The sequence below is a fragment of the Meles meles genome, chromosome 5, assembly GCF_922984935.1.
Source record: "Meles meles chromosome 5, mMelMel3.1 paternal haplotype, whole genome shotgun sequence".
Classification (NCBI taxonomy): domain Eukaryota; kingdom Metazoa; phylum Chordata; class Mammalia; order Carnivora; family Mustelidae; genus Meles; species Meles meles.
Window position 1 is genome coordinate 154,476,792 of NC_060070.1, and position 72,089 is coordinate 154,548,880.

A 72,089-nucleotide genomic window follows, 5' to 3' on the forward strand; every position below is an offset into this window, starting at 1 on the left:
CCCGATCCTTCTGTGACCCTGCGGGGCCTGGGGCCACGCTGACTCCGCGTGGGCTTCACCCTGGTTTAGCCTCTAGAGCAATGTCCCTCAGTGGAACAGACTTAAAAGTCCTGATTTTGTGCTCCGTTGCTCCGCCGCTTGCCGGGAGCCGGCCCCTCTCCCCGCGGTCTATCTTCCCATCGTTTTAGATTCACTTCTCTGCCAGTCCTACCTTTCAGAAAGTGGTTGATTTTCTGTTTCTAGAGTTGCTGTTCTTCTTCTCTTCGCTCTCCCGTTGGTCTTGTAGGTGTTTGCAATGTTTAGATAAGCTATCGAGCTGATCTTCTGCTACCTGATGTAGTCTCAGGCTGCTACTTCTCCGCCATCTTGACTCCTCCCCAGAAATGGAAAATTTTAAACTGAAATATAAATGAATCATGAGAAAAAACTTTGAATTCTAAATACTACTGTGTGGTCGGTAAACTTGCTGTTCACGTGCTCTTCCTGTTGTTCTTCTGGGGAAGGGGTCTGCTGTGCTGATTCTGAGGTGTCTGCCTGGGTGGAGTTGCACCACCCCTCGCAAGTGGGCCCAGTCTCAGTGTAAGAAATTTTTGGTTGCTCTGTGTGGCTCTTGTTCCTTGAAGGCTTTCCACCTTTCCTTAGAGGATCCCAAAATAAATGGCCACACCTCAATCTCCCTCCCCAGAGCCAAAAGATCGCAGTCCCCTCTCTTCAGTAAACCCTCAGGGATAAACAGTCTTCACTTTTGTGTGTGCCAAACTCTTTAGATTCCTGCAGTGAATACCCATACCTATCCTCCTAGGGGAAGGCAGAGGGTCCTGGGCTTCTGCATGTTTTAGGGCCCTGGCATGGAGAGCAGTTGCCTGAAACTGTGCCCTCTCCAACCCTCCTGGGGGAGGGTTGCTGCTTTCCTGGCTTTTGCAGGACACACTGAGAGGTGTCCAAAGGTTGTATATGCACCTGCTTCACCCCTCTCAGGGGAAGGTGGAGGGTCCCCACATTCCTATCCTTTGCAGGGTTCCCACACGGAGAATGGTCACCTGATTGGGCCACAGCTCATGGTTTATGGTGAACCAAGCTGAGAGCCCCCTCCTGAGCTCACTGACCATAACAAGTTTCCCTGCTCCAATGTTTGGGAACTCTACCAGCTCAGGCACCCCCATTATTTCTTTGAGTCTGGGGATCCTAAAATCACACTGTCCCAGCTATAATTCTGCCCCGTTTCACCACTTGAGCACCTTTCAAGCAGGGATATCTTTCACTGGAGCAGATTTCTAAGTGTTCCAATTTTGCCCTCCAGGGCTCTATCATTTTCCAGCAGCGGCGCTTACTGAGACTCCCTTCCACCATGGTTCATCTTCTGATAAATCCCCTCAGAACCATTTCTCCACACCTTCTACTAGGCAAAAAGTGGTCGCTTTTCTTCTTGTAGCACTGCAGGTATTCTTTTCTTACATCTCAGGTTGAATTCATAGCTGTTTAGAATGATTTATAGTTATCTAACTAAATTCAAGGGACCAGATGAAATGAGGTCCCCTATACTTCTGCCATCTTGCTTCCTCCATAGCCTTTTACCTGATAAGTCATTTGCAAATATTTTCTCCTATTCCATAAGCTGCCTTTTAGTTTTGTTGACTATTTCCTTTGCTACTCAAAGCAACCTATACATTCAAAGCAACACCTATCAAAATATCATCATTACCTTTCACGGAGCTGGAACAAACAATTCTAAAATTGATATAGCACCAAAAAAGACCCTCAAATAGCCAAAGGAATGTTGAAAAATATCCTGGGGCTAATAATACATTATATGTTAATAAAAAATACAAAAATTTCTTAAATTTAAATTTTAAATTTTTTTTAAAAAGAGTCCCCAGTCCCATCTTGTTTCATTTTTTCCCTCCCTACCACAAATGACCCCCTTCCCTGCCTATCCAACTCCTCATATCAAATATGATAATTGTCTTTCTCTGATTGACTTACTTCGCTTAACAAAATACCCTCTATTCCCCTCCATGTCATTGCAAATGGCAAGATTTCTTTTTTTTATTTAATTTTATTTTTCTGATGGCTACACAGTATTCCACCATATATCACATCTTCTTTATCCATTCATGTGTTGATGGACATCTAGGCTCTTTCCATAGTTTGGCTATTATAGACATTGCCGCTATGAACTATGAGCTGCATGTATCCCTTCTTTTCACTACAAATGTATCTTTGGGGTAAATATAGTAGTACAATTGCTGAGTTGTAGGGAAGCTCTATTCTTAACATCTTGAGGAACCTCCATATTGTTTTACAGAATGGCTGCACCAGGTTGCATTCCCACCAACAGTGTAGGAGGGTACCCCTTTCTCCACATCCTTGTCAACATCTGTTGTTTCCTGCCTTGTTAAGTTTTGCAATTCTAACTAGTGTAAGGTGGTATCTCAGTGTGCTTTTGATTTATATTTCCCTGATGGCTAGTAATGTACAACAATGTTTCATGGGTCTGTTAGCCATTTCTAGTCTTCTCTGGAGAATTTTCTGCTCATATCTTTTGCCCATTTCTTGACTGGATTCTTTATTTTTGGGTGTTCATTTGAGAAGTACATTACAGATCTTCGATATCAGATCCTTGTCTGTAATGTCATTTATAAATATCTTCTCCCATTCCATGAGTTGCTTCTTACTTTTGTTGATTGTTTCCTTTGCTGTACAGAAGCTTTTTGTCCTTAGAAGCCATGAAAACAGAATAAGGGAAATAAATGATGCCATGAAATGTTCCAACGTCAGAATTATTGGAATCCCTGAAGGGGAGGAGAAAGTAGTGTAGAAGATATAGTGGAACAAGTTCTACATGAAAATTTTCTCAATCTCATGAATGGAACCAGCATTCATGTACTAGGGGCAGAAAGCTCTCCTCCCAAGATTATAGATTCTAAAAAATATCTAGGCACCTGATAGTAAAATTAAAAAAATCAAAATTGTAGATACAATCTCTTGAAAGCCATTAGGACAAAGAAGCTCCTTACCTACAGAGGAGAGCCCATCAGAATAACGTCATACCTGTCTACAGAGACCTGGCAAGATATATTCAGGGTACTAAATGAGAAGAACATGCCGCCAAGAATACTCTATCCAGAAAGACTGACATTCAAATGGATGGAGAGATAAAGAATTTCCAAGACTGGCAAGGCTTAAAAGACTATGCAACCACCAAGCCAAAATTAGAAGAAATTTTAAGGAGGGTTCTATAAAACAGAAAGAATCCTAAGAATATCATTGAACAGAAATATAGAGACAATCTACAGACAGAAAGACTTGAAAGGTAACACGGTGTCGAAAAATCATATCTATTGGGGCAGGGGTGGTCAAGATGGCGGGGAAGTAGGAGGAGGTGCCGTTTCAACCTGTACCCTAAAGTGAGATGATTACCTACCAAAGAACTCTGATCACCCATGAAATCAGCTTGAGATCAGAATTATACACATCTGGATCTCTACAGGAGCAAAAGACGCCAGTGGCAGGTAAGGCAGAGTGGGAACGTCAGACTGATATTGGAAGATAAACAAAAGGGGGAGGGACCCACCAGAGATCACTGATTAGAAAGTAATACCCCAATACGAGAGTGCCCCGTGTCTGGGGACCAGCATTAGCTTGGAGTCTGGTTGAAAGCACTCAAAAAAAAAACAAAAAAGAGCAAAAGATCACGGGGGGATATTGTGGGAATCGGGGTGGTTAGGGACAGGGGCTTAAGTCCCCGGGCCCAGGACAGCCTCCCCTGGTGCTGAGCCAGAGAGAATGCGACGGAGAAAGCATGTCTTGGTCCCTGAGCTGCCAGTGTGCCTGAGCCGCCAGCGCACCTGAGAACATGTGGGGTCTGGCTCCTGAAAGGGGCTGGGAGCCTGGCCAGATGGCATTCCCGAAACGCGCGCATCCCACACCCTCCCCTGGGAGAGGTGCGCACAGGTACTAGCCTGGAGCTCTGACATCCTGAAAAACCAGGCATTCCCAGCCTGGGACAGCGGGAAAATCTCAGTGTGTGATCACTACTTGGAACCTCTAGGGCGGTCTGGAGCTGCGCAGACAGCCACTGCTGCCATGGTATTGGGTACAAGGAGGAGATCCTGTATCCCCAGGGACCATGACTCTGAACCTACTCTGCCAGCAGCTCTGCAGAGCATTCTGAGGCTTCTCTCTGAGAGGGAGGTCTGGGTGCAGTTTGCTCTCCTCTAAACCTCCAAAAACCATCAAAAGCTGTCAAGACGAGAGAAAACAGATGAAAGAACATAAAAACCTCCAGAGAATAAAAGGGTGAAAAAAAAAAAAAAACGGTTTCCTCAGAGCCGATCCCCTTGGGGGGGGAGGGACCTAACTCAGGGAACATCATTGTCTGAAAACCCACAAGGCAGGCACCGCCCCCAGAAAACCAACCAGGAGGGAAGAAAAAAAAAAAGAAGATGACAAGAAAACAACCACCAATACTTCATAAATACCAATTTATTTTTAGCTCTTTACCAATATTCTGGTTCTTTTTTTATATACATATAATTTTTTAACCTATTTACCATCACAGTGAGATGTCCAGTACATCAAATGCCTTAATAACGTTCTAACCTGAACTTTTTGTTACCTACACACGTGTTTTACTTGTGCTTTTCTATTTTTTTAAATTTTTTTTAAATCTTAATTTAGTTTAGTGTAGTTTATTATTTTTTAATTTTTATTTTCTACTATACATATAGAGTTAAACTTCAAGGTAATCCCCTTTCCCCAATCAATGCTACCCCTATAGGTAAACCAATTTTTTAATCCCACTTTATCTTTGGAAAGTTGAGTCCCTTAACAAAAACATCAAGATACATCCAGGAAGAATCAAAATAACCTTCCTCACCCACACTGAGGTTCTTCCTTTTTTTTTTGCATATATATATATATATATTCTCTTGTCATATACTTTTATCAGTTTTTTTGTTTGTCCTTTTTTGTTTGTATACTTCATAAATCTTAACTTGGGGCCCATTTGGGCTGAGCTTTCTCTTTTATCTTCCCTTTTTATCCTGTCTCTCTCGCTCGCTCGCTCCCTCTCTCTCTCTTTCTTTTCCTTTTCTTTCTTTTTCTCTCTTTCTTCTCTATTTCTTTTTCTTTTCATTTTTCTCTCATTTGGGTGGGGAATTCTGATTGCACAGAAGCGTTCCAGGGTGCACCTTGACTGCACCACAATCGATAAGTCCAGCTACATCTGTTCAGTCATCTCTTACCAAAATGACTAGGAGGAGAAATGCCCAACAGAAGAAAAATACAGAAGATGGACCTTCTGCAACAGAGCTAATGGCTATCGACATAGACAATATGTTGGAAAAGGAATTCAGGCTAACAATTATCCAGGCAATATCTAGGTTGGACAAAGCCATGGATGACCAAACAGAATTGATTAGGGCAGAACTGAAAGCCACCAGGGATAATGTTCAAAATGTTAGGGCAGAACCGAAAGCCACCAGGTATGATGTTCAAATTCCTCTCAATGAATTCCAATCTAATCTAAATTCTCTAAAAGCTAGGCTAACTGAGACAGAAGATAGAATTAGTGATCTGGAGGACAAACAGATAGAGAGAAAGGATCAGGAAGAAGCCTGGAACAAACAGCTCAGAAGCCACAAAAACAGAATCAGGGAAATAAATGATGCCATGAAACATTCCAACATCAGAATTATTGGAATCCCTGAAGGGGAGGAAAAAGAAAGAAGTCTAGAAAATATAGTGGAGCAAGTTGTCTATGAAAAATTTCCCAATCTCACGAATGGAAAAAACGTTCATATATCAGAGGCAGAGTAGTGTCCCCCCGAGTTCTTAGATTCTCAAAAGTCCTCACAACACCTAATAGTTAGAATGAAGAATAACGCTTCTAGACAGACCCTCCTAAAAGCAGCTATGACAAAGAGGCTCCTTACATACAGAGGAAAGCCCATTAGAATAACATCAGACCTGTCCATAGAGACCTGGCAAGCCAGGAAGGGCTGGCAAAATATATTCAGAGTACTAAATGAGAATAACATGCAGCCAAGAATACTTTATCCTGCAAGACTGACATTCAAAATGGATGGAGAGATAAAGAGTTTCCAAGACCGGCAAGGCTTAAAAGACTATGCAACCACCAAGTCGACACTGCAGGAAATATTAAGGGGGGGGGGTCTTATAAATAAGAAAAAATCCTAAGAATATCATAGAACAGAAATATAGAGACAATCTACAGACAGAAAGACTTCAAAGGTAACACGATGTCAATCACAACCTATCTATCAATAATCACTCTCAATGTGAACGGCATAAATGTGCCCATAAAATGACACAGGGTTGCAGATTGGATAAAAATACAGGACCCATCCATATGTTGTCTACAAGAGACCCATTTTGAACCTAAGGATACACCCAGACTGAAAGTGAAGGGATGGAGAAGCATCTTTCATGCCAATGGGCCTCAGAAGAAGGGTGGGGGAGCGATTCTCATATCAGATAAATTAGATTTTAAACTAAAGACTGTAGTCAAAGATACAGAAGGACACTACATAATTCTTAAAGGGACTATCCGCCAAGATGATCTAACAATTGTAAATATCTATGCCCCCAATATGGGAGCAGACAATTACATAAGAAAACTATTAATCAAGGTAAAGAGTCATATTGATAAGAATACAATAATAGTAGGAGATCTTAATATGCCTCTCTCAGTAATAGACAGATCATCGAAGCAGAAAATTAATAAAGAAATAAGAGCATTGAATGAAACATTGGACCAGATGGACCTCATAGACATATGCAAAAAATTCCACACTAAAACAACAGAATACTCATTCTTCTCAAATGCACATGGAACCTTCTCCAGAATAGACCACATACTGGGTCACAAAGCAGGACTCAACCGATACCAAAAGACTGACATTATTCCCTGCATATTTTCAGATCACAATGCTTTGAAACTGGAGCTCAATCACAAGGAAAATTTCGGAAAGAACTCAAACACCTGGAAGCTAAAGACCACCTTGCTTAAGAAGGCTTGGATCAACCAGGAGATCAAAGAAGAACTTAAACAATTCATGGAAACCAATGAGAATGAAGACAATTCGGTCCAAAACCTATGGATACAACAAAGGCGGTTCTAAGGGGGAAATGCATAGCCATCCAAGCCTCCCTCAAAAAAAATTGAAAAATCCAGAATACACCAGCTGTCTCTACACCTTAAAGAACTGGAGAATCAACAACAAATCAAACCAACTCCACATGCAAGGATAGAAATAATCAAGATTAGAGCAGAGATCAATGAGGTAGAAACCAGAGATACAGTAGAACGTATCAATGAAACTAGAAACTGGTTTTTTGAAAGAATCAATAAGATCGATAAACCATTCCCACACTAATCCAAAAGAAAAGAGAGAAAGCCCACTTAATAAAATTATGAATGAAAAGGGAGAGATCACAACAAACCCCAAGGAAATAGAAACAATCATCAGAAATTATTACCAACAGTTATATGCCAATAAGCTAAGCAACCTAGATGAAATGGATGCATTCCTGGAATACTACAAACTCCCAAAATTGAACCAGGAAGAAATCAACAACCTGAATAGACTGATATCTAGTAATGAGATTGAAGCAGTGATCAAAAACCTCCCCAAAACCAAGAGCCCAGGACCTGACAGATTCCCTGGGGAATTCAACCAAACTTTCAAAGAAGAAATAACACCAATTCTCCTGAAGCTGTTCCAAAAAATTGAAGCAGAAGGAAAACTTTGACTCCTTTTATGAAGCCAGCATTACCCTGATCCCCAAACCAGGCAAAGACCCTACCAAAAAGGAGAATTTGCGACCAATATCACTGATGAATATGGATGCTAAGATTCTCAACATGATCCTAGCAAACAGGATCCAGCAGCACATTGCAAAGATTATCCACCATGACCAGGTGGGATTCATCCCTGGGTTGCAAGGATGGTTCAACATTTGCAAATCAGTCAGTGTAATAGTACAAATCAATAAGAGAAGAGACAAGAAAAACATGGTCCTCTCAATTGATGCAGAGAAAGCATTTGACAAAATCCAGCATCCGTTCCTGATGAAAACTCTTCAAAGTATAGGGATAGAGGGAACATTCCTGAACTTCATAAAATCTATCTATGAAAGATCCACAGCAAATATCATCCTCAATGGGAAAAAGCTTGCAGCCTTCCCGTTGAGATCAGGAACACGACAAGGATGTCTTATTTCACCACTCTTGTTCAACATAGTATTAGAAGTCTTAGCAACGGCAATCAGACAACAAAGAGGAATAAAAGGTATCCAAATTGGCAAGGAAGAAGTGAAACTCTCTCTCTTCGCAGAGGGCATGATTCTTTTTATGGAAAACCCCAAAGACTCAACCCCCAAACTACTAGAACTCATACAGCAATTCAATAATGTGGCAGGATACAAAGTCAATGTACAGAAATCAGTGGCTTTCTTATGCACTAACAATGAAAATACAGAAAGGGAAATTAGAGAATCGATTCCATTTACTATAGCACCAAGAACCATAAGTAACCTGGGAATAAACCTAACCAAAGAGGGAAAGGACCTGTTCTCAAGGAAATACAGAACACTCATGAAAGAAATTGAAGAAGACCCAAAAAGATGGAAGACCATTCCATGCTCTTGGATCAGAAGAATAGCATTGTTAAAATGTCTATACTGCCTAGAGCAATTTATACTTTTCATGCCATTCCGATCAAAATTCCACCGGTATTTTTCAAAGAGCTGGAGCAAATAATCCTAAAATTTGTATGGAATCAGAAGAGACCCCGAATTGCTAAGGAAATGTTGAAAAACAAAAACAAAACTGGTGGCATCATGTTACCTGATTTCAAGATTTAGTACAAAGCAGTGATCACCAAGACAGCGTGGTACTGGCATAAAAACAGACACATAGACCCATGGAACAGAGTGGAGAGCCCAAATATGGACCCTCAACTCTATGGTCAAATAATCTTCGACAAAACAGGAAAAAATATTCAATGGAAAAAAGACAGTCTCTTCAATAAATGGTGCTGGGAAAACTGGACAGCTATATGTAGAAGAATGAAACTCAACCATTCTCTTACATCATACACAAAGATAAACTCGAAATGGATAAAAGACCTCAATGTGAGACAGGAATCTATCAGAATCCTAGAGGAGAACATAGGCAGTAAATTCTTCGGTATCAGCCACAGCAACTTCTTTCAAGATATGTCTCTAAAGGCCAAGGAAACAAAAGCGAAAATGAACTTTTGGGACTTCCTCAAGATCAAAAGGTTCTGCACAGCAAAGTAAACAGTCAAGAAAACAAAAAGGCAACCCACGGAATGGGAGAAGATATTTGCAAATGACAGTACAGAAAAGGTTGTTATCCAGGGTCTATAAAGAACTCCTCAAACTCAACACACACAAAACAGATAATCATATCCGAAAATGGGGAGAAGATATGAACAGACACTTATCCAATGAGGACATAAAAATGGCTATCAGGCACATGAAAAAATGCTCATCATCACTAGCCATCACGTAGATTCAAATTAATACCTCATTGAGATATCACCTTACACCAGTTAGAATGGCCAAAATTAGCAAGGCAGCAGACAATGTGTGTTGGAGAGGATGTGGAGAAAGGGGAACCCTCTTCCACTGTTTGTGGGAATGCAAGTTGGTGCAGCCACTGTGGAGAACAGTGTGGACATTTCTCATGAAATTAAAAATAGATTTTCCCTATGACTATGCAATTGCACTGCTGGGTATTTACCCCAAAGTTACAAATGTAGTAAAAAGAAGAGCCATCTGTACCCCAATGTTTATAGCAGCAATGGCCATGTTTGGCAAACTGTTGAAAGAACCAAGATGTCCTCCAACAGACGAATGGATAAGGAATATGTGGTCCATAGACAGGATGGAGTATTGTGCCTCCATCAGAAAGGATGAATACCCAACTTTTGTAGCAACATGGACGGGACTTGAAGAGATTATGCTGAGTGAAATAAGTCAAGCACAGAGAGTCAAGTATCATATGGTTTCACTTATATGTGGAGTATAACAAAGAACATGGAGGATATGGTGAGGTGGAGAGGAGAAGGGAGTTGTGGGAAATTTGAAGGGGATATGAACCATGAGAGACTATGGACTCTGAAATAAAACCTGAGGGTTTTGAAGGGGCGGGGGTTTGAGGTTGGGGAACTAGGTGGAGGGTAATAGAGAGGGCACATATTGCATGGAACACTGGGTGTGCTGCAAAAAGAATGAATACTGTTACGCTGAAAATAAATAAAGAAATTTAAGAAAAAAAAAGGCAGGCCAAAAAAATAAAAAATAAAGCAATAAAAAACGATTACTGCAACACAAAAAATAAAAAAGAGAGAAGCTTTCCTAAAATAATTGTTTGGATAACCCTCTGGCAATAGTCTAAGAATTGTTAATCACCTCTCTGTGCACCAGTCCCCATGGGCTACACCATGTTAGCCTTCTAGCCTTTAGAGTCCTATGTAAACATTACTTGGAGCATGCATAGACCAGCAGAGGGCTCTCCTGGTTTAATTGGGCAGAGATCCACTTACAAATGTGTCCAACAAGAGTACATATGAAATGACTACAAATATCACAACAAAAATACATTTAACAAACCAAATTCACCAACATTTCTACCAGTCCCTGTCTCATTTTCCTCCAACATCCAATTTAAATAGAGACTTCATGGAATCTTAATTCATTTGTTGCATTTCAATGCAAATGTGATCATGGTGTTAGTCCGAGAAAGTGGGGGCTAATCAGTATTTCATGGACTCAGTAAATTGCCAAACAAGAATCCTGACTATGGGTGAAATGAAGGCTCATCATCATGGGAACATGGGTATCTTTGGACTACAAAAGAACACAACAGCTGTGAATTCTTCCCTCCTGAAACGTAAATATGTTCTAATTTTCTTTATCATTTTCTCTCCACGTCATTCTAAACATTCAAATTATATTTAAATATGTTTGCTTCATTCATCTTAAATTTCAAGGAAAAAATTAATTTTTAAATTCATGCTACACTATTAGAAAATGGAGCCCATACTTCGAAAAATGAAAAACCTGTGTCAGTGAAAACATTGCACACCTCTTTTTTAACATCTGTTTCTTCAGCTTGTGCTCTCTCGTTTTTTGTCACATTCACCTTCAGATTAAAATTACAATAATAGATAAAAGTTGGCCCAAGACTAAAACCAATATGAAAAATATTCACAATCACAGAATGAAAACTCCTATATTTGGTTTTATAACATTAAATTACATGAAGTATAACTCCAGGCTGGACACTTCTGAAAAGGATACCTGGGTTCTTATAGGACCCAAGGCAAAAACTGACCTGATAATGTTTTCCACCTGGTAAACTAACATAAATTTTAGACGCTACGTGTATCATGGATGTTTGCTGCCTTCTTTAGCAGTATATAGCACACCTAAAGTACTGTGTTCACTTCTCAACTCATAACAAAGAGGGTTTCTTTTAAGCTAAAAATTCCGTAATTTTTTATTCCTGGTACCACTACTACAATTTACACGGCAATTTACCTGATGCAATGAAAAGGAAAAAAGACAAAGCTACAATAGATAAAAGACTTCAGGAATGTATATCTAATTGACAGTACATTGCATTAATACATAGCTGCACTTTTTGCAAACTGTGACTATGACAGTCCTGAACAAGAAGGTTTTCCTGTTTAAGATGCATTAACTTTTCTGACTATGGATCATTGGTCTTTCTGTGGCAAAATTTACATTTCCTCTAATGTATTTGGGACAACTGTCTCAAAGTAACCTGCAGCTTTCATGACAACTCGTTGTTCTCTCTCCTACTATGAACTGTAGCCCTCTTCTTCTGAAAAATTTTTTAGAACCTTCTGCTACCACATCCATCACTTCCACCACCAAATCCAACCACCACCATAGGGACTGCCCGAGCTTCTTCTACCAAAACTGCCTCCCCTTCATGGGTCCATAATTTGATTGCTGTTGCCCACTATCACTTCCAAAATTATTATAGTTCTCACCACCACCAGAGTTACCACCTCCAAAACTTCCTCCTTCATTGTAACCATCATATCCTCCACCACCGCCTCTGTATCCACCACCCTGGTTTCCATATCCTGGTCCACCACCAGAGTTTCACCAAAGCTTCCACCACAACCAAAGTTACCACCACCTCTGAAATTTCCTCCATGACCCATGAAGTTGCCAGATCCACCTCCAAGGTTTCTTTGTGATCCAGCAGACTGCATTTCTTGTTTATATTTTTAATATTTATTTATTCATTTATTTATTTAACAGAGAGAGAGAGAGAGAGGAGAGAGAGAGATATCACAAGTTGGCAGAGGCAGGCAGGGAGAGAGAGGGAAGTAGGCGCTCTGCTGAGCAGAAAGTCCAATGTGGGTCTCGATCCCAGGAACCTGAGATCATGACCTGAGCTGAAGGCAGAGGCTTAACCAACTGCACCACCCAGGCGCCCCTGAATTTTTGTTTAGAAAGGGTCTTTTTCACTTCACAATTATGCCCATTAATAGTGTGGTATTTCTTTTTTTTAAAGATTTTATGTATTTGACAGACAGAGATCACAAGTAGGCAGAGAGGCAGGCAGAGAGAGAGAGAGGAGGAAGCAGGCTCCCTGCTGAGCAGAGAGCCCAATGTGGGGCTTGATCCCAGGACACTGGGATCATGACCTGAGCTGAAGGCAGAGGCTTTAATCCATTGAGCCACCCAGGTGCCCCGATAGTGTGGTATTTCTGAACAACAATTTTATCAACCATATCATGATCATCAAAACTTACAAAGGCTAATCCTCTTTTTTCCACTCTGCCTGTCTTCTATAACTATTATGGTTTCAATCTTGCCATATTTTTCAAAGTAGATTCTCAAACTGCATTCTTCTGTATCTTCTTTAATACCACCAACAAAAATTTTCTTCAGTTAGATGGGCACCAGGCTTTGCAGAATCTTCTCTAGAAACAGCTCTCTTTGGTTCTTCTATACATGCCCAACAACCTTGTGTGGTCAGGCACACATTGCTGCATCCACCTCTTCAACACAAGAATAAGTGACAAAACCAAACTCCCTGAACCGTTTTGTTTGGGGGTCTCTCATCACCACACAATCTGTAAGTGTACCTCATTTTTCAAAATGTTCTCTTAAACTATCATCTGTAGTTTCAAAGCTCAAACCACTAATAAATAGTTTCTCAACTGCTCTGATTCCTTTGGATCAAGGCCCTCCGTTTTGGAACTGGACTCATCTCTTCCAACTCGAGTTCCATATGGGACCAAAATCAAAGGCATTTAATAAGCCATGGTGAGTCAAAGGGATAGCAAACAGAAAAACACGGTAATTAAACATCATACAGTGTTAGGAGGAGCTGACAACCATCAAACACTTAGTCTAGAAACATAAATCAAAGCGTATATTTGATAATAGGCTCTAATATAAAAGGACATATGAAAAAAACTGAATTGGGGGAAATTGGAGGGGGAGATGAACCATGAGAGGCTGTGAACACTGAGAAACAAACTGAGGGTTTTGGAGTGGAGGGGAATGGGGGACTTAGATGAACCTGGTTGTGGGTATCATGGACGGCACCTATTGCATGGAGCACTGGGGAGGGGGGCATAAACAATGAATCTTGGAACACTGAAAAAATAAAAAATTTTTTAAAAGGACATATAAGCAAAAGACATATAAACAATTTTTAATAAGCTTAACCAAACAGTATTGCCTAGAGAAGCACATATGTGTAATCAAGCTATTAAATAGTAGGAGGCGATTATCATAAACATCAGGATAGTGGATACTTTAGGGACAGGGATGGGTAATGATTGCTTGAGGCACAAAGAGAAGCTCTTCGATACTTACCAAGGTTCTATTTCTTGAGCTGAATGTTAGTTATAATAATATTCACCTTAACTCCTTGAGGATTTTGTATTTTTCTGTATCTATCTTTCATTGTGTAACAAAACTTTTTTCTGGAAGAAATTATGCTGAGCGAAATAAGTCAAGCAGAGAGAGTCAAGTATCGTATGGTCTCACTTATTTGTGGAGCATAACAAATAACATGGAGGACATGGGGAGATGGAGAGGAGAGGGAGTTGAGGGAAATTGGAAGGGGAGATGAACCATGAGAGACTATGGACTCTGAAAAACAACCAGAGGGTTATGAAGGGGCGGCGGGGGGGTGGGGTGGGGTGGGAGGTTGAGGAACCAGGTGGTGGGTAATAGGGAGGGCACGTACTGCATGGAGCACTGGGTGTGATGCCAAAACAATGAACACTGTTATGCTGTAAATAAACAAATAAAAATAAAAAAAGAAATAATGATGAATTGACTTATTCCATGTTATTTCCAGAATAAAGAAAAAGATCCAGTGCTCTGTTAAAGAGGAATCTCTGACTTAACGTAAAGAGTAAGTAAAAAGCAAAGATTAAAGGACAGCTGTGAAGTTCTGAAAATAGAAGACAGGTGAACATTCTGTGGAAGACCTCCTTTGTCAGACAGAAGGCTGGATCATGTTTTCTGAGTCTATTTCAACTCCAAAATTCTCTGGCCTTTTAATTCCCCAAACTCTCTCAATCTTACTTGGTCAAAGAATGCCCAGTGCATTTTGTAATCAAGGCATGTTGAGAGCTAAGTCCCCTGTCATCTCTTGCCACTGAGTTTATCAGTTCAGTAATACATCGAGCTTGTGGGCACTTTTGTGTACATGAGTGCTCACATTTGAAAAGTGATGTAAGTGCAAAATTTTAACCATTCCAAGTTCAGATCTAGATCATCATAGTGAAATCACCAGCATGAAAAATGAAGAGAATAAGTAGTGAATAGAATAATAATAATTTGTGGGTAGGTGAATACAATTTTTTATATTTTATTTATATTCAATTAGCCAAGGTATAGTACATCATTAGTTTTTTATACATTCTTCAATGATCCATTACTTGCATATAATACCCAGTGCTCATCACATCACATCCCCTTTTAATGGACATCTCCCAGTTACACCATGCCCCAACACCCTCCTCTCTTTCCTCAACCCTCAGTTTGTTTCCCTGGTTCAAGAGTTTCATATGCCTTGTTTCCCTCTCTGATTTCTTCCCCCTAGGTGTTCCATCCCTTCCCCTATTGTCCTCTGCACTAATCCTTATGTTCCACATATGAAGGTGAATTTTGAGAATTAAATATAAAAAAAAAACAGAGTTTCTAGGGTTTTTACAATTACTAACCCTCACCACCACCTTTTGAGGAATATTGTTATCTTCACTGAACATGTAAAGAAGCTGGTGTAAAAAAAATTACATAACTGCCCAAGGACACATTATCGCCAAGTAGTGAAGCTGGGATTTGATACCAAGCTCTGATTCCAGAATCTGTGCACATAAGCACTATACTCATCATAGCTGGCATTCCCCACATAAAAACTTCACAGTCATTAATTAAATAAAGTTCCCATTTTGAGAAAAAATATATCCCTAACCCATACTACTTGGGTAGTACGGTGATAACACACTACTTGGTAATAACAGCTCCTTCTTCATGATTGCAACATTTTCATGTTTTAATTCAATTGTTTGTAACAATGATATACAGTAAGTAATTTACCTTATTTCACTGTAACTGCAACAAATAAATTTATTTTTCCTTGGCCCCAAACACACATGAATATAAAGCACCCTAAATCTGTACTTGATGGTCAGAAATTATAGGCATAAAGAATGATAAACCAAAATAACAGAAAATATTTATCAACTAATTCAGTCATTAAAACTTCCATATATTTAATGATATGATAATTCAAAAATAGGGAAATACATATCTGTCTCCTTTCTGTATTCATTTAGAACTGAAATGGAGTTTTACCTATAGAGTTCCAAAGCAACCAGAGGATTGACTCAGCTGGTATATTATATGTGGAAAAACAACTCACTGCCCATTATACAAGCTGTTTTTTGATCAAGTTACCTACCTTGCTACTTTTGCTGAATAGCCAGGTGAGCAGGAGCTGACACAGCTGATTGACGCATGTATGTGATAACCGGAAGATTCTGGAATTACTTCAGATTTTAACTCTGAAACAAATCAGTAAGGCTATTTAAATGCTTTATTGGCAGTTGGGAATGGTATTCCAAAAAACACAGGGCCTCTGTACATGGCAATGGAAGTTAATAAGAAAGATAAGTTTTCCTAGCACCAAAATGCAGGCACAAAATGGAGGAATAGTAGGGAACATTAAAATTGATCTAGGAATAGCAGTGTCTACAATGTTCAATAGGAAGGACAAGAGGAGGAGGTTGGTGGTGGTGGTGATAATGGATGGAATTAATGTATTTTGAAATGAATATAGAAACTGCTACCAAATGGTGGATCTTACTCCAAGAAAATGGATCATTTAACTTTTTATCCCATATGTCACTCCTTTGAAAAGGGAAATATTTGTCATGATCAAGTGAGGCTTATGTCACACGTTCAAGAAGGAAAAATATAGGGGCACCTGAGTGGCTCAGTGGGTTAAGCCTCTGCCTTCAGCTCACGTCAATATCTCGGGATCCTGGGATCGAACCCCACATCGGACTCTCTGCTTAGCAGGGAGCCTGCTTCCCCCTCTCTCTGCCTGCTTCTCTGCCTACGTGTTAACTCTATCTCTGTCAAATAAATAAATAAAATATATTTTTAAAAAAAGAAGGAAATTAAAGAAGAATTGAAAAAATTCATGGAAACAAATGATAATGAAAACACAACAGTTCAAAATCTGTGGGACACAGCAAAGGCAGCCCTGAGAGGAAAATATACAGTGGTACAAGCCTTTCTCAAGAAACAAGAAAGGTCTCAAATACACAACCTAACCCTACACGTAAAGGAGCTGGAGAAAGAACAAGAAAGAAACCCTAAACCCAGCAGGAGAAGAGAAATCATAAAGATCAGAGCAGAAATCAATGAAATAGAAACCAAAAAAACAATAGAACAAATCAATGAAACTAGGAGCTGGTTCTTTGAAAGAATCAATAAGATTGATAAACCCCTGGCCAGACTCATCAAAAAGAAAAGAGAAAGGACCCAAATCAATAAAATCATGAATGAAAGAGGAGAGATCACAACTAACACCAAAGAAATACAGACAATAATAAGAACATACTATGAGAAACTCTACGCCAACAAATTGGACAATCTGGAAGAAATGGATGCATTCCTAGAGACATATAAACTACCACAACTGAACCAGGAAGAAATAGAAAACCTGAACAGGCCCATAACCAGTAAGGAGATTGAAACAGTCATCAAAAACCTCCAAACAAACAAAAGCCCAGGGCCAGAGGGCTTCCCAGGGAAATTCTACCAAACATTTCAAGAAGAACTCATTCCTATTCTCCTGAAACTGTTCCAAAAAATAGAAATGGAAGGAAAACTTCCAAACTCATTTGATGAGGCCAGCATCACCTTGATCCCAAAACCAGACAAGGATCCCACCAAAAAAGAGAACTACAGACCAATATCCTTGATGAACACAGACGCAAAAATTCTTGCCAAAATACAAGCCAATAGGATTCAACAGTACATTAAAAGGATTATTCACCACGATCAAGTGGGATTTATTCCAGGGCTGCAGGGTTGGTTCAACATCCGCAAATCAATCAATGTGATAGAACACATTAATAAAAGAAAGAACAAGAACCATATGATACTCTTCATAGATGCTGAAAAAGCATTTGACAAAGTACAGCATCCCTTCCTGATCAAAACTCTTCAAAGGGTAGGGATAGAGGGCACATACCTCAATATTCTCAAAGCCATCTATGAAAAACCCACCGCAAATATCATTCTCAATGGAGAAAAACTGAAAGCTTTTCCGTTAAGGTCAGGAACACGGCAGGGATGTCCATTATCACCACTGCTATTCAACATAGTACTAGAAGACCTAGCCTCAGCAATCAGACAACAGAAAGAAATTAAAGGCATCCAAATTGGTAAAGAAGTCAAACTATCACTCTTCACAGATGATATGATACTATATGTGGAAAACCCAAAAGACTCCACTCCAAAACTGCTAGAACTTGTCCAGGAATTCAGTAAAGCGTCAGGATATAAAATCAATGCACAGAAATCAGTTGCATTTCTGTACACCAACAACAAGACTGAAGAAAGAGAAATTAAGGAGTCAATCCCATTTACAATTGTACCCAAAACTATAAGATACCTAGGAATAAACCTAACCAAAGAGACTAAGAATCTATACGCAGAAAACTATAAAGTACTCATGAAAGAAATTGAGGAAGACACCAAAAAAATGGAAAAATGTTCCATGCTCCTGGATTGGAAGAATAAATATTCTGAAAATGTCTATGCTACCTAAAGCAATCTACACATTTAATGAAATCCCTATCAAAATACCATCCATTTTTTTCAAAGAAATGGAACAAATAATCCTAAAATTTATATGGAACCAGAAAAGACCTCGAATAGCCAAAGGAATATTGAAGAACAAAGCCAAAGTTGGTGGCATCACAATTCCGGACTTCAAGCTCTATTACAAAGCTGTCATCATCAAGACAGCATGGTATTGGCACAAAAACAGACACATAGATCAATGGAACAGAATAGAGAGCCCAGAAATAGACCCTCAACTCTATGGTCAACTCATCTTCGACAAAGCAGGAAAGAATGTCCAATGGAAAAAAGACAGCCTCTTCAATAAATGGTGCTGGGAAAATTGGACAGCCACATGCAGAAAAATGAAATTGGACCATTTCCTTACACCACACACGAAAATAGACTCCAAATGGATGAAGGACCTCAATGTGAGAAAGGAATCCATCAAAGTACTTGAGGAGAACCCAGGCAGCAACCTCTTCCACCTCAGCCACAGCAACATGTTCCTAGGAACATCGGCAAAGGCAAGGGAAGCAAGGGCAAAAATGATCTATTGGGATTTCATCAAGATCAAAATCTTTTGCACAGCAAAGGAAACAGTTAACAAACCAAAAGACAACTGACAGAATGGGAGAAGATATTTGCAAACGACATTTCAGATAAAGGGCTAGTTTCCAAAGTCTATAAGGAACTTAGCAAACTCAACACCCAAAGAACAAACAATCCAATCAAGAAATGGGCAGAGGACATGAACAGACATTTCTGCAAAGAAGACATCCAGATGGCCAACAGACACATGAAAAAGTGCTCCACGTCACTCGGCATCAGGGAAATACAAATCAAAACCACAATGAGATATCACCTCACACCAATCAGAATGGCTAAAATTAACAAGTCAGGAAATGACAGATGCTGGCGAGGATGTGGAGAAAGGGGAACCCTCCTACACTGTTGGTAGGAATGCAAGCTGGTGCAACCACTCTGGAAAACAGCATGGAGGTTCCTCAAAATGTTGAACATAGAACTACCCTACGACCCAGCAATTGCACTACTGGGTATTTACCCTAAAGATACAAACATAGTGATCCGAAGGGGCACGTGTACCCGAATGTTTATAGCAGCAATGTCTACAATAGCCAAACTATGGAAAGAACCTAGATGTCCATCAACAGATGAATGGATAAAGAAGAAGATGAATGGAATACTATGCAGCCATCAAAAAAATGAAATCTTGCCATTTGTGACGATGTGGATGGAACTAGAGGGTATCATGCTTAGTGAAGTAAGTCAATCGGAGAAAGACAACTATCATATGATCTCCCTGATATGAGGACGTGGAGATGCAACATGGGGGGTTAGGGGATAGGAGAAGAATAAATGAAACAAGATGGGATTGGGAGGGAGACAAACCATAAGTGACTCTTAATCTCACAAAACAAACAGAGGGTTGCTGGGGTGAAGGGGGGTTGGCAGAGGGGGGGTTATGGACATTGGGGAGGGTAATTGCTATGGAGAGTGCTGTGATGTGTGTAAACCTGGCGATTCACAGACCTGTACCCCTGGGGTTTAAAAATACATTATATGTTTATTAAAAAATGAGAAATAAATAAAAATTTAAAAAAAAAACAGTCAACAAAACTAAGAGACAATCTCCAAAATGGGAGAAGATATTTGCAAATGACATGAGAGATAAAAGGCTCATATCCAAGATCTGTAAAGAACTTCTCAATCTCAACACCTAAAAAACAAATAATCCAATCAAGAAAGAGGCAGAAGACATGAAAAAACACTTCTCCAAAGAAGACATGCAAACGGCTAACAGACAAATGAAAAAATGTTCAAGATCACTCGACATCAGGCAAATACAAATCAAAACTACAACAGGATACCACCTTACACCAGGTAAAATGGCAAGAATTAAAAAGATAGGAACAAGAAGTTGGTGGAGAATGGGGACCCCTCTTACACTGTTGGTGGGAATGCAAGTTCCTACAGTCACTTTGGAAAACAGTATGGAGGTTCTTCAAATAATTGAAAATAGAACTACCTTATGACACAGGAATTGTATCTGTGCCCCAATGTTTATAGCAGCAATGTCCACAATAGCCAAACTGTTGAAGGATCTGAGATGCCCTTCAATCGATGAATGGATACAGATGTACTTCATATATACAATGGAATTTTTCTCAGCCATCAGAAAAGATGAATACCTACCATTCACCTTCACATGGATGGATTCAGATGGTATTATGCTCAGCAAAATATGTCAGTCAGAGAAAGACAGTTATCATATGGTTTCACCTATATGTGGAATATAAGAAATAGCATAGAGGATCATAAGATAAGGGAAGGAAAACTGAAAGGGAAGTCATCAAAGACTAAGGAAAACCACGAGAGATGGTTAACTCTGGAAACAAACTGGGAGTTGCTGGATGGGAGTTTGGTAGGAGATGGGATAATTGGGTGATTTCTCTGCATAGATTAAGGAATATTCTTGCCTTTATTATAGGAAGAATCTCAAGAAACAATAATCTGAGGAAAATATAAATGAAAGAAAATTCTATCTTGGCATCAAAAACATTTATGTTAAAGTTTAACTGATATATAAGGAAATTTTCTATGAAATTGTTGAGGTAGATGCATTTTTCCAAGATTCTTTTACTCCTGAGTCCATTTCTCACAACAAGGAAAATTTCAAAATTTATCTTTCCATCTTATTGTGCCCAGAAGAAAATTGGAAGGTATTATTCCCACGAGGGGATTTCTACAGCATTTCTTGCCAAGTAATGTCCAGTGAGATTTATTATCTCTATGAAGAAAATGCCCCCACAGCTTTATATACAGGGAGGAAACCTTTCTTAGCAAATATGACTTTAGGGGAAAATTGACTGCCACATCCAAATATATTTGGGATCCTTCAAATCAATAAATGAATAATATTATGGAACTAAGATATGATGAGTTGAAGCTGCTGAATCCGAGAGAATATTCAATCTTTATCTCTAACTAACACTTAATACTGTTGGAAAGAAAAGATCAGTGTCAATTTTGCAAAAACAGGGAGTATGACCATTGATCACCTGCAATGATTTAAGGTGGGTGGGAGTGATCTACTTAGCTTCACTGGTTTTATCTTTTTGTAACTCCATATGTGTTGTCACCTCTCTATGCAAAGTCATATACTAAAAGAAATGTGGAAATAAATTGACATCTTTAATAATGCAATGTCATTATAACTTAAAACATAAAAAAAAAAAACATTAAAACATGTCCCTTTTAATGAAAAATAATGTAGGGTCACTGATTGCATCAGTGGGCATTTCTATGAATTTGTTTATGTTCTGGCATAAAAAGCTTAGCATCATGAACACCGGATTCAAGTCACGTGATAGGAGTGATTTGGGGAATGAAAGGGAAGAAAATGTAATCTTTGTGAGGCTTCCAACTGGGGTAAGTACACTGTGAATATTTAGATGCAACTGGAACAAGGATTAATGAATTGATATAGACTCTAAATCACCACGGGGCACTACATCTCATAAAAGTAATCACCCACACATTAAGTATTTCACTTAATGAAGCATAGTCACACATATTGGATTAATTAATACTCACAAAACACAATTGGTATCACAGCTGACACTACAAAGTGCTGAAATCCAAGATCTATAAAGAACTACTCAAACTCAACACACACAAACAGAAATCACATCAAAAAATGGGCAGAAGATATGAACAGACACTTCTTCAATGGGGACATACAAATGGCTAATAGACACATGAAAAAAATGTTCATTGTCACTAGCCATCAGGGAGATTCATATCAAAACCACATTGACATACCAACTTGCACCAGTTAGAATGGCCAAAATTAGCAAGACAGGAAACAACGTGTGTAGGAGAGGATGTAGAGAAAGGGGAACCCTCTTCCACTGTTGGTGGGAATGCAAGTTGGTGCACCACTTTGGAAAACAGTGTGGAGCTTCCTCATAAAATCGAAAATAGAGCTACCCTATGATCTTGCAATTGCACTACTAGATATTTACCCCAATGATACAGATGTAGTGAAAATAATGGCCATTGTTCCTAGCAGCAATGACAACAGTCACCAAACTGTGGAAAGAGCCAAGATGCCCTTCAACAGATGAATGGATAAAAAAGATGTGATCCATATATACAATGGAGTATTATGCCTCCATAAGAAAGGATGAATACCCAACTTTTGTAGCAACATGGATGGGACTGGAGAAGATTATGCTGAGTGAAATAAGTCAAGCAGAGAAGAGTCAATTATATGGTTTTGCTTACTTGTGGAGCATAAGGAATAACACGGAGACATTGGGAGAAGGAAAGGAGAAGTGAGTTGGGGGACATCAGAGGGTGAGATGAACCTTGAGAGACTGTGGACTCTGAGAAACAAACTAAGTGTCTTAGAGGGGAGGGGGTGGGGGTTAGGTGAGCCTGGTGGTGGGTATTAAGGAGGGCACGTATTGCATGGAGCATCAGCTGTGGTGCATAACTATGAACCTTGGAACACCAAAAAAAATAAAATAAAATTACAAAAAAAATAAAACCACAGTTGGTAAGTAAGCAATGCAGAAAAGGTCTATGGTTAACTATTAGCAGTCGACTGGATCCAGGTTCTCTGATTTCACATTCTCTTTTCTACTACAATAGTGCTTGAAACTTCTTCAAACTTCTGAACACAAGATGTACATTTTACATCATAACACAAGTGACACACATACACATACACTCACAAGTACAATGGAAAGAGATAGCAAATCCATAAAGAACCACAGAGCAGTCAAGTTTGTGATAGATTACAACTCCTGACATGACAAGCACTAGCACATATCATATCATTTTTTAAACACTGATGTCTTGAAAGTCTCATATCACTGGGCTTTGCTATCATTTAGTGTTTGATTTGTTCCTCAAGAACAGAACATGTGTTAAGGAATCATTTCCTTTTGGCTCTTGTTTCCTGTTATGACAAAAGATTTACGCTACAAAAGTCATTTTCGGGTTTGAGCCATAGACCCAAGGAACAGTACTATGTCTTGTTTCTGTGCATTCAGACTGATCTGGCTGGAGCTCAGAAAGTCCTGAACTTACCTAAACCAAGTCATGAATTCAAGCAGAGTGGCCCAGGTCCAGCAGATGGTGGATGAAAGAAATGAAGCCATGTGGTAAGTCAGCATGGGTGGTTCCTGGAAAACACTCCTTTGCTTTATGCTATTCTCTGATACAAGAACAATTCTGACTTTTCCCTTCCCTAATCATTTTTCTATAAACATTTGTTCTATTGCATCTCCTAGGCAAACTATAGAGATTTGTTGGCCTTTCTTTTAGATGTGCTTCAAAATAATCATGTTTGACATTTAGACTTCTACTTTTTCCAGAGTATAAGTATTAGATCACTTCACTGGAGTGACACCACAAAGGAACTCCCTGCATAATTTACTGTACTTAAATGAATAAATGGACAATCAGGAAAATCCAATACTGAAGTAAGTGTCCTCTCTTGGACTTGAATCCACCAACAAGAGGAATGATGGTTATGAGTCTGGGCAATGCAAGTACTCCAAAGGTCTTCATCCTCTTGGGTTGACCATCCCTGGTTGGAAATGCCACTCCTCATAATAGTTTTTGTGGCTTACATCTGCACACTGGTGGGCAAGATCTTGATTATTGTGGTGTCCAGGGTAGACCCTCATCTTGACAGCCCTATGTACTTTTTCCTTTCCAACCTCTCCTTCCTGGACCTGTGTTTTACCACAACCACCGTCCCTCAACTGCTGTGGAATCTCTGGGGACCAGATAAGTCCATCAGTTATGGGGGCTGTGTGGCCCAATTCTATATGTTTCACTTCCTGGGGGCCACAGAATGCATCCTCTTGGCGGTCATGTCCTTAGATCGGTTCATGGCCATCTGCAAGCCCTTGAGGTACCAGGCTAACATGGGTCGGCGATTCTGTGTCTCCCTGGTGGCTGTCACATGGATAAGTGGCTTAGTTAATTCCTTGCTTCAGTAGTCCCTCACTGTCCAGCTGCCACTTTGTGGTAACAACAAGGTGGATGACTTCCTGTGTGAGATTCCAGTGATGATCAAGATGTCCTGTGTCGACACCACTTTCAATGTAACTGTCCTCTCTCTTGTGGTGACGTTCTTTACCCTGGTTCCCTTGTCCCTTATCCTTCTCTCCTTTGGGTTCATTGTAGCTACAGTACTCAGAATTCTGTCGTCAACAGGAAACAAGAAGGCCTTCAACACCTGTGGCTCTCATGTTATTGTGGTCTCTCTCTTCTATGGGCCAGTAATATGCATGTATGTGCAACCTTCTGGTACTAAATCCCAGGACAAGGACAAACTCATGGCCCTGTTCTACAGTCTGCTGACTCCTATGCTTAACCCTTTTATTTATACTTTGAGGAACAAGGACATGAAAGGGGCAATAAGGAGGCTTGTCTTCCCATTGATCTGTCATGGAAGAGAATAAACTGTATACTCCACACTCTTTATGTAGGATTCTGAAGATCCCCTACTCTTAATTTTCCTCTGGATTTACCTTCCTCCAAAATGGTTAGCTTCCTTCAGTCATTATCTGTTCTTCACATACACATTCACCACAGTGCTATGATTTATTGGCCCTCACTTTGCATCGTGAACCCTAATTCCCACTTGCCTGCAATTAACATGAGAGTGAATCCCTGTCATTATGTCCTCTAAGTCCATTGAGAGATTCTGCTATAGGAATCTGAAAAGTAGGCAATAAATGAATGCTCATTGACTGACTCGTTGATCATCAGTCAAACAAATGAAAGCCTACCATTTTATGTGCAATTTTATAAAAGGAATGCAAGTAATATAGATCATAGTTTACCTTCTTGCTATGATAGATGTGATATTATGGGTATGATTTGCTAATCAACATTTGATTTTGATTTTTATTGAAGTATTATAGATGTACAACATCATATTAGCTTCAGGTGTGCAACATAGTGATTCAACAATCATACACCTTATCAAATGCTCACTACAATAAGTGTAGCTACCATTTGTCACCCTACAATGTTATTACAATATTTTTCACAATACTCTTATGCTGTACTTTTTATTACAGTGACTTAATTATTTTATAACTAGAAAATTCTACTTCTTAATTTCCTTCACCTAATTTGTTTACCCCTTGCACCTGCCCTTCTTGCAACAAACACTTTGTTTTCTGTATTTATGAGTCCATTTCTGGTTTTTTTTTTTGTTCTTGTTGTTTGCTCACTAATTTTATTTTTTTGGATCCCACATATAAGTGAAATATGTTGTCTTTTCCTGCCAGACTTATTTCACTTAGCATTATATCTTCTAGATCCATCCATTTTGTTGCAAATTAAAAGGTTTCCTTTTTTTAATGGCTGCATAACATTCAGTGTGTGTGTGTGTGTGTGTGTGTGTGTGTGTGTGTGTGTTTGTGTGTGTGTGTGTATTACTTCTTTATCTATTCATCTATGATGGATAGGGGCTGTTTACATATCTTGACTATTGTTAATAATGTTGGAATACATAATGTTAATAATGTAGGAATGCATATATCTTTTTGAATTAGTGTTTTTTTTTTCTTGGATAAATACTGGGTGTGGAATTACTACATTGTATGGGATTTCTTTTTTATTTTTATTTTATTTTTGACTCTTTTTTTATTATTTTATTTTTTCTTTTCAGTGTTCCAAGATCATTATTTATGCACCTCTCCCAGTGCTCCATACAATACGTGCCCTCCTTAGTACCCACCACCAGGTTCACCCAACCCTCTACCCCCCACCAGAAAACCTCAGATTGTTTCACAGAGTCCACAGTCTCTCATGGTTCATCTTCCCTCCTATTTTCCCCAATTCACTTATCATTTCCTTCTCCTAATGTCCTCCATATTTCTACTTTTAATTTGTAAAGGAATCTCCACACTATTGTCCATAGTGCCCACATCAATTTATATTGCCACCAACAGTGCTAATCAACTACTTTTATCAATTACCAAAAAGACTAGATGGGATAATATCTCATATCCTATAACTGACTCTTTTAACCATACATTCACTATCTGATCTTTTATAAATAATAGAATTCAAATATAATATCTGGCTCTTTCCTCCATGTCTTCATGGGACTTATTCCTTCTGAGCTATTTGACTGAAGTAACTATTTTTAGGTTTCCAAAGGGAAATGTGGAAGATTCAAATCCCAAGAGGCTTCTGTGTAGTCTCCTAGTGTTGCAATCACATAGCCTTCACGTGGGAGATGATTTACCTAGCTTGAGAATATTAGGTGTATTTGGTAGATACTCAAAGATGAACTAATTTAATCATTTAGGAATCAGAGAATTAGATGGTAAGAAGAAAGATAATGGGGAAAGTGGAGGATAACATGGAAGGGATGGAAAATAAATAGGCTGTCACATCATCAGTTCTGAGATAGAGTGATGAGGTATGAAGATTTTTGATGATGCAGGAGGGAGAATTCTATTAATTTGGGGGGAATATTAATTAATTATAAATCTGTCATTTTCTCATACTTTAATCCCCACACTTATAAAAAAAATCTGAACCTCAGCTTATATTTGAGATAAATATGCAATTATATTTCTAACACCTTAGTACATTTATGTAAGGTGTTCATACATCTGGCACCATGGTGTGTTTCCACTATTCACTTTAAAAATGCCGAGAAAAAAACTCCACTGACTCATATTGTATAAGCCCCTAACACAGAAATACATTGATTGCAATCAATCATAATAAATTAGTTCACTCTTTAATTTATGTTCTATGCACTGAAATAGTTTTCTTTGTAGACTTCAATGGAAGGACACTACCATTCTGCTGTTGTTGGAGACAAGGAAATATATTCTTTGGGAAGCAGGATGATTCTCTGGCATGGTCATGTATCTGTTCAAAACAGGGTCTTCTGATTTCACTTGTTGGCCTCTTTCATAGTTTCACTTGAAACTTTATATTCCTGTGGATGACCACTTCTCATTCCAAAACAAACAAAGAAACACCATGAAGTCTTTTTTTTAAATTATTTATTTATTTTTTTCATCGTAACAGTACTGATTGTTTTTGCACCACACGCAGTGCTCCATGCAATATGCTCCCTCTCTATTACCCTCCACCTGGTTTGTCAACCTCCCAACCCTCGCCCCTTCAAAATCCTCAGGTTGTTTTTCAGAGTCCATAGTCTCTCATGGTTCATCTCCCCTTCCAATTTCCCACAACTCCCTTCTCCTCTCCATCTCCCCATGTCTTCCATGTTTTTCGTTATGCTCCACAAATAAGTGAAACAATATGACACTTGACTCTCTCTGCTTGACTCATTTCACTCAGCATAATCTCTTCCAGTCCCGTCCATGTTGCTACAAAAGTTGAGTATTCATCCTTTCTGATGGAGGCATAATACTCCATCGTGTATATGGACCACATCTTCCTTATCCATTCGTCTGTTGAAGGGCATCTTGGTTCTTTCCACAGTTTGGCGACCGTGGCCATTGCTGCTATAAACACTGGTGTAGAGATGGCTCTTCTTTTCACTACATCTTTATCTTTGGGGTAAATACCCAGCAGTGCAATTGCAGGGTCATAGGGAAGCTCTATTTTTAATTTCTTGAGGAATCTCCCCACTATTCTCCAAAGTGGCTGCACCAACTTGCATTCCCACCAACAGTGTAAAAGGGTTCCCCTTTCTCCACATCCTCTCCTACACACGTTGTTTTCTGTCTTGCTAATTTTGGCCATTCTAACTGGTGCAAGTTGCTATGTCAAGCCAGGAAGGGCTGGAAAAATATATTCAGAGTACTAAATGAGAAGAACATGCAGCCAAGACTACTTTATCCAACAAGACTGACATTCAAAATGGATGGAGAGATAAAGAGTTTCCAAGACAGGCAAGGCTTAAAAGACTATGCAACCACCAAGCCTACACTATAGGAAATATTAAGGGGGGTCCTATAAATGAGAAAAAATCCTAAGAATATCATTGAACAGAAATATAGAGAAAATCTACAGACAGAAATACTTCAAAGGTAACACGATGCCAATCACAACCTATCTATCAATAATCACTCTCAATGTGAATGGCTAAATGTGCCCATAAAACGACACAGGGTTGCAGATTGGATAAAACGACAGGACACGTCCATATGTTGTCTACAAGAGACCCATTTTGAACCTAAGGATACACCCAGACTGAAAGTGAAGGGATAGAGAAGCTTCTTTCATGCCAATGGCCCTCAGAAGAATGCCGGGTTAGCGATTCTCATATCAGATAAATTACATTTTTTTTCTTGCTTAGATTTTTATTTTAATTTTTTTAATTAATTAATTTTTTTCAGCATAACAGTATTCATTGTTTTTGCAAAACACCCAGTGCTCCATGCAATACGTGAACTCCCTATTACCCACCACCTGTTTCCACCAACCTCCCATCCCTGCCCCTTCAAAACCCTCAGATTGTTTTTCAGAGTCCATAGTCTCTCATGGTTCGCCTCCCCTTCCAATTTGCCTCAACTTCCTTCTCCTCTCCATCTCCCAGTGTCCTCCATGTCATTTGTTATGCTCCACAAATAAGTGAAACCATATGATACTTGACTCTCTCTGCTTGACTTATTTCACTCAGCATAATAACTTCCAGTCCCATCCATGTTGCTACAAAAGTTGGGCATTCATCCTTTCTTTTTTTTTTTTATAAACATATAATATATTTTTATCCCCAGTGGTACAGGTCTGTGAATCACCACGTTTACACACTTCACAGCACTCACCATAGCACATACCCTCCCCAAAGTCCATAACCCACTCCCCCTCTCCCAACCCCACCTCCCCCCAGCAACCTTCAGGTTGTTTTGTGAGATTAAGAGTCATTTATGGTTTATCTCCCTCCCAATACCATCTTGTTTCATTTATTCTTCTCCTATTCCCCTAACACCCCATGTTGCATCTCCATGTCCTCATATCAGGGAGATCATATGATAGTTGTCTTTCTCCAATTGACGTACTTCACTAAGCATGATACCCTCTAGTTCCATCCACGTCATCACAAATGGCAAGATTTCATTTCTTTTGAAGGCTGCATAGTATTCCATTGTGTATATATACCACCTCTTCTTTATCCATTCATCTGTTGATGGATATCTAGGTTCTTTCCATAGTTTGGCTATTGTAGACATTGCTGCTATAAACATTCGGGTACACGGGCACCTTTGGATTACAATTTTGTATCTTTAGGGTAAATACCCAGTAGTGCAAGGAAAGGAAAGGATCAGAAGGAACTCAAACACCTGGAAGCTAAAGACCACCTTGCTTAAGAATGCTTGGATCAACCAGGAGATCAAAGAAGAACTTAAACAATTCATGCAAACTAATGAGAATGAAGACACCTCAGTCCAAAACCTATGGGATACAGCAAAGGCTGTTCTAAGGGGGAAATACATAGCCATCCAAGCCTCCCTCAAAAAAATTGAAAAATCCAAAATACACGAGCTCTCTCTACACATGAAAGAACTGCAGAATCAAAAACAAATCAAACCTACTCCACAGGCAAGAAGGGAAATAACCAAGATTAGAGCAGAGATCAATGAGGTAGACACCAGAGTTACAATAGAACGTATCAATGAAACTAGAAGCTGGTTTTTTGAAAGAATCAACAAGATTGAAAACCCATTGGCCACACTAATCCAAAAGAAAAGAGAGAAAGCCCAAATTAATAAAATTATGAATGAATAGGGAGAGATCACAACGAACACCAAGGAAATAGAAACAATCATCAGAAATTATTATCAACAGTTATGTGCCAATAAGCTAAGCAACCTAGACTAAATGGATGCATTCCAGGAAAACTATAAATTCCCAAAATTGAACCAGGAAGAAATTGACAACCTGAACAGACCGATATCTAGTAACAAGATTGAAGCAGTGATCAAAAACCTCCCCAAAAACAAGAGCTCAGGACCTGATGAATTCCCTGGGGAATTCAACCAAACTCTCAAGGAAGAAATAACAGCAATTCTCCTGGATCTGTTCCAAAAAATTGAAGCAGAAGGAAAACTTCTAGACTCTTTTTATGAATCCAGCATTACCCTGATCACCAAACCAGGCAAAGACCCTACCAAAAAGGAGAATTTCAGACCAATATCACTGATGAATATGGATGCAAAGATTCTCAACAAGATCCTAGCAAACAGGATCCAGCAGCACATTAAAAAGATTATCCACCATGACCAGGTGGGATTCATCCCTGGGTTGCAAGGTTGGGTCAACATTCGAAAATCAATCCATGTGATAGAAAAATCAATAAGAGAAGAGAGAAGAACCACATGGTCCTCTCAATTGATGCAGAAAAAGCATTTGACAAAATCCAGCATCCGTTCCTGATGAAAACGCTTCAAAGTATAGGGATAGAGGGAACATTCCTGAACTTCATAAAATCTATCTATGAAAGACCCACAGCAAATATCATCCTCAATGGGAAAAAGCTTGCAGCCTTCCCATTGAGATCAGGAACACGACAAGGATGCCCACTCTCACCACTCTTGTTCAACATAGTGTTATTAGTCCTAGCAATGGCAATCAGACAACAAAGAGAAGTCAAAGGTATCTAAATTGGCAAGAAAGAAGTCAAACTCTCTCTCAGCAGAAGACATGATTCTTTATATGGAAAACCCCAAGGACTCCACCCCCAAACTACTAGAACTCATACAGCAATTCAGTAACGTGGCAGGATACAAATTCAATGTACAGAAATCAGTGGCTTTCTTATACACTAACAATGAAAATACAGAAAGGGAAATTATAGAGTCGATTCCATTTACTATAGCACCAAGAACCATAAGATACCTGGGAATAAACCTAACCAAAGAGGTAAAGGACCTGTACTCGAGGAACTACAGAACACTCATGAAAGAAATTGAAGAAGACACAAAAAGATGGAGGATCATTCCATGCTCTTGAATCGGAAAAATAAACATTGTTAAAAGGTCTATACTGCCTAGAGCAATCTATACTTTTAATGCCATTCTGATCAAAATTCCACCGATATTTTTCAAAGAGCTGGAGCAAATAATCCTAAAATTTGTATGGAGCCAGAAGAGACCCTGAATTGCTAAGGAAATGTTGAAAAACAAAAACAAAACCGGTGGCATCACATTACCTGGTTTCAAGCTTTACTACAAAGCTGTGATCACCAAGACAGCGTGGTACTGGCATAAAAACAGACACATAGACCAGTGGAACAGAGTGGAGAGCCCAGATATGGACCCTCAACTCTATGATCAAATAATCTTCAACAAAACAGGGAAAGATGTACAATGGAAAAAGACAGTCTCTTCAATAAATGGTGCTGGGAAAACTGGACAGCGATATGTAGAAGAATGAAACTCGACCATTCTCCAACACTGCACACAAAGATAAACTCGAAATGGATAAAAGACCTCAATGTGAGACACGAATCCTTCAGAATCCTAGAGGAGAACATAGGCAGTAACCTCTTCGATATCAGCCACAGCAACTTCTTTCAAGATATGTCTCCAAAGGCCAAGGAAACAAAAGGGAAAATGAACTTTTGAGGCTTCCTCAAGATCAAAAGCTTCTGCACAGCAAGGAAACAGTCAAGAAAATAAAAAAGGCAACCCACGGAATGGGAGAAGATATTTGCAAATGACAGTACAGACAAAACGTTGATATCCAGGATCTGTCTCTGTGGACAGGTCTGACGTTATTCTAATGGGATTTCCTCTGTATGTATGGAGCCACTTTTTCCTACCTGCTTTTAAGAGGGTCTGTCGAGAAGCATAATTCTTCTTTCTAATTATTAGGTGTCCTGAGGACCTTCAAGAATCTAAGATCTTGGGGGTAAACCGCTCTGCCTCTAGGACATGAATGTTGTTTCCATTTGTGAGATTGGGAAAATTTTCATAGACAACTTGTTCCACTATATCTTCTAGACTTCTTTTTCCTCTCCTTCAGGGATTCCAATAATTCTGACATTGGAACATTTCATGGCATCATTTATTTCCCTGATTCTGTTTTCGTGGCTTCTGAGCTATTTTTCCAGGCTTCCTCCTGATCCTTTCTCTCTATCTGTTTGTCCTCCAGATCACTAATTCTATCTTCTGTCTCAGTTACCCTAGCTTTTAGTGAATTTAGATTAGATTGGAATTCATTGAGAGGAATTTGAACATCATCCCTGGTGGCTTTCGGTTCTGCACTAACATTGTGAACATCATCCCTGGTGGCTCTCAGTTCTGCCCTAATCAATTCTGTTTGGTCATCCATGGCTTTCTCCAACCTAGCTATTGCCTGGATAATTGTTAGTCTGAATTCCTTTTCTGACATATTGTCTATGTCGATAGCCATTAGCTCTGTTGCAGAAGGTCCATCCTCTGTATTTTTCTTCTGTTGGGCATTCCTCCTCCTAGTCATTTTGGTAAGAGATGACTGAACAGATGCAGCTGGATGTATCGATTGTGGTGCAGTCAAGGTGCACCCTGGAACACTTCTGTGCAATCAGGATTCCCCACCCAAATGAGAGAAAAAAGAAAAGAAAAAGAAATAGAGACGAAAGAGACAAAGAAAATAAAAAAGAAAAAGAGAGAGAGAGAGAGAGAAACAGGAAAAAAAGGAAAGATAAAAGAGAAGGCTCAGCCCAAATGGGCCCCAAGGTAAGACATATGAAGTATACAAACAAAAACAGATAAACAAAAAGACTGATAAAAGTATATGACAAGAGAAAAAATATATATATATATATAAAAGCAAAAAAAAAAAAAAGGAAGAACCTCAGTGTGGGTGAGGAAGGTTATTTTGATTCTTCCTAGATTTATCTTTATGTTTTTTTAAGGGCCTTAACTTTCCTAAGATAAAGGGGGATTAAAAATTGGTTTACCTATAGGGGTAGCATTGATTGGGGAAAGGGATTACCTTGACGTTTAACTCTATATGTATAGTAGAAAATAAAAATTAAAAAAGAATAAACTAGAGTAAACTAAATTAAAATTTAAAAAAATTTTAAAAAATAGAAAAGCAAAAGAAAAACGGGTATAGGTATCAAAAAGTTCAGATTTGAAGGTTATTAAGGAATTTGATGTACTGGACATCTCACTGTGATGGTAAATAGGTTAAAAATTATCTATATGTATAAAAAATAACCACAATATTGGTAAATAGTTAAAAATAAAAGTTGTATTTATGAAGTAGTGGTTGTTGTTCTCTTGTCGTCTTTTTTTTTCATTTTTATTTTTTTTTATTTATTTTTATTTGTTTATTTACAGCATAACAGTGTTCATTGTTTTGGCATCACACCCAGTGCTCCATGCAGTACGTGCCCTCCCTATTACCCGCCACCTGGTTCCTCAACCTCCCACCCCCCCCCACCCCCCTGCCGCCCCTTCATAACCCTCTGGTTGTTTTTCAGAGTCCATAGTCTCTCATGGTTCATCTCCCCTTCCAGTTTCCCTCAACTCCCTCTCCTCTCCATCTCCCCATGTCCTCCATGTTATTTGTTATGCTCCACAAATAAGTGAGACCATATGATACTTGACTCTCACTGCTTGACTTATTTCGCTCAGCATAATTTCTTCCAGTCCCGTCCATGTTGCTACAAATCTTGTCGTCTTTTTTTTTTTTCTTCCTTCCTGGTTGGTTTTCTGGGGGAGGGTCCTGCCACGTTGGTTTTCAGACAATGATGTTCCCTGAGTTATGTCCTCCTGCCCCCCTCAAGGGGGTGGGCTCTGAAGAGACCGTTTTTTTTTTTCAGGCTTTTGTTCTCTGGAGGTTTTTATGTTCTTTCATCTGTTTTCTCTCGCCTTGACATCTTTGATGGTTTTGGAGAGCAGACTGCACCCAGAACTCCCTCTCAGAGAGAAGCCTCAGAATACTCTGCAGAGCTGCTGGCAGAGTAGGTTCTGAGTCACAGTCCCTGGGGATGCAGGATCTCCACCTTGTACCCAATACCAAGGTAGCGACAGCTGTCTGGGCAGTTGCAGACTGCCAGAGAGGTTCCAAGCAGCGATCACACACTGAGATTTTCCTGTTGGCCTAGGCTGGGAATGCCTGGTTTATCAAGATGACAGAGCTCCAGGCTAGTACCTGTGTGCACCTTTCCCAGGGGAGGGTGTGGTATGCACGCATTTTGGGATTGCCGTCTTGCCAGGCTCCCAGCCCCTCTCGGATCCAGACCCTATGCGTTCTCAGGCACACTGGTGTCTCAGGCGTGCTGGCGGCTCAGGGCCAAGACCTGCTTTCTCCGTCGCACTCTCTCTGGCTTAGGGCCGGGGAGGCTGTCGGGGGACTTAAGACCTTGTCCCTAACCGCCCCGATTCCCACAATATTCCCCCACGATTCTTTGCTCTCTCTCTCTTTTTTTTTTTTTTTTGAGTGCTTTCAACAAGACTCCAAGCTAATGCTGGTCCCCAGACACAAGGCACTCTTGTATTGGGGTATTACTTTCCAATCGGTCTCCTCTGGTGGCTCCCTCCCCCTTTTGTTTATCTTCTGATATCAGTCCAACATTCCCACTCTACTTTACCTGCCCCTGGCGTCTTCTGCTCCTGTAGAGATCCAGACGTGTATAATTCTGATCTCAGGCTGATTTCATGGGGTGATCGGAGTCTTTCGTAGGTGATCAGCTCACTTTAGGGTACAGGTTGAAACGGCACATCCTCCTACTTCCCCACCATCTTGACCTCCTACACCATGAAGCCTTTTTATCTCACTTGGTACCTGAGGAACCTGCACAATAGGAGCCAACAGATAGGCCCTGAATAAATATATTTTAGATGAATGAGTGAATGAAAAGTATTACCTACATCCTCATTACTCATGGTTAACGCATATATCACAGGTTCATGGAAAATGTGTCATAGTACATTGAGCACTGGGTGTGGTGCAAAAACAATAAGTCTTGGAACACTGAAAAAATAAAATAAAATAAAATAAAATAAAAGTGTGTCTTGTACTAAACAATGGGTTTAACAAATGTGGTTATTGGCTGACGCTTGAGGCAATGTTTCTCAAACTATCTTCTGGCACTGTTCCAGTAGATCTTAACAGCAGTTTTAATAATAGTAATCCAGGAGGAGGAGTCAAGATGGAGGAGAAGTAGCAGGCTGAGACTACATCAGGTAGCAGATCAGCTCAATAGCTTATCTAAACATTGCAAACACCTACAAATCCAACGGGAGATCGAAGAGAAGAAGAACAGCAACTCTAGAAACAGAAAATCAACCACTTTCTGAAAGGTAGGACTGGCGGAGAAGTGAATCTAAAACGACGGGAAGATAGACCGCGGGGGGAGGGCCTGGCTCCCGGCAAGCAGCGGAGGAACAGAGCACAAAATCAGGACTTTTAAAAGTCTGTTCCACTGAGGGACATTGCTCCAGAGGCTAAACCAGGGTGAAGCTCACTAGGGGTCAGCGTGGCCCCAGGTCCCGCAGGGTCACAGAAGGATCGGGGGTGTCGGAGTGTCGCAGAGCTCGCAGGTATTAGAACAGAGAAGCCAGCTACAGAGAAAGAGCCGAGGACTGAACTCTCAGCTCGGGGTTACCTTGAACTGGTTGCGGGCTGGGTGAGCTCGGAGTGGGGATAGAGGCTGGGGATAGGGGAGGGATTGGGTGCTGTCCTCTGGGGGTGCACTGAGGAGTGGGGCCCCGGGCTCTCGGCTCCTCCGGGCCAGAGACTAGGAGGCTGCCATTTTCATTCCTGTCCTCCGGAACTCTACGGAAAGCATTCAGGGAACAGAAGCTCCCAAAAGCGATCCCGAGCAGATTACTTAGTCCGGCCCCTGGTAAGGGCGGTGCAATCCCGCCTCAGGCAAAGACACTTGAGAGTCACTACAACAGGCCCCTCCCCCAGAAGATCAACAAAATATCCAGCCAGGACGAAGTTCATCTATCAAGGAAAGCAGGTTCAATTCCTAAGACAGAAGCGCAATTCCAGAGGAGGAGAAAGCAAAGCACGGAACTCATGGCTTTCTCCCCACGATTCTTTAGACTTGCGGTTAATTCAATTTTTTTTCTTTTTTCAATTTTATTTCTTTCTTTTTCCTTCTTCTGCTAAATTTTTTAAAACTGTTACCCTTTTCTTTTATGGCGTTTTTTGACTAGCTTATCTAAATATATATATTTTTCTTTCTTTTTTATATTTTTTCTTTATTTGTTTTATTTTTTAAATTTTTTTCTTTTTTTTTTTTCTGAACCTCTTTTTATCCCCTTTCTCCCCCCACAATTTGGGCACTCTTCTGATTTGGTTACAACGCATTTTTCTGAGTTCTTTGCCACCCTTTTATTTTATTTGATCCTTCATATACTCTTATCTGGAGAAAATTACAAGGTGGAAATAATGACCACAAACAAAAGAACAAGAGGCAGTAGCGACACAGACATTGTAATCAACACAGACATTGGTAATATGTCAGATCAAGAGTTCAGAATGACGATTCTGAACGTTCTAGCCAGCTCGAAAAAGGCATAAAGATATTAGAGAAACCCTCTCTGGAGATATTAAAGCCCTTTCTGGAGAAATTAAAGGACTAAAATCTAACCAAGTAGATATCAAAAAAGCTATTAATGAGGTGCAATCAAAAATGGAGGCTCTCACTGCTAAGATAAATGAGGCAGAAGAAAGAATTAGTGATATAGAAGACCAAATGACAGAGAATGAAGAAGCCGAACAAAAGAGGGACAAACAGCTACTGGACCATGAGGGGAGAATTCGAGAGATAAGTGACACCATAAGACGAAACAACATTAGAATAATTGGGATTCCAGAAGAAGAAGAAAGAGAGAGGGGAGCAGAAGGTCTATTGGAGAGAATTATTGGAGAGAATTTCCCTAATATGGCAAAGGGAACAAGCATCAAAATCCAGGAGATGCAGAGAACCCCCCTCAAAGTCAACAAGAATAGGTCCACACCCCGTCACCTAATAGTAAAATTTACAAGTCTTAGTGACAAAGAGAAAATCCTGAAAGCAGCCCGAGAAAAGAAGTCTGTAACATACAATGGTAAAAATATTAGATTGGCAGCAGACTTATCCACAGAGACCTGGCAGGCCAGGAAGAGCTGGCATGATATATTCAGAGCACTCAACGAGAAAAACATGCAGTCAAGAATACTCAATCCAGCGAGGCTATCATTGAAAATAGAAGGAGAGATAAAAAGCTTCCAGGACAAACAAAAACTGAAAGAATCTGCAAACAACAAACCGGCTCTACAGGAAATATTGAAAGGGGTCCTCTAAGCAAAGAGAGAGCCTAAAAGTAGTAAATCAGAAAGGTACAGAGTCAATATACAGTAACAGTCACCTTAAAGGCTAATAATGGCACTAAATTCATATCTCTCAATAGTTAATCTGAATGTTAATGGGCTAAATGCCCCAATCAAAAGACACAGGGTAACAGAATGGATAAAAAACAAAACCCATCAGTATGTTGCCTACAAGAAACTCATTTTAGACGTGAAGACAACTCCAGATTTAAAGTGAGGGGGTAGGGGCGCCTGGGTGGCTCAGTGGATTAAGCCGCTGCCTTCGGCTCAGGTCGTGATCTCAGGGTCCTGGGATCGAGCCCCACGTCGGGCTCTCTGCTCCGCAGGGAGCCTGCTTCCTCCTCTCTCTCTGCCTGCCTCTCTGCCTAGCCTGCCTCTCTGCCTAGTTGTGATTTCTCTCTGTCAAATAAATAAAAAAAAAAAAAAAAAAAAAAAATTAAAAAAAAAAAAAAAAAAAAAAAAATAAAGTGAGGGGGTGGATACAATTTACCATGCTAATGGGCATCGGAAGAAAGCTGAGGTGGCAATCCTTATATCAGATCAATTAGATTTGAAGCCAAAGACTATAATAAGAGATGAGGAAGGACACTATATCCTACTCAAAGGGTCTGTCCAACAAGAAGATCTAACAAGTTTAAATATCTATGCCCCTAACGTGGGAGCAGCCAACTATATCAACCAATTAATAACAAAATCAAAGAAACACATCAATAATGATACAATATTAGTAGGGGACTTAAACACTCCCCTCACTGAAATGGACAGATCATCCAAGCAAAAGATCAACAAGGAAATAAAGGCCTTAAATGACACACTGGACCAGATGGATGTCACAGATATATTCAGAACATTTCATCCCAAAGCAACAGAATACATATTCTTCTCTAGTGCACATGGAACCCTCTCCAGAATAGATCACATCCTGGGTCACAAATCAGGTCTCAACAGGTATCAAAAGATTAGGATCATTCCCTGCATATTTTCAGACTACAATGCTCTGAAGCTAGAACTCAATCACAAGAGGAAAGCTGGAAAGAACCCAAATACATGGAGACTAAACAACATCCTTCTTTTTTTTTTCTTAAAGATTTATTTATTTGACAGATAGAGATTACAAGTTGGCAGAGTGGCAGGCAGAGAGAGAGAGAGAGAGGAGGAAGCAGGCTCCCAGCTAAGCAGAGAGCCCGATGTGGGGCTTGATCCCAGGACCCTGGGATCATGACCTGAGCTGAAGGCAGAGGCTTTAACCCGCTGAGCCACCGAGGTGCCCCTAAACAACATCCTTCTAAAGAATGAGTGGGTCAACCAGTAAATTAAAGAAGAATTGAAAAAATTCATGGAAACAAATGATAATGAAAACACAACGGTTCAAAATCTGTGGGACACAGCAAAGGCAGTCCTGTGAGGAAAATATATAGCGGTACAAACCTTTCTCAAGAAACAAGAAAGGTCTCAAGTACACAACCTAACCCTATGCGTAAAGGAGCTGGAGAAAGAACAAGAAAGAAACCCTAAACCCAGCAGGAGAAGAGAAATCATAAAGATCAGAGCAGAAATCAATGAAATAGAAACCAAAAAAACAATAGAAAAAATCAATGAAACTCGGAGCTGGTTCTTTGAAAGAATCAATAAGATTCATAAACCCCTGGCCAGACTCATCAAAAAGAAGAGAGAAAGGACCCAAATAAATAAAATCATGAATGAAAGAGGAGAGATCACAACTAACACCAAAGAAATACAGACAATTATAAGAACATACTATGAGCAACTCTACGCCAACAAATTGGACAATCTGGAAGACATGGATGCATTCCTAGAGACATATAAACTACCACAACTGAACCAATAAGAAATAGAAAACCTGAACAGACCCATAACAATAAGGAGATTGAAACAGTCATCAAAAATCTCCAAACAATCAAAAGCCCAGGGCCAGACGGCTTCCCAGGGGAATTCTACCAAACATATCAAGAAGAACTAATTCCTATTCTCCTGAAACTGTTCCAAAAAATAGAAATGGAAGGAAAACTTCCAAACTCATTTGATGAGGCCAGCATCACCTTGATCCCAAAACCAGACAAGGATCCCACCAAAAAAGAGAACTACAGACCAATATCCTTGATGAACACAGATGCAAAAATTCTCCCAAAATAGTAGCCAATAGCATTCAACAGTACATTAAAAGGATTATTCACCACGACCAAGTGGGATTTATTCCAGGGCTTCAATTTTCGTTCAACATCTGCAAATCAATCAATGTGATAGAACACATTAATAAAAGAAAGAACAAGAATCATATGATACTCTCCATAGATGCTGAAAAAGCATTTGACAAAGTACAGCATCCCTTCCTGATCAAAACTCTTCAAAGTGTAGGGATAGAGGGCACATACCTCAATATTATCAAAGCCATCTATGAAAAACCCACCCCAAATATCATTCTCAATGGAGAAAAACTGAAAGTTTTTCCTTTAAGGTCAGGAACACGGCAGGGATGTCCGTTATCACCATTGCTATTCAACATAGTCCTAGAAGTCCTAGCCTCAGAAATCAGACAACGAAAAGAAATTAAAGGCATCCAAATCAGCAAAGAAGAAGTCAAACTCTCACTCTTCACAGACGATATGTGGAAAACCCAAAAGGCTCCACTCCAAAACTGCTATAACTTGTACAGGAATTCAATAAAGTGTCAGGATATAAAATCAATGCACAGAAATCAGTTGCATTTCTGTACACCAACAACAAGACAGAAGAAAGAGAAATTAAGGTGTCAATCCCATTCACAATTGCACCCAAAACTATAAGATACCTAGGAATAAACCTAACCAAAGAGACTAAGAATCTATACGCAGAAAACTATAAAGTATTCATGAAGGAAATTGAGGAAGTCACAAAGAAATAGAAAAATGTTCCATGCTCCTGGATTGGAAGAATAAATATTCTGAAAATGTCTATGCCTCCTAAAGCAATCTACACACTTAATGCAATCCCTATCAAAATACCACACATTTTTTTCAAAGAAATGGAACAAATAATCCTAAAATTTATATGGAACCAGAAAAGACCTCGAATAGCCAAAGGAATATTGAAAAAGAAAGCCAAAGTGGGTGGCATCACGATTCCGGACTTCAAGTTCTATTACAAAGCTGTCATCATCAAGACAGCATGGTACTGGCACAAAAACAGACACATAGATCAATGGAACAGAATAGAGAGCCCAGAAATAGACCCTCAACTCTATGGTCAACTCATCTTCGACAAAGTAGGAAAGAATGTCCAATGGAAAAAAGAGACCCTCTTCAATAAATGGTGCTGGGAAAATTGGACAGCCACATGCAGAAAAATGAAATTGGACCACTTCCTTACACCACACATGAAAATAGACTCCAAATGGATGAAGGACCCCAATGTGAGAAAGGAATCCATCAAATCCTTTAGGAGAACACAGGCAGCAACCTCTTCGACCTCAGACGCAGCAACATCTTCCTAGGAATATCGGCAAAGGCAAGGGAAGCAAGGGCAAAAATGAACTATTGGGATTTCATCAAGATCAAAAGCTTTTGCACAGAAAAGGAAACAGTTAACAAAACCAAAAGACAACTGACAGAATGGGAGAAGATATTTGCAAATGACATATCAGATAAAGGGCTAGTATCAAAAATCTATAAGGAACTTAGCAAAATCAACACCCAACGAACAAACAATCCAATCAAGAATGTCTATAGCAGCAATGTCTACAATAGCCAAACTATGGAAAGAACCTAGATGTCCATCAACAGATGAATGGATAAAGAAGATGTGGTATACATACACAATGGAATACTATGTAGCCATCAAAAGAAATGAAATCTTGCCATTTGCGACGACGTGGATGGAAGTAGGGGGTATCATGCTTAGTGAAATAAGTTAATAGGAGAAAGACAACTATCATATGATCTCCCTGAGATGAAGACATGGAGATGCAACATGGGGGGGTTGGGGGTAGGAGAAGAATAAATGAAACAAGATGGGATTGGGAGGGAGACAAACCACAAATGACTCTTAATCTCACAAAACAAACTGGGGGTTGCTGGAGGGAGGTGGGGTTGGCAGAGGGGGAGGGGGTTATGGACATTGGGAGGGTATGTGCTATCATGAGTGCTGTGAAGTGTGTAAACCTGGTGATTCACAGACCTGTACCCCTGGGTATAAAAATACATTATATGTTTATAAAAAAAAAGTTGAAAGGGGAGGCGAACCATAAGAGACTGCAGACTCTGAAAAACAACCTGAGGGTTTTGAAGGGTCGGGGATCGGAGGTTGGGGGAACAGGTGGTGGGTAATAGGGAGGGCACGTATTGCATGGAGCACCGGGTGTTGTGCAAAAACAATGAGTACTGTTACGCTGAAAAAAATAAATAAATTTAAATACTGAAAAAATAGAAAATAAAAAAGATAAAAATAGTAATCCATATTTAAACAAAATTGGGATAAACCATATATTATGCTTGGAGTTTTGGAGTTTGGGATGGAAAGTTAATATAGTAAATGTTTGATAGCTCCAAGTATGCTCTTAACAATGTTTACCACTTCTCAAACACCTTTCTTCTGATTTTATTGGCTTCTTTTTGAAAGGAAATAATGTGTCACAATTTGGGAATTAACTCATTGGAAAACTCATACCCAGAGTGGAAGCAGAAATTATAGAGGAGCTAAAGAAGGCAGAAAATCTCACGTCTGGGCTGTTTGAATAAACAGCGTTTTACAAAGTGTTTGTGGGGTTTTGAACTAAAGCTGCTCATTATATTTCCATTATACCTTCCCTTGAGTCTGATATCTCAATACTGTTTATTCCTTTAGGATATAATATTTTCAGTCAATTACTACATTTGCAACTTCAAATCAGTATGCACTAGGCTAATTGTTTCCTCTTATTTATGGTATAAGTATATTAGTAGTCACCACAAAGGGCATGATAATTTAGTTAATTGCACTGTAATTTAAACATTAAGATAAAGAATGTTTCCTTTTTACTGAATACATTTCACCTAAAAATGGAACTCTTTAGTATATAGCTATCATAATCAATAAGCAGATGATGCATACTTTTAGGTGAATTCTACAAAAATATTAATATTCATATCTAAATAAATTGTTTTCAGTAATCATATTGAAAAACATTTCTATGATGGATGTTTAAATGTATTTCCTTGTAACAGGCACATGTGATGTGACTAGTTTAACCTGCTTGAAAGCTGCAGCCCAACCATGATACACTTCGGAACTTTATCAAGCTTTTAAAAATCATAAACTTGACTCCACTGAAGACTTCCTATATCAGAATCTTGACAAAGTATGACCAGAAAACTGTTTGGATTCTTTTTTTCAGTAGATATTTATATGCACCTAGAGTTAGCGAAGGCCACTGCAGGTAAAACATTTGGGATACCCACTGGAGACAGAAGTCAGACAGGATTGAACTAATGGGAGATGTATAGCCCAAAACAAGGATAGAACATAATTCTTCCCATAGGTATGAAGAATTCTACTGCAAACTTACAAGAAAGAGATATAAACCCATTTCCACACTAGTAAAAATCACAGCTCATAAGAAACGCTAAGGCAGAGCAACAAGACCAAGCTGACCAATGAGAAGAGGTAGTTTCCCCTGAAGTAAATGTTATGGGGAAATCGTGTAAGAACTTCAATCAAAATGAAACTCACACTTCTGTGCAACAAAGTCTTTAAAAACGTGATTTTCTAAAATTAAAATATATTATAAAAAACTGAGAAGTGTTTGAGTTCCTTCTGAACTTTTCCTTGTGATTGAGTTCCAGTTTCAAAGCGTTGTGATCTGAGAATATGCAGGGAATAATGTCAGTCTTTTGGTATCGGTTGAGTCCTGCTTTGTGACCCAGTATGTGGTCTATTCTGGAGAAGGTTCCATGTGCACTTGAGAAGAATGAGTATTCTGTTGTTTTAGGGTGGAATGTTCTGTATATGTCTATGAGGTCCATCTGGTCCAATGTTTCATTCAATGCTCTTATTTCTTTATTAATTTTCTGCTTCGATGATCTGTCTATTTCTGAGAGAGGCATATTAAGATTTCCTACTATTATTGTATTTATATCAATATGACTCTTTATCTTGATTAATAGTTTTCTTATGTAATTGGGTGCTCTCATATTGGGGGCATAGATATTTAAAATTCTTAGATCATCTTGGTGGATAGTCCCTTTAAGAATGATGTAGTGTCCTTCTGTATCTCTGACTACAGTCTTTAGTTTAAAATCTAATTTATCTAATATGAGAATCGCTACCCCAGCCTTCTTTTGAGGGCCATTGACAGGAAAGATGCTTCTCCATCCCTTCACTTTCAGTCTGGGTGTATCCTTAGGTACAAAATGGGTCTCTTGTAGACAACATATGGATGGGTCCTGTCGTTTTATCCAACCTGTAACCCTGTGTCATTTTATGGGCGCATTTAGGCCATTCACATTGAGAGTGATTATTGAGAGATAGATTTTTATTGACATCGTATTGCCTTTGAAGTCTTTCTGTCTGTAGATTGTTTCTATATTTCTGTTCAATGATATACTTAGGATTCTTTCTCTTTTATAGGACCCCCCTTAATATTTCCTGCAGTGTCGGCTTGGTGTTTGCATAGCCTTTTAATCCTAGCCAGTCTTGGAAACTCTTTATCTCTCCACCCATTTTAGATGTCAGTCTTGCTGGAAAGAGTATTCTTGCCTGCATGTTCTTCTCATTTAGTAATCTGAATATATTTTGCCAGCCCTTCCTGGCTTGCCAGGTCTCTGTGGACAGGTCGGACGTTATTCTAATGGGCTTTTCTCTTTATGTAAGGAGCTTCTTTGTCCTAGCTGCTTTTAAGAGGGTCTGTCGTGAAATATAATTCCTCATTTTAACTATAAGTTGTCACGAGGATTTTCGAGAATCTAAAATCTTGGGGGGAAATCTCTCTGCCTCTAGTATATTAACATTGTTTCTATTTGTGAGCTTGGGAAAATTTTCATAGACAACTTGTTCCACTATATCTTCTAGACTTCTTTCTTTTTTCTCCCCTTCAGGGATTCCAATAATTCTGACATTGGAACGTTTCATGGCATCATTTATTTCCCTGATTCTGTTTTCGTGGCTTCTGAGCTGTTTGTTCCAGGCTTCCTCCTGATCCTTTCTCTCTATCTGTTTGTCCACACACAAAACAGATAATCATATCGAAAAATGGGCAGAAGATATGAACAGACACTTCTCCAACGAAGACATACAAATGGCTATCAGACCCATGAAAAAATGTTCATCATCACTAGCCATCAGGGAGATTCAAATTAAAACCACATTGAGATACAACCTGACACCAGTTAGAAAGGCCAAAATTAGCAAGACAGGAAACAACGTGTGCTGGAGAGGATGTGGAGAAAGGGGAACCCTCTTACACTGTTGGTGGGAATGCAAGTTAGTGCAGCCACTTTGGAGAACAGTGTGGAGATTCCTGAAGAAATTAAGAATAGAGCTTCCCTATGACCCTGCAATTGCACTGCTGGGTATTTACCCCAAAGATACAGATGTAGTGAAAAGAAGGGCCATCTGTACCCCAATGTTTATTGCAGCAATGACTACCGTCGCCAAACTGTGGAAAGAACCAAGATGCCCTTCAACGGACGAATGGATAAGGAAGATGTGGTCCATATACACAATGGAGTATTATGCCTCCATCAGAAAGGATGAATACCCAACTTTTGTAGCAACATGGACGGGACTGGAAGAGATTATGCTGAGCGAAATAAGTCAAGCAGAGAGAGTCATGTGTCATATGGTCTCACTTATTTGTGGAGCATAACAAATAACACGGAGGACATGGGGAGATGGAGAGGACAGGGAGTTGAGGGAAACTGGAAGGGGAGATGAACCATGAGAGACTATGGACTCTGCAAAACAACCAGAGGGTTTTGAAGGGGCGGGGGGGCGGGTGGGAGGTTGAGGAACCAGGTGGTGGGTAATAGGGAGGGTACGTACTGCATGGAGGACTGAGTGTGATGCCAAAACAATGAACACTGTTATGCTGTAAATAAACAAATTAATGGTTAAAAAAAAGAAAATAAATAAATAAAATTTTAAAAAATAAATTACTTAATTTTCCTTAGAAAGCTATACCAACTTAGGAGCACCTGGGTGGCTCAGTGTCAGGTCATGATTCCAGGGTCCTGGGAAACCCTGCTTTGCAGGGTATCTGTTTCTCCCTCTCTCTCTGCTCCTCTGCCCACTCATTCTCTCTCTCTCTCTCTCTCAAATAAATAAATAAAATCTTTAAAAAAAGGAAAGAAAACTATGCCAACTTACATTCCTACCAGTACTTTTAGAGAGTAACTTCCTAGCCATCACTAACTCAGAAAGCTGACAAACTATCTTTTCCAGTCTGATAGGTGAAGAAATAATATCCCAGGGTAGTTTAATTTTGTATTTCTATTAAATGAGGCTGGACATGTTTTCATGAATTTAAGAGACACTTGAATTTTCTTTTCTGTCATATCCTTCACCCTTTTTTCTATTGATTTGTTGTTCTTTACTTATTGATTGGCAGATACCATTTACATTAAGGAAAGTAAAAATTTGTGTTACAAGTTCCAAACATTTCTCCCAATTTGTTGTATATCTTCTAACTTTATGGAGTTTTCCAAGTAAAAAAATTTAAAAGAAAAAAAAAACTGGTTTGCCTATAGGGGTAATATTGATTGGGGAAAAGAGATTACCTTGAAGTTTAACTCTATATGTATATTAGAAAATAAAAATTAACAAAGAATAAACTAGACTAAACTAAATTAAAATAAAATAATTTAAAAAAGAAAAGCAAAAGAAAAACACGGATGTATGTATCAAAAAGTTCAGGTTAGAAGGTTATTAAGGGATTTGATGTACTGGACATCTCAATGTGATGGTAAATAGGTTAAAAAATTATCTGTATGTATTTAAAAAAAAGAACCAGAATATTGGTAAAGAGTTAAAAATAAAAGTTGTATTTATGAAGTAGTGGTGATTGTTCTCTTGTAGTCTTTTTTTTTCTTCCTTCCTGGTTGGTTTTCTGGGGGAGAGGCCTGCCACGTGGGTTTTCAGACAATGATGTTCCCTGAGTTAGGTCCTCCTGCTCCCCTCAAGGGGTGGGCTCTGAGGAAACTGTTTTTTTCAGACTTTTGTTCTCTGGGGGGTTTTATGTTCTATCGTCTGTTTTCTCTTGCCTTGACAGTTTTTGATGGTTTTTGGAGTTTTAGAGGAGAGCAAACTGCACCCCGACCTCCCTCTCAGAGAGAAGTTTCAGAATGCTCTGCAGAGCTGCTGGCAGAGTCGGTTCTTAGTCACAGTTCCTGGGGATGCAGGAGCTCCTCGTTGTACCCAATACCAGGGCAGCGGCGACTGTCTGGGCAACTCCAAACTGCCAGAGAGGTTCCAAGCAGAGATCGCACACTGAGATTTTCCTGCTGTCCCGGGCTGGGAATGTCTGGTTTTTCCGGATGCCAGAGCTCCAGGCTAGCACCTTTGAGCACCTCTCCCAGGGGAGGGTATGGGAGGCCAGCGTTTCAGGATTGCCTTCTGGCCATGCTCCCAGCCCCTCATGGGAGCCGGATCCCACTCGTTCTCAGGGCGCGCTGGTGGCTCAGGCACACTGGCGGCTCAGGGACTGAGATGTGATTTCTCAGCCACACTCTCTCTGGCTCAGCAACAGGGGAGGCTGTCCTGGGTCCGGGGACTTTGGTCCCTGTGCCTAACTACCCCAGTTCACACTATTTCCCCACGATCCTTTGCTCTTTTTTTTTTTTTTTTTTGAGTGCTTTCAACCAGACTCCAAGTTAATGCTGGTCCCCAGATGCAGGGCACTCTTGTATTGGGGTATTACTTTCCAATCAGTCACCTCTGGTGGCTCTCTCCCCCTTTTGTTTATCTTCCCACATCAGTCAACGTTCCCACTCTGCTTTACCTGCCACTGGTGTCTTCTGCTCCTGTAGAGATCCAGACGTGTATAGTTCTGATCTCAGGCTGATTTCACGGGTGATCTTGGTTCTTTGGTAGGTAATGAGCTCACTTTAGGGTACAGGTTGAAATGGTGCTTTGTCCTACTTCCCCCCATCTTGACTCCTATTCTCTATTTGTGTTTATTTTTAAACAATTTTGCAAAGCTTATTTTTTCCACTTACCAGTTTGCAACATTTTAAATTGTTGCTTTAGTATTTCATTCTGAAGCCAAATCCACTGAGACAGTGACAATAAGAAATCTCTCCAATGTTGATTTCAGCATTGTCCACAATAGCCAAAATATGGAAAGAGCCCACAAATAAATGGATAAAGAAGAGATCACACACACACACACACACACACACACACACACACACACACACACTGGAAAATTACTCAGCCATCAAAAATGAAATCTTAGGGCACCAGTGTGGCTCAGCTGATTAAGCATCTACTTTTGGCTCAGGTCATGGTCTCAGTTTCCTGGGATCAAGCCCTGCATCAGGCTTCCTGCTCAATGGAGAGTCTGCTTCTCTGTCTCCCTCTGCCTCTCCCCCATGCTCATTTTCTCTCTTTCTCTCTCTTTAATAAATACATACAATCTTTTAAAAAATGGAATATTCAAAATGAGGGTTTTGGAGGGAAGGGGGGCTGGGAGGTTGGGTGAGCCTGGTGGTGCATATTATGAAGGACATGTATTGCATGGAGCACTGGGGGTGCTGGTGCATAAACAATGAATTCTAGAACACTGAAATGAAATTTAAAAAATAAATAAATAATTTTAAAAATTAAATTAAATTAAATTTTGAAAAAAGAGAAATACCACTACTTGCAACAACATGGATGGATCTAGAGGGTATTACGCTAAGTGAAATAAGTCAGTCAGAGAAAGACAAATACCATATAATTTCGCTCATATATGAATTGGAGAAGCAAAACAGATTAACATAGAGGAAGGGAAGGAAAAATTAAATAAGATGAAAATTGAGATAGAGGCAAGCCATTAGAGATGTGGAACTCTAGGAAACAAACAGGTTTGCTGGAGGGGAGGTGGGTGGGAGATGGGATAACTGGGTGATGGGCATTAAAGAGGGCACATGATATAATGAACACTGGGTGTTGTACGAACTGATGAATCACAAATTTGTACCTCTGAAGCTAATAAAAAAAATAACAAATCTGTCATTTCTCTAAATCTATCATTATCTCTATTAGAACAAGTTTCATTAAAACTAAATTTTTCTGTCAAGGTTCAGTTATATTTTGAAGCATCTAGACAAGTTTCTGACATATGTCAGCACTCAACAGTTATTTACTGGTTGAATGAATGAATGAATAAATAAATTAAATAACTTAAATTAAGTTTTCTTGACATAATGATATAGTGCTTAAGCCAAATGAGGAAATGTTTAGTATAGTCAGTGTTAGTTCAGGTAAAAAGTACATATTGTTCCAGACTATTGTAGGAGAAATATTTGAAGACAAGAGCCTTTAGGTTACTTAGAAAGCATAGTGGAAGGTGACCACCACATTTTTCTCTGTGTATAACTAGGAATATTCTGCTTTTCTATAGCAGTTTTCAAGAAAGAAAAGTCTGAGGAAAATATAAATAAAAGAAAAGTCTGTCTTAACACCAAAAACAATTGTCTTAAATTTTCTCTGAGCTCCAAGGAAGTTTTCCATGAGATTGTTGAAGTAAATGAGGTTTTTTTTAAGATTTTATTTATTTATTTGACAGAGAGAGAGATCATAAGTAGGCAGAAAGGCAGGCAGGGAGAGAGGAGGAAGCAGGCTCCCTGCTTAGCAGAGAGCCTGATGCGGGTCTCGATCCCAGGACTCCAGGATCATGACCTGAGCCGAAGGCAGAAGATTAAAACACTGAGCCACCCAGGTGCCCAGGAAATGAGTTTTTTAGGATTCCTTTAGTCCCAAGTCCATTTCTCACAACAAGGAAAATGCCAGAATTTATCTTTCCACTTTATTATGGAAAGAAGTAAGTTAGAAGGTAGTATTCTCATGAGAGATTCTCTACAGTGTTTCTTGCTAAGAATTGTCCCCTGAGGTTCATTATCTGTATGAAGAAAATGCCCCACAGCTTTATATAAAGAGAGAGAACACATCTTAACAACTATGATTTTAGGGAAAAATTGGTTTTCACATAAAAATATATTTGTGATCCTTCAAATCAAATAAATGAATAATATTAAGGAACTAAGATATGATGAAGTGAAGCCACTGAACACAGAGAGAATATTCAATCCTTATCTCCAATACTTAATACAGTTGGAAAAAAAGATCAATGTCAATTTTGCAAAAACAGGGAGTATGACCTGAACACCTGCAATGATTTAAGGTGGGTGTTGTATTTGGGCAAGAGTGATCTATTTAGCTTCATTAATTTTATCTTTTTGTAACTCTATATGTGTTGTCACCTCTCTATGCAGAGTTTTATACTAAAATAAATGTGGAAATAAATTGACACCTTTAATAATGCAACATCATTTTAACTTATAACATTAAAACATGCTTCCTTTGGTGAAAAATAATGTAGGGACACTGTTTGCATTAGTGGGTTTTTCTGTGAATTAAAATTTATGTATTCTAGGGGTGCCTGGGTGGCTCAGTGGATTAAGCCGCTGCCTTCAGCTCAGGTCATGATCTCAGGGTCCTGGGATCGAGCCCCGCATCTGGCTCTCTGCTCCTCAGGGAGCCTGCTTCCTCCTCTCTCTCTTCCTGCCTCTCTGCCTACTTGTGATCTCTATCTCTGTCAAATAAATAAATAAAAATAAAATCTTTTAAAAATTTTTTAAAATTTTAAAAATCTAGCATTAAAAAGCTTAACATCATGAACACCGGATTCAAGTTACATGATAGGAATGATTTGGGAAATGAAAGGGAAGAAAATGTAATCCTTAATAGGCTTCTGACAAGAGTAATACACTGTGAATATTTAGATGAAACTGAAACAAGGATTAATGAACTGATATGGACTCTTAATCACCACTGGGCACTACACTTCATAAAAGTAATCACCCACATATTAAGTATTTCATTTAATGAGGCAGAGTCACACATATTGGATTAATTAATCCTCAAAAAACACAGGTGTTGGGGAGTCAACATGGCGTGGAAGTAGGAGGAGGCACCATTTCAACCTGTACCCTAAAGTGAGCTGATTACCTACCAAAGAACTCCGACCACCCATGAAATCAGCCTGAGATCAGAATTATACACGTCTGGATCTCTACAGGAGCAGAAGATGCCAGTGGCAGGTAAAGCAGACTGGGAACGTCCGAAGATAAACAAAAGGGGGAGGGAGCCACCAGAGGTGACCAATTGGAAAGTAACACCCCAACACTAGAGTGCTCTGCGTCTGGGGACCAGCATTAACTTGGAGTCTGGTTGAAAGCACTCAAAAAACAAAGAGCAAAGGATCGCAGGGGGGTAATAGTGGGAACCTGGGCGGTTAGGGTCAGGGACCTAAGTCCCCGGACCCAGGACAGCCTCCCCTGGCGCGGAGCCAGAGAGAGTGCGGCAGAGAAATCAGGTCTCCATCCCTGAGCGGCAACTGCACCTGAACGCCAGAGTGCCCAAGAATGAGTGGGGTCTGGCTCCCGTGAGGGGCTGGGAGCCTGGCCAGACGGCAATCCTGAAACGCGCGCGTCCCACACCCTCCCTTGGGAAAGGTGCTCATAGGCGCTTGCCTGGAGCTCTGGCAGCCAGAAAAACCAGACATTCCCAGCCCGGGACAGCGGGAAAATCTCAGTGCACGATCTCTGCTCGGAACCTCTCTGGCGGTCTGGAGCTGCCTAGACAGCCACCGCTGCCCTGGTTTTGGGTACAACGAGGAGCTCCTGCATCCCCAGGGACAGTGACTCAGAACCGACTCTGCCAGCAGCTTTTGCAAAACAGTCTGAGGCTTCATTCTGACAGGGAGGTTGGGGTGCTGTTTGCTCTCCTCTAAACCTCCAAAAACCATCAAAAGCTGTCAAGGCGAGAGAAAGTAGATGAAAGAACATAAAAACCCCCAGAGAACAAAAGGCTGAAAAAAAACAGTTTCCTGGAAAAAAAAAAAGAGCTCACCCCCTTGAGGGGAGTGGGAGGACCTAACTCAGGGAACATCATTGTCTGAAAACCCACGTGGCAGGCCCCTCCCCCAGAAAACCAACCAGGAAGGAAGAAAAAAAAAAAAAAGACTACAAGAGAACAATCACCACTACTTCAAAAATACAACTTTTATTTTTAACTCTTTACCAATATTCTGGTTCTTTTTAAATTTTTTAACCTATTTTTTATACTTTTTATAATTTTTAACCTATTTACCATCACACTGAGATGTCCAGTACATCAAATTCTTTAATAACCTTCTAACCTGAACTTTTTGATACATATACCCGTGTTTTTCTTTTGTTTTTCTATTTTTTTAATTCTTTTTAATTTTAACTTAGTTTAGTCTAGTTTATTCTTTTTTAATTTTTATTTTCTACTATACATATAGAGTTAAACTTCAAGGTAATCCCCTTTCCCCAATCAATGCTACCCCTATAAGCAAACCAGTTTCTAATCCCCCTGTAACTTAGGAAAGTTGAGTCCCTTAACAAAAACATCAAGATACCTACAGGAAGAATCAAAATAACCTTCCTCACCCACACTGAGAATCTATAATCATTCTCCCAATTTTTCCTTCTGTCCGTGTTTCTGTGAATTTGTGTTTGTCCTAATAATATATAAACCTTATACTTGGGGTTCTTTCTGATGAGGTTCTTCCCTTTTTTTTGCTTATATATACATAATTTTTTTCTCTTGTCATATACTTTTATCATTCTTTTTGTCTGTCTGTTTTGGTTTGTATACTCCACAAATCTTACCTTGTGGCCCATTTGGGCTGAGCCTTCTCTTTTATCTTCCCTTTTTTTCCTATCTCTCTCTCTTTTTTTTTTCCTTTTTTTCCTTTTTTTCCCTCTTTTCTTTCCCCCTTTTTTTTTTCTTTCTTCTTCTCTATTTCTTTTTCTTTTCTTTTTTCTCTCATTTGGGTGGGGAATCCTGATTGCACAGAAGCATTCCAGGGTGAACATTGACTGCACCACAATCGATAAGTCCAGCTGCATCTGTTCAGTCATCTCTTACCAAAATGACTAGGAGGAGGAATACCCAACAGAAGAAAAATACAGAGGATGGGCCTTCTGCAACAGAACTAATGGCTATCGACATAGACAATATGTCAGAAAAGGAATTCAGACTAACAATTATCCAGGCAATAGCTAGGTTGGAGAAAGCCATGGATGACCAAACAGAATTGATTAGGGCAGAACTGAAAGCCACCAGGGATGATGTTCACAATGTTAGGGCAGAACTGAAAGCCACCAGGGATGATGTTCAAAATGCTCTCAATGAGTTCCAATCCAATCTAAATTCTCTAAAAGCTAGGGTAACTGAGACAGAAGATAGAATTAGTGATCTGGAGGACAAACAGATAGAGAGAAAGGATCAGGAGGAAGCCTGGAACAAACAGCTCAGAAGCCACGAAAACAGAATCAGGGAAATAAATGATGCCATGAAATGTTCCAACGTCAGAATTATTGGAATCCCTGAAGGGGAAGAAAAAGAAAGAAGTCTAGAAGATATAGTGGAAGAAGTTGTCTATGAAAATTTTCTCAATCTCACGAATGGAAACAACGTTCATGTACTAGAGGCAGAAAGATTTCCTCCCAAGATTTTAGATTCTCGAAATTCCTCACGGCACCTTATCATTAAAATGGGGAATTATGTTTCAAGAGAGACCCTCTTAAAAGCAGCTAGGACAAAGAAGCTTCTAACATACAGAGGAAAGCCCATTAGAATAACGTCAGACCTTTCCACAGAGACCTGGAAAGCCAGGAAGGGCTGGCAAAATATATTCAGAGTACTAAATGAGAAGAACATGCAACCAAGAATACTCTATCCAGCAAGACTGACACTTAAAATGGAAGGAGAGATAAAGAGTTTCCAAGACCGGCAAGGCTTAAAAGACTATGCAACCACCAAGCCGACACTGCAGGAAATATTAAGGGGGGTCCTATAAAAGAGAAAAAATCCTAAGAATATCATTGAACAGAAATATAGAAACAATCTATAGACAGAAAGACTTCAAAGGCAACACGATGTCAATAAAAACCTATCTCTCAATAATCACTCTCAATGTGAATGGCCTAAATGCGCCCATAAAACGACACAGGGTTGCAGATTGGATAAAACGACAGGACCCATCCATATGTTGTCTACAAGAGACCCATTTTGAACCTAAGGATACACCCAGACTGAAAGGGAAGGGATGGAGAAGCATCTTTCATGCCAATGGGCCTCAAAAGAAGGCCGGAGTACCAATTCTCATATCAGATCAATTAGATTTTAAACTAAAGACTGTAGTCAGAGATACAGAAGGACACTACATAATTCTTAAAGAGACTATCCGACAAGACGATCTAACAATTGTGAATATCTATGCCCCCAATATGGGAGCACCCAATTACATAAGAAAACTATTAATCAAGATAAAGAGTCATATTGATATGAATACAATAATAGTAGGAGATCTTAATACGCCTCTCTCAGAAATAGAAAGATCATTGAGGCAGAAAATTAATAAAGAAATAAGAGCATTGAATGAAACATTGGACCAGATGGACCTCATCGACGTATATAGAACATTCCACCCTAATACAATAGAATACTCATTCTTCTCAAGTGCACATGGAACCTTCTCCAGAATAGACCACATACTGGGTCACAAAGCAGGACTCAACTGATACCAAAAGACTGACATTATTCCCTGCATATTCTCCGATCACAATGCTTTGAAACTGGAGCTCAATCACAAGGAAAAGTTCAGAAGGAACTCAAACACCTGGAAGCTAAAGACCACCTTGCTTAAGAATGCTTGGATCAACCAGGAGATCAAAGACGAACTTAAACAATTCATGGAAACCAATGAGAATGAAGACACCTCTGTCCAAAACCTATGGGATACAGCAAAGGCGGTTCTAAGGGGGAAATACATAGCCATCCAAGCCTCCCTCAAAAACATTGAAAAATGCAGAATACACCAGCTGTCTCTACACCTAAAAGAACTGGAGAATCAACAACAAATCAAACCAACTCCACATGCAGGAAGGGAAATAATCAAGATTAGAGCAGAGATCAATGAGGTAGAAACGAGAGCTACAGTAGAACGTATCAATGAAACAAGAAGCTGGTTTTTTGAAAGAATCAATAAGATCGATAAACCATTGGCCACACTAATCCAAAAGAAAAGAGAGAAAGCCCAAATTAATAAAATTATGAATGAAAAGGGAGAGATCACAACGAACACCAAGGAAATAGAAACAATCATCAGAAATTATTACCAACAGTTATATGCCAATAAGCTAAGCAACCTAGATGAAATGGATGCATTCCTGGAAAGCTACAAACTCCCAAAATTGAACCAGGAAGAAATTGACAACCTGAATAGACCGATATCTAGCAATGAGATTGAAGCAATGATCAAAAACCTCCCAAAAAACAAGAGCCCAGGACCTGACGGAGTCCCTGGGGAATTCTACCAAACTTTCAAAGAATAAATAACACCAATTCTCCTGAAGCTGTTCCAAAAAATTGAAGCAGAAGGAAAACTTCCAGACTCTTTTTATGAAGCCAGCATTACCCTGATCCCCAAACCAGGCAAAGACCCTACCAAAAAAGAGAATTTCAGACCAATATCACTGATGAATATGGATGCAAAGATTCTCAACAAGATCCTAGCAAACAGGATCCAGCAGCACATTCAAAAGATTATCCACCATGACCAGGTGGGATTCATCCCTGGGTTGCAAGTTTGGTTCAACATTCGCAAATCAATCAGTGTGATAGAACACATCAATAAGAGAAGAGAGAAGAACCACATGGTCCTCTCAATTGATGCAGAAAAAGCATTTGACAAAATCCAGCATCCGTTCCTGATGAAAACGCTTCAAAGTATAGGGATAGAGGGAACATTCCTGAACTTCATAAAATCTATCTATGAAAGACCCACAGCAAATATCATCCTCAATGGGAAAAAGCTTGCAGCCTTCCCGTTGAGATCAGGAACACGACAAGGATGCCCACTCTCACCACTCTTGTTCAACATAGTATTAGAAGTTCTAGCAACGGCAATCAGACAACAAAGAGAAATCAAAGGTATCCAAATTGGCAAGGAAGAAGTCAAACTCTCTCTCTTCGCAGATGACATGATTCTTTATATGGAAAACCCCAAAGACTCCACCTCCAAACTACTAGAACTCATACAGTAATTCAGTAACATGGCAGGATACAAAGTCAATGTACAGAAATCAGTGGCTTTTTTATACACCAACAATGAAAATACAGAAAGGGAAATTAAAGAATCGATTCCATTTACTATAGCACCAAGAACCATAAGATACCTGGGCATAAACCTAACCAAAGAAGTAAAGGACCTATACTCGAGGAACTACAGAACACTCATGAAAGAAATTGAAGAAGACACAAAAAGATGGAAGACTGTTCCATGCTCTTGGATTGGAAGAATAAACATTGTTAAAATGTCTATACTGCCTAGAGCAATCTATACTTTTAATGCCATTCCGATCAAAATTCCACCGATATTTTTCAAAGAGCTGGAGCAAATAATCCTAAAATTTGTATGGAGCTTGAAGAGACCCCGAATTGCTAAGGAAATGTTGAAAAACAAAAACAAAACTGGCGGCATCACGTTACCCGAATTCAAGCTTTACAAGAAAGCTGTGATCACCAAGACAGCGTGGTACTGGCATAAAAACAGACACATAGACCAGTGGAACAGAGTGGAGAGCCCAGATATGGACCCTCAACTCTATGGTCAAATAATCTTCGACAAAACAGGAAAAAATATTCAATGGAAAAAAGACAGTCTCTTCAATAAATGTTGCTGGGAAAACTGGACAGCGATATGTAGAAGAATGAAACTCGACCATTCTCTTACACCGTACACAAAGATAAACTCGAAATGGATAAAAGACCTCAACGTGAGACAGGAATCTATCAGAATCCTAGAGGAGAACATAGGCAGTAACCTCTTCGAAATCAGCCACAGCAACTTTTTTCAAGATATGTCTCCAAAGGCCAAGGAAACAAAAGCAAAAATGAACTTTTGGGACTTCCTCAAGATCAAAAGCTTCTGCACAGCAAAGGAAACAGTCAACAAAACAAAGAGGCAACCCACGGAATGGGAGAAGATATTTGCAAATGACAGTACAGACAAAAGGTTGATATCCAGGATCTATAAAGAACTTCTCAAACTCAACACACACAAAACAGATAATCATATCAAAAAATGGGCCGAAGGTATGAACAGACAATTCTCCAACGAAGACATACAAATGGCTATCAGACACATGAAAAAATGTTCATCATCACTAGCCATCAGGGAGATTCAAATTAAAACCACATTGAGATACCACCTGACACCAGTTAGAATGGCCAAAATTAGCAAGACAGGAAACAACGTGTGTTGGAGAGGATGTGGAGAAAGAGGAACCCTCTTACACTGTTGGTGGGAATGCAAGTTAGTGCAGCCACTTTGGAGAACAGTGTGGAGATTCCTGAAGAAACTAAAAATAGAGCTTCCCTATGACCCTGAAATTGCACTGCTGGGTATTTACCCCAAAGATACAGATGTAGTGAAAAGAAGGGCCATTTGTACCCCAATGTTTATTGCAGCAATGGCTACGGTCGCCAAACTGTGGAAAGAACCAAGATGCCCTTCAACGGATGAATGGATAAGGAAGATGTGGTCCATATACACAATGGAGTATTATGCCTCCATCAGAAAGGACGAATACCCAACTTTTGTAGCAACATGGACGGGACTGGAAGAAATTATGCTGAGCGAAATAAGTCAAGCAGAGAGAGTCAAGTATCATATGGTCTCACTTATTTGTGGAGCATAACAAATAACATGGAGGACATGGGGAGATGGAGAGGAGAGGGAGTTGAGGGAAACTGGAAGGGGAGATGAACCATGAGAGACTATGGACTCTGAAAAACAACCAGAGGGTTATGAAGGGGTGGCGGGAGGGGGTGGGGTGGGGTGGGAGGTTGAGGAACCAGGTGGTGGGTAATAGGGAGGGCACATACTGCATGGAGCACTGGGTGTGATGCCAAAACAATGAACACCGTTATGCTGTAAATAAACAAATAAAAATAAATAAATTAATTTAAAAAAATTAACAAAATTGGAAAAAAACAGATGTTGGGGAGGATGTGGAGAAAGGGGAACCCTCTTACACTATTGGTGAGAATGCGAACTGGTACAGCCACTCTGGAAAACAGTATGGAGATTCCTCAAGATTTTAAGAATAGAACTACCCTATGACCCAGCAATTGCACTACTAGGTATTTACCACAAAGATACAGATGTAGTGAAAAGAAGGGGCATATGCACCCCAGGGTTCATCGCCGCAATGTCAACAATAGCCAAACTGTGGAAGGAGCTTCGATGCCCTTCAGCAGATGAATGGATAAAGAACATGTGGTCCATATATACAATGGAATACTACTCAGTCATCAGAAAGGATGAATACTGAGCTTTTGCATTAAGAAGAATGGGACTGGAGGAGCTTATGCTGAATGAAATAAGTGAAGCAGAGAAAGATGATTAACATATGGTTTCACTTATTTGTGGAATATAAGGAATAGTTATGGAGAACATTAGGAGAAGTAAGGGAAAACGAAGTGGGGGAGGAATCAGAGGGGGAGAAGAACCATGAGAGGCTATGGAATCTGGAAAACAAACTGAGGGTTTTGGAGGGGAGGGTGGTGGGGGAATGCGTTAGGCTGGTGATGAGTATTAAGGAGGCATGTATTGTACAGGGCACTGGGTGTTACATGCAGAAAAATGAATCACAGAACACTACATCAAAAACTAGTGATTTACTGTATGGAGACTAATAAAACATTTAAAAAAAATCTTTTAAAAAATGAAAAAAATGGGGAGGGGAAAGATAGCAGAGAATTAGCAGACCCTGTTTCAACTGGTCCCCTCAAGTGAGCTAAATATCTATCAGAACACTCTGAACACCCATGAAATCAGCCTGAGATGTAAGATTATACACTTTTGGATCTCTACAGGGGTAGAAGACATCAGTGGAGAGGTAAAGCAGAGTAGGAATGCTCAGACTGATATCAGAGGATAAACAAAGGGGTAGAGAGCCACCAGAAGTGACCCATTGGAAAGTAATACCCCAATTCAAAAGTGCCCAGTCACTGGGGACCAGCATTAACTTGGAGTCTGGTTAAAGCACTCAAAAAGAGCAAAAGATCTTAAGGGGCAACTGGTGGAATTGGGCGGTCATGGGCATGGGCCTAAGCCCACAGTCCCAGGATGGTCACCACAGGCAACCACCTGTGTCAGAGAGTCCTTCGGGACCTGAAGCCAGTGGCCCATGGGCCCGTGGATTTCCACTTCTTGCACCCCACCCCCCACACCTAAGAGAGCCTGGTGTAGGCACCAGATGGCGGTCTCTAGGACCGCAGCCTTCTGCAACTGGCCACTGGGGTCTGACCACACCCAGCATGGGCCTGCACCCCAGACAGCAGTCCCAACAAAGGCAGCTACCAGAGGCAGGCCCTCTGGACCAGTATCACTCATGGTTTCAGTGGCATGGGGATACAGAGACAAGCAGAGGCCTTGGGTGACCACTGGGATAGGGGCTGCGGGTGCACACCGCCTGTGGGAGGTTGCCCTGTTCAGTGGAGTTTGCAGATGGGGAGTCTGTGTGTTCTGGATCAGCCAGAGGGGAACAGTCTGACGCTTCTCTCTGAGGCGGAGGTTTGGGTGCAGACAGATTCTTTCCTTGCTCTGACCCTCTGAAAAGCCGCAAAAAGCCACCAAAGAATAAAAACCTCCAGAGAACAAAAGCCTCAAAAACTGGTTTCCATAGAGCCCAGTCCCTTGATAGTGGGCAGCGGGACTCAACCCAAGCAAGACTGACGGGAAAACAATGCAGCAGGCCCTTCTCCCAGAAGACAAGCCAAAAGAACAAGAGGACAAACACCACAGGGTCCCCATAAAACTGTAAAACCCCAATATCAGGGGAAAACAATATATTAAGCTCCTGGGTGGCTGGATTATGGTTGATTTTTCAGCTAAACATCCCATCAACGACCTCTCACTAAAATGATTAGGAGGAGGAACACCCAACAGCGGAAAAATTCATAGACTGCCTTCTCCATCAGAACTATTGGATATATGATCCCCAAACCAGGCAAAGACCCTACCAAAAAGGAGAATTTCAGACCAATATCACTGATGAATATGGATGCAAAGATTCTCAACAAGATCCTAGCAAACAGGATCCAGCAGCACATTCAAAAGATTATCCACCATGACCAGGTGGGATTCATCCCTGGGTTGCAAGGTTGGTTCAACATTCGCAAATCAATCAGTGTGATAGAACACATCAATAAGAGAAGAGAGAAGAACCACATGGTCCTTTCAATTGATGCAGAAAAAGCATTTGACAAAATCTAGCATCCGTTCTGATGAAAACGCTTCAAAGTATAGGGATAGAGGGAACATTGCTGAACTTCATAAAATCTATCTATGAAAGACCCACAGCAAATATCATCTTCAATGGGAAAAAGCTTGCAGCCTTCCCGTTGAGATCAGGAACACGACAAGGATGCCCACTCTCACCACTCTTGTTCAACATAGTATTAGAAGTTCTAGCAATGGCAATCAGACAACAAAGAGAAATAAAAGGTATCCAAATTGACAAGAAAGAAGTCAAACTCTCTCTCTTCGCAGATGACATGATTCTTTATATGGAAAACCCCAAAGACTCCACCCCCAAACTACTAGAACTCATACAGCAATTCAGTAACGTGGCAGGATAAAAAGTCAATGTACAGAAATCAGTGGCTTTCTTATACACCAACAATGAAAATACAGAAAGGGAAATTAGAGAATCGATTCCATTTACTATAGCACCAAGAACCATAAGATACCTGGGCATAAACCTAACCAAAGAAGTAAAGGACCTATACTCGAGGAACTACAGAACACTCATGAAAGAAATTGAAGAAGACACAACAAGATGGAAGACTGTTCCATGCTCTTGGATTGGAAGAATAAACATTGTTAAAATGTCTATACTGCCTAGAGCAATCTATACTTTTAATGCCATTCTGATCAAAATTCCACCGATATTTTTCAAAGAGCTGGAACAAATAATCCTAAAATTTGTATGGAGCCAGAAGAGACCCCGAATTGCTAAGGAAATGTTGAAAAACAAAAACAAAACTGGCCGCCTCACGTTACCCGATTTCAAGCTTTACTACAAAGCAGTGATCACCAAGACAGCGTGGTACTGGCATAAAAACAGACACATAGACCAGTGGAATAGATTGGAGAGCCCAGATATGGACCCTCAACTCTATGGTCAAATAATCTTCGACAAAACAGGAAAAAATATTCAATGGAAAAAAGACAGTCTCTTCAATAAATGTTGCTGGGAAAACTGGACAGCGATATGTAGAAGAATGAAACTCGACCATTCTCTTACACCGTACACAAAGGTAAACTCGAAATGGATAAAAGACCTCAACGTGAGACAGGAATCTATCAGAATCCTAGAGGAGAACATAGGCAGTAACCTCTTCGATATCAGCCACAGCAACTTCTTTCAAGATAAGTCTCCACAGGCCAAGGAAACAAAAGCAAAAATGAACTTTTGGGACTTCATCAAGATCAAAAGCTTCTGCACAGCAAAGGAAACAGTCAACAAAACAAAGAGGCAACCCACGGAATGGGAGAAGATATTTGCAAATGACAGTACAGACAAAAGGTTGATATCCAGGATCTACAAAGAACTTCTCAAACTCAACACACACAAAACAGATAATCATATCAAAAAATGGGCCAAAGATATGAACAGACACTTCTCCAACGAAGACATACAAATGGCTATCAGACACATGAAAAAATGTTCATCATCACTAGCCATCAGGGAGATTCAAATTAAAACCACATTGAGATACCACCTAACACCAGTTAGAATGGCCAAAATTAGCAAGACAGGAAACAACGTGTGCTGGAGAGGATGTGGAGAAAGGGGAACCCTCTTACACTGTTGGTGGGAATGCAAGTTAGTGCAGCCACTTTGGAGAACAGTGTGGAGATCCCTGAAGAAACTAAAAATAGAGCTTCCCTATGACCCTGAAATTGCACTGCTGGGTATTTACCCAAAGATACAGATGTAGTGAAAAGAAGGGCCATCTGTACCCCAATGTTTATTGCAGCAATGTCTACGGTCGCCAAACTGTGGAAAGAACCAAGATGCCCTTCAACGGATGAATGGATAAGGAAGATGTGGTCCATATACACAATGGAGTATTATGCCTCCATCAGAAAGGACGAATACCCAACTTTTGTAGCAACATGGACGGGACTGGAAGAAATTATGCTGAGTGAACTAAGTCAAGCAGAGAGAGTCAAGTATCATATGGTCTCACTTATTTGTGGAGCATAACCAATAACATGGAGGACATGGGGAGATGGAGAGGAGAGGGAGTTGAGGGAAACTGGAAGGGGAGATGAACCATGAGAGACTATGGACTCTGAAAAACAACCAGAGGGTTATGAAGGGGCGGCAGGGGGGTGGGGGGGGCTGGGAGGATGAGGAACCAGGTGGTGGGTAATAGGGAGGGCACATACTGCATGGAGCACTGGGTGTGATGCCAAAACAATGAACACTGTTATGCTGTAAATAAACAAATAAAAATAAAAAAAAATATTAAAAAAAAAGAACTATTGGATATAGACATAAACAGTATGTCAGAAAGAGAATTCAGGGTAACAATTATCCAGACAATGTCTAGGCTGGAAAAACCCTTTGTGACAACATAGAATCTCTAAGGGTAGAAGTGAGAGCTGGCCTGACAAAAGTTAAAAATGCTATCAATGAGATCCAATCTAATCTAAATACTCTAACAGTTAGGGTAGCCAAGGCAGAAGATTGAATTATTGATCTAGAAGAAAAACTGATAGAAAAGAAGCATCAGGAGGAGGCCTGGAACAAACAGCTTAGAAGCCATGAAAACAAAATTAGGAAAATATATGACACCATGAAACATTCCAACATCAGAACCATTGGGATGCCTAAGTGGGCAGAGAAAGAGAGTAGACTAGAAGACTTAGTTGAACAAATTCTGGATGAAAATTGGTGTGATGTTCATCATCACTACCATCAGGGAGAATTCGAATTAAAACCACATTGAGATACCACCTTACACCAGTTAGAATGGCCAAAATTAGCAAGACAGGAAACAACGTGTGTTGGAGACGATGTGGAGAAAGGGGAACCCTCTTACACTGTTGGTGGGAATGCAAGTTGGTGCAGCCACTTTGGAAAACTGTGTGGAGATTCCATAAGAAATTAAAAATAGAGCTTCCCTATGACCCTGAATTTGCACTACTGGGTGTTTACCCCAAAGACAAAGATGTAGTGAAAAGAAGGGCCATCTCTACCCCAATGTTCATAGCAGCAATGGTCACGGTCGCCAAACTGTGGAAAGAACTTAGATGCCCTTCAATGGACGAATGGATAAGGAAAATGTGGTCCATATACACTATGGAGTATTATGCCTCCATCAGACAGGATGAATACCCAACTTTTGTATCAACATGGATGGGACTGGAAGAGATTATGCTGAGTGAAATAAGTCAAGCAGAGAGAGTCAAGTATCATATGGTTTCACTTACCTGTGGAGCATAAGGAATAACATGGAGGACACTGGGAGATGCAGAGGAGAAGGGAGATGAGGGAAATTGGAAGGGGAGATGAACCATGAGAGACTATGGACTCTGAAAAACAGTCTGAGTGTTTTGATGGGGCGGCGGGGTGGGAAGTTGTGGGAGCCAGGTGGTGGGTATTATGCAGGGCATGTAAGGCATGGAGCACTGGGTGTGGTGCATAAACAATGAATTCTGTTATGCTGAATAGAAATTAATAAAAAAAATAGGAAAATTTTTGTGATGCATGAACAATGAATTCTGGAACACTGGAAGGAAATAAAAATAAATGAATAAATAATAAAAAAGAAAGAAAATTTCTCCAAATCTGGGGGATGGAACAAGTGTTCATGTCCTAGAAGCAGAAAGAACACCCTACAAGATCAACAAACCTAGAAAAACCTCCAGATGCTTAACTGTGAAATTCATGAATCATAGTCTTAGACGAGAGGTTTTAAGGGCAGCTAGGGGGAAAATATTCTTTATCTACAGAGGAAGGTCCATCAGAATAAGGTCAGACCTGTCCACATAAATCTGGCAAGCCAGAAAGGGCTGGCAAGACATATTCAGGGCACTAAATGACAAGAACATGCAGCCAACAATACTTTATGCAGCAAGGCTGAGTTTCAAAATGGATGGAGAGATAAAGAGTGTACGTGGCCACCAAGCCAGCACTACAAGAAATATTAAGGGGGGCTCTATAAAGAGGAAAAAAACCCAAGAATATCATTGAACAGAAATTTATGGAGACAATCTATAGAAACAAAGACTTCACTATGCAGCCATCAAAAGAAATGAAATCTTGCCATTAGCTATGATGTGGATGGAACTAGGGTATTATGATTAGCAAAATAAGTCAATAGGAGAAAGGCAACTATCATATAATCTCCCTGATATGAGGAAGTTGAGAGGCAAAGTGGGGTGGGGGTTGGGTGTTAGGGAAGGAATAAATGAAACAAGATGGGATCAGGAGGGAGACAAACCACAAGAGATTCTTAATGTCACAAAACAAACTGAGGGTGGCTGGGGGGAGAGGGAAGGAATAAATGAAACAAGATGGGATCAGGAGGGAGACAAACCACAAGAGATTCTTAATGTCACAAAACAAACTGAGGGTGGCTGGGGGGAGAGGGGTAGGAATAGGGTGGTGGGGTTATGGACACTGGGGAGGTTATGTGCTATGGTGGGTGCTGTGAAGTGTGTAAACCTGGCGATTCACAGACCTGTAACCCTGGGGCTAATAATACATTATATGTTTATAAAAATATATAAAAAAAATTAAAAAAACAACAAAGACTTCACAGGTAACATGATGTCAATAAAAATATATCTCCCAATAATCACTCTCAGCATGAATGGCCTAAATGCTCCCATAAAATGACACAGGGTTGTAGACTGGATAAAATGACAGGGTCCGGGGAGTCAAGATGGCGGAGAAGTAGCAGGCTGAGACTACATCAGGTAGCAGGAGATCAGCTCGATACCTTATCTAAACATTGCAAACACCTATAAATCCAACAGGAGATCGAAGAGAAGAAGAACAGCAACTCTAGAAACAGAAAATCAACCACTTTCTGAAAGGTAGGACAGGCGGAGAAGTGAATCTAAAACGACGGGAGATAGACCATGGGGGAGGGGCCGGCTCCCGGCAAGCTGCGGAGGAACAGAGCACAAAATCAGGACTTTTAAAAGTCTGTTCCACTGAGGGACATTGCTCCAGAGGCTAAACCAGGGTGAAGCCCAGGCGGGGTCAGCTTGGCCCCAGGTCCTGCAGGGTCACAGAAGGATTGGGGGTGTCGGAGTGTCACAGAGCTCGAAGGTATTAGAACGGAGAAGCCGGCTGCAGAGACAGAGCCGAGGACTGAACTCTCACCTCGGGGTTACCTTGAACTGGTCGCGGGCTGGGTGAGCTCGGAGCACGGCTGGAGGCTGGGGATATGGGAGTGATTGGGTGCTGTCCTCTGGGGGCGCACTGAGGATTGGGGCCCCAGACTCTCGGCTCCTCCGGGCCAGAGACTAGGAGGTCACCATTTTCATTCCCGTCCTCCAGAACTCTACGGAAAGCGTTCAGGGAACAGAAGCTCCCAAAAGCGAACCCGAGCCGATTACTTAGTCCGGCCGCCGGTGTGGGCAGTGCAATCCCGCCTCGGGCAAAGACACTTGAGAGTCACTACAACACGCCCCTCTCCCAGAAGATCAACAAAATATCCAGCCAGGATGAAGTTCATCTATCAAGGAAAGTAGGTTCAATTCCTAAGACAGAAGCTCAATTCCAGAGGAGGAGAAAGCAAAGCACGGAACTCATGGCTTTCTCCCCAGGATTCTTTAGTCTTGCGGCTACTTCAATTTTTTTTTCTCTTTTTTCAATTTTTTTTCTTTTTTCTTCTTCTGCTAAATTTTTTAAAACTTTTACCCTTTTCTCTTTTAACGTTTTTTGACTAGTTTATCTAAATATATATATTTTTTCTTTCTTTTTTATATTTTTTCTTTATTTGTTTTATTTTTTAAATTTTTTTCTTTTCTTTTTTTCTGAACCTCTTTTTATCCCCTTTCTCCCCCCCACAATTTGGGGTCTCTTCTCATTTGGTTACAGCGCATTTTTCTGGGGTCTTTGCCACCCGTTTAGTATTTTATTTGCTCCTTCATATCCTCTTATCTGGACAAAATGACAAGGCGGAAAAAATCACTACAAACAAAAGAACAAGAGACAGTACCGAAGGCTAGGGACCTACAACACAGACATTGGTAATATGTCAGATCAAGAGTTCAGAATGATGATTCTGAACATTCTAGCCGGGCTGGAAAAAGGCATGGAAGATATTAGAGAAACACTCTCTGGAGATATTAAAGCCCTTTCTGGAGAAATTAAAGAACTAAAATCTAACCAAGTTGAAATTAAAAAAAAGCTATTAATGAGGTGCAAACAATAATGGAGGCTCTCACTGCTAGGATAAATGAGGCAGAAGAAAGAATTAGTGATCTAGAAGACCAAATGACAGAGAATAAAGAAGCCGAGCAAAAGAGGGACAAACAGCTACTGGACCATGAGGGGAGAATTCGAGAGATAAGTGACACCATGAGACGAAACAACATTAGAATAATTGGGATTCCAGAAGAAGAAGAAAGAGAGAGGGGAGCAGAAGGTCTATTGGAGAGAATTATTGGAGAGAATTTCCCTAATATGGCAATGGGAACAAGCATCAAAATCCAGGAGATGCAGATAACCCCCCTCAACGTCAACAAGAATAGGTCCACACCCCGTCACCTAATAGTAAAATTTACAAGTCTTAGTGACAAAGAGAAAATCCTGAAAGCAGCCCGAGAAAAGAAGTCTGTAACATACAATGGTAAAAATATTAGATTGGCAGCAGACTTATCCACAGAGACCTGGCAGGCCAGGAAGAGCTGGCATGATATATTCAGAGCACTCAACGAGAAAAACATGCAGCCAAGAATACCCTATCCAGCTAGGCTATCATTGAAAATAGAAGGAGAGATCAAAAGCTTCCAGGACAAACAAAAACTGAAAGAATTTGCAAACACCAAACCAGCTCTACAGGAAATATTGAAAGGGGTCCTCTAAGCAAAGAGAGAGCCTAAAAGTACTAGATCAGAAAGGTACAGAGACAATATACAGTAACAGTCACCTTACAGGCTAATAATGGCACTAAATTCATATCTCTCAATAGTTACCCTGAATGTTAATGGGCTAAATGCCCCAATCAAAAGACACAGGGTATCAGAATGGATAAAAAAACAAAACCCATCAGTATGTTGCCTACAAGAAACTCATTTTAGACGCGAAGACACCTCCAGATTTAAAGTGAGGGGGTGGAAAACAATTTACCATGCTAATGGGCATCAGAAGAAAGCTGGGGTGGCAATCCTTATATCAGATCAATTAGATTTTAAACCAAAGACTATAATAAGAGATGAGGAAGGACACTATATCCTACTCAAACGGTCTGTCCAACAAGAAGATCTAACAATTTTAAATATCTATGCCCCTAACATGGGAGCAGCCAACTATATCAACCAATTAATAACAAAATCAAAGAAACACATCAATAATAATACAATAATAGTAGGGGACTTTCACACTCCCCTCAGTGAAATGGACAGATCATCCAAGCAAAAGATCAACAAGGAAATAAAGGCCTTAAATGATACACTGGACCAGATGGACATCACAGATATATTCAGAACATTTCATCCCAAAGCAACAGAATACACATTCTTCTCTAGTGCACATGGAACCTTCTCCAGTATAGATCACATCCTGGGTCACAAATCAGGTCTCAACTGGTATCAAAGGATTGGGATCATTCCCTGCATATTTTTAGACCACAATGCTGTGAAGCTAGAACTCAATCACAAGAGGAAAGCTGGAAAGAACACAAATACATGGAGACTGAACAGCATCCTTCTAAAGAATTAATGGGTCAACAAGGAAAGTAAAGAAGAATTGAAAAAATTCATGGAAACAAATGATAATGAAAACACAACAGTTCAAAATCTGTGGGACACAGCAAAGGCAGTCCTGAGAGGAAAATATATAGTGGTACAAGCCTTTCTCAAGAAACAAGAAAGGTCTCAAGTACACAACCTAACCCTACACGTAAAGGAGCTGGAGAAAGAACAAGAAAGAAACCCTAAACCCAGCAGGAGAAGAGAAATCATAAAGATCAGAGCAGAAATCAATGAAATAGAAACCAAAAAAACAATAGAACAAATCAATGAAACTAGGAGCTGGTTCTTTGAAAGAATCAATAAGATTGATAAACCCCTGGCCAGACTCATCAAAAAGAAAAGAGAAAGGACCCAAATCAATAAAATCATGAATGAAAGAGGAGAGATCACAACTAACACCAAAGAAATACAGACAATTAGAAGAACATACTATGAGCAACTCTACGCCAACAAATTGGACAATCTGGAAGAAATGGATGCATTCCTAGAGACATATAAACTACCACAACTGAACCAGGAAGAAATAGAAAACCTGAACAGGCCCATAACCAGTAAGGAGATTGAAACAGTCATCCAAAATCTCCAAGCAAACAAAAGCCCAGGGCCAGACGGCTTCCCAGGGGAATTCTACCAAACATTTAAAGAAGAACTCATTCCTATTCTCCTGAAACTGTTCCAAAAAATAGAAATGGAAGGAAATCTTCCAAACTCATTTGATGAGGCCAGCATCACCTTGTTCCCAAAACCAGACAAGGATCCCACCAATAAAGAGAACTAGAGACCAATATCCTTGATGAACACAGACGCAAAAAATCTCACCAAAATACTAGCCAATAGGATTCAACAGTACATTAAAAGGATTATTCACCACGATCAAGTGGGATTTATTCCACGGCTGAGGGTTGCTTCAACATCCGCAAATCAATCAATGTGATACAACACATTAATAAAAGAAAGAACAAGAACCGTATGATACTCTTCATAGATGCTGAAAAAGCATTTGACAAAGTACAGCATCCCTTCCTGATCAAAACTCTTCAAAGGGTAGGGATAGAGGGCACATACCTCAATATTATCAAAGCCATCTATGAAAAACCCACCGCAAATATCATTCTCAATGGAGGAAAAACTGAAAGCTTTTCCGCTAAGGTCAGGAACACGGCAGGGATGTCCATTATCACCACTGCTATTCAACATAGTACTAGAAGTCCTAGCCTCAGCAATCAGACAACACAAAGAAATTAAAGGCATCCAAATTGGTAAAGAAGAAGTCAAACTATCACTCTTCCCAGATGATATGATACTATATGTGGAAAACCCAAAATACTCCACTCCAAAACTGCTAGAACTTGTACAGGAATTCAGTAAAGTGTCTTGGATATAAAATCAATGCACAGAAATCAGTTGCATTTCTGTACACCAACAACAAGACAGAAGAAAGAGAAATTAAGGAGTCGATCCCATTTATAATTGTACCCCAAAGTATAAGATACCTAGGAATAAACCTAACCAAAGAGGCTAAGAATCTATACACAGAAAATTATAAAGTACTCATGAAAGAAATTGAGGAAGACACAAAGAAATGGAAAAATGTTCCATGCTCTTGGATTGGAAAAATAAATATTGTGAAAATGTCCATGCTACCTAAAGCAATCTACACATTTAATGCAATCCCTATCAAAATACCATCCATTTTTTCAAAGAAATGGAACAAATAATCCTAAAATTTATATGGAACCAGAAAAGACCTCGAATAGCCAAAGGAATATTGAAAAAGAAAGCCAAAGTTGTTGGCATCACAATTCCGGACTTCAAGCTCTATTACAAAACTGTCATCATCAAGACAGCATGGTACTGGCACAAAAACAGACACATAGATCAGTGGAACAGAATAGAGAGCCCAGAAATCGACCCTCAACTCTATGGTCAACTAATCTTTGACAAAGAAAGAAAGAATGTCCAATGGAAAAAAGACAGCCTCTTCAATAAATGGAGATGGGAAAATTGGACAGCCACATGCAGAAAAATGAAATTGGACCACTTCCTTATACCACACACGAAAATAGACTCCAAATGGATGAAGGACCTCAATGTGAGAAAGGAATCCATCAAAATCCTTGAGGAGAATGCAGGCAGCAACCTCTTCGACCTCAGCCGTAGCAACATCTTCCTAGGAACAACGGCAAAGGCAAGGGAAGCAAGGGCAAAAATGAACTATTGGGATTTCATCAAGATCAAAAGCTTTTGCACAGCAAAGGAAACAGTTAACAAAACCAAAAGACAACTGACAGAATGGGAGAAGATATTTGCAAACGACTTATCAGATAAAGGGCTAGTATCCAAAATCTATAAGGAACTTAGCAAACTCAACACCCAAAGAACAAACAATCCAATCAAGAAATGGTCAGAGGACATGAACAGACATTTCTGCAAAGAAGACATCCAGATGGCCAACAGACACATGAAAAAGTGCTCCACGTCACTCGGCATGAGGGACATACAAATCAAAACCACAATGAGATATCACCTCACACCAGTCAGAATGGCTAAAATTAACAAGTCCAGAAATGACAGATGCTGGCGAGGATGCGGAGAAAGGGGAACCCTCCTCCACTGTTGGTGGGAATGCAAGCTGGTGCAACCACTCTGGAAAACAGCATGGAGGTTCCTCAAAATGTTGAACATAGAACTACCCTATGACCCAGCAATTGCACTACTGGGTATTTACCCTAAAGATACAAACATAGTGATCCGAAGGGGCACGTGTACCTGAATGTTTATAGCAGCAGTGTCTACAATAGCCAAACTATGGAAAGGACCTAGATGTCCATCAACAGATGAATGGATAAAGAAGAGGTGGTATATATAACGCAATGGAATACTATGCAGCCATCAAAAGAAATGAAATCTTGCCATTTGCAACGACGTGGATGGAACTAGAGCGTATTATGCTTAGTGAAATAAGTCAATCGGAGAAAGACAACTATCATATGATCTCCCTGATATGAGGACATGGAGAAGCAACATGGGGGGTTAGGGGGATAGGAGAAGAATAAATGAAACAAGATGGGATTGGGAGGGAGACAAACCGTAAATGACTCTTAATCTCACAAAACAAACTGGGGTTGCTGGGGGGTGGGATTGGGAGAGGGGGAGGGGGCTATGGACATTGGGGAGGGTTGTGCTATTGTGAGTGCTGTGAAGTGTGTAAACCTGGCGATTCACAGACCTGTACCTCTGGATATAAAAATACATTATATGTTTATTAAGAAAAAAAATTGGAAGGGGAGGTGAACCATAAGAGACTATGGACTCTGAAAAACAACCTGAGGGTTTTGAAGGGTCAGGGGTGGGAGGTTGGGGGAACAGGTGCTGGGTAATAGGGAGGGCACGTTTTGCATGGAGCACTGGGTGTTGTGCAAAAACAATGAATACTGTTACACCTAAAAAATAAATAAAATGGAAAAAAAATTTAAAAAGATTAAAAAAATAAATAAATAAATAAATCAGCTGCAGTGCAAAAAAAAAATCAAAAAGATAAGAAATAACAAGTGTTGGTAAGGATGTGGAAAAAAAGGAACACTTGTGCCCTATTGGTGGGAAAGTAAATTTGTATGGCCACTGTGGAAAACAATATGAAAGTTCTTCAAAAAATTAAAAATAAAAATACCATATGACCCAATAAAAAAAAGATATAACAATCCTTAATGTGTATCCATCTAACAGAGTGTCAAAATATGTGAAGCAAAATAATTATAATAAAAAAAAATCCTGATTAAAACTGCAAGGAGAAATTGATGAAGTCACTATCACAGTGTTGGTAATGGACAGATCCCATCAGTAGAGTCACTAAGGACGCAGTTGAACTGAACAGCACCATCAATCAACTGGATCTAATTGAAATTTACAGAAGCCCAACAATAGAGGAACACACATCCTTCTCAAAGCTCACACAGAACATTCACCACGGCAGTTCACATTTAGGACTATAAAACATATCATATGTTTTAAATAATTTAAATACATAATTTAAACATAAATTTAAAAGAAGAGATCACACAAAGTGTGCTCTCAGGCC

General features: G+C 39.9%; 2 pseudogenes; one reads left to right on the forward strand and one right to left on the reverse strand.

The window, feature by feature from the left end:
* Positions 1-11,914: 11,914 nt before the first annotated feature.
* On the reverse strand, positions 11,915-13,352 carry LOC123942277 (annotated as a pseudogene).
* A 10,634-nt stretch (positions 13,353-23,986) lies between these two features.
* On the forward strand, positions 23,987-24,926 carry LOC123942278 (annotated as a pseudogene).
* The last annotated feature ends 47,163 nt before the right edge of the window (positions 24,927-72,089 follow it).